Consider the following 72089-nt stretch of genomic DNA (forward strand, 5'->3'; position numbering starts at 1 on the left):
AACAAGTGCCCATCAATGACGATTTTCCATACGATCTACTTGTAGCCCAATTAGAAAACGAAAGCGAGACAATAGAATTCTCTTTAATGTACAATGACACAGATACTAATGAAGTTGTGGAATCTATTTGCATCAAGACCGTCCTTCCATGGTATGCTGACTTTGTCAACTACTTAGCCGCTAGAGTGCTTCCACCAGACTTAGCATACCAGCAAAATAAGAAATTTTTCCACGATCTTAAACACTATTATTGGGATGAATCGCTATTTTTCAAGAGAGGCGCCGATGACATTTTCCGTCGATGTGTCCCCGAATCGGAAGTATATGATATCATATCCCACTGCCACTCTGCATCCTCTAGAGGGCACGCAGGCACCTCGAAGACTTGTGCGAAGATCCTACAATCTGGCCTCTTTTGGCCTAATCAATGGAAAGATGTCCATATCGTGATTAAAAATTGCGATTGGTGCCAACGCACTGGAAATATCTCTAGGCGCGATGAGATGCCACTAAAAGGTATCTTAGAATTAGAAGTCTTTGATGTTTGGGGTATAGATTTCATGGGTCCTTTCTCATCTTCTTTTGGTAACTAATACATACTCGTTGTAGTTGATTACGTATCAAAATGGATCGAGGCAGTAGCCTCTCCCACTAACGATGCACAAGTGGTAATTAAACTTTTCAAGAATCAAATATTCTCTAGATCTGGTGTACCAAGACTCATAATTAGCAAATAAGGATCTCATTTCATTTCCAAAATCTTCGAAAGATTGTTGCTGAAATATGAAGTATGACACCGTGTAGCAACGCCATATCACCCTCAAACAAGTGGACAAGTTGAAGTTTCCAACGGAGAAATCAAACAAATTTTGGAGAGAACCATTGCAACTTCTAGGAAAGATTGGTCTGCAAAACTTCATAAAGCTATGTGGCCTTATAGGATAACTTACAAAACCCCGATAGGAACAACACCATTCAAACTAGTTTATGTTAAATCATGTCACTTGCTTGTGGAACTCGAGCATAAAGCTTATTGGGTCATTAAGACCCTTAAAATGAATGACACAGCTGCAGGCAAGAGAAGAATTTTGGATATCCATGAACTAGAAGAACTTAGATTAGATGCCTATGAGAATGCCCATATTTATAAGGAAAGAACCAAATTGTGGCATGACAAATGAATTACAAGGCGAGAATTCAATGAGGGTGACGTAGTCCTTCTCTTTAATTCTCAACTCAAGTTATTTCCAGGAAAACTTCGTTCTAGATGGTCTGGCCCTTTTGAGGTCACAAGAGTTTTCCAAAGTGGAGATGTGGAAATAAAAGGTAAAACCAATGAACCATTCGTTGTAAATGGGCAGCGAATTAAGCACTACCACAATGTAGAGAATAAGGATTTTTGCATGAGTTACAAATTAGAAGAGTTGTCTGCTCTTTCGAAAGATTAGCACCGTTCCAAATTGATGTCGAGCTCCCGACATTAAACAAAGTGCTACGTGGAAGGCGACCTATGACCTTTAATCTTTATCTTTTTTTTAGTTGTTTTCATTTTCATTTTTATTCTATGTTTGTTATTATTATTATTATTATTATTATTATTATTATTATTATTATTATTATTATTATTATTATTATTATTACTATCTATTCTAACACTTCCACGCGGTACCTCTTACTAATAGTATAACATTTGTTTACTTTGAGGCTAGCATAACTTAGGATAGTTTATTACTAACTTAGGAGTATGGAGCATGTTGACAATATGGAGGTTATATTTAGGAGCAAAAACCAAAGGCGTCGTTTTGACATGTTAGCACAGAGGGAAATGACACTTTCTATACATCCTGACGGATTGACCGTGACTATCTTAGGATTAAGAGACAGTGTTATGTATCTTCTCAACCAAGTAGATTGAGATAGTTTTGTTGTGAGGAAGAGGTATAGCCAATACTGTAGGCTCATGTAACACTCGGATTTAATTTTCATATTTATTTATTAGGTGTTTATTTTAATTAATCATTATTTGGTGTGATAATTAATTAAATATGTGTTCTGGTGATTGTTTGAATTATTTGAATATATGTGTTATTTGAATAATTGAATTTTATGAATAGAAATAGCAATTGTCTAGTAATGGGACTAATTAATTAGAATGGGTGGATAAGTGGGTTAAGCCCATTATGAGTTAAAAAGATAGTAAAGATTTTAGAGATTAGAGTTAGTTTTGTAAAATAAGAGAAGAAGAGAGAAGAGAAGAGAAGAGAAGAGAAAGAGAAGAAGAAGAAACTAGAAGAAGAATGACCTAGAGATTTCATCTATACTAAGGTAAGGGTGGGATTTTAAGTGGTTATGGGTAAACATAATATATGTAATGTATGTGGGTTAGATATCATGAAATTAGGATTTGGAGATTTTGATTTTGAGAAACCCTGACACGTGTTTATGTTTTAATCCATGAAAAATTGATGTTTATGTTATGCTATAATGTTTCTATATTGAATTCCATGAATGGGTATGTGTATAGAACATGATTTGGTGTATAATTGCATGTTTGAGTTTCACTTGAAAATGGTTGATTTGGAATTTTGGTGAAAATTAGTGGAGCTTAGAATCTTGTTTTTATGATCCTAATAGTTGCTATATGATATATATATATATATATATATATATATATATATATATATATATATATATATATATATATATATATATATATATATATATATATATATATATATATATATATATATATATATATATATATATATATATATATATATATATATATATATATATATATATATATATTATATATATATATATATATATATATATACATATATATATATATATATATAATATATATATATATATATATATATATATATATATATATATATATATATATATATATATATATATATATATAGAGAGAGAGAGAGAGAGAGAGAGAGAGAGAGAGAGAGAGAGAGAGAGAGAGAGAGAGAGAGAGAGAGAGAGAGAGAGAGAGAGAGAGAGAGAGAGAGAGAGAGAGAGAGAGAGAGAGAGAGAGAGAGAGAGAGAGAGAGAGAGAGAGAGAGAGAGAGAGAGAGAGAGGTTGTATAATTATTAATTTCATAAAAATTGATGGATTAATATGGTTTTATGATAAAAATTCATACTGGAAAGTAGCATTTTTGCAACAACAGTTTTTCGGGTTTTTGACAGCATTTTCGCAACAGCAAAATTTCTGATTTTTGACAGAATTTCGTAAAACTTGTAAATTCAATAACTTTTGAACCGTAACTCCGTTTAAGATGCGGTTTGGACCGTTACGAAGCTAAGAATATTATATATAACGTGATATTCATTTTGATAATAGTAGATTAATATTTTATCAAAAGAATCCTAATACGGATGTATGTTGTATGTGTGGTGAATGTGAATGACATGTTTTCTATTGTTTGGCATGTATTGGATGGTTTTAGATGGATTTTGTGAAGAAACATAATACTTGAAATTATGTATGTGATGATGTGAATTGGTGAATTTGATGAATAACATGAATTGTCTTGTTTGCTTTATGTTAATGTGTTGTGATGAGATGATGAATGTTATTTGATGTATTGTTTGGGATTGAGGTCATGTTAGGTGTATGTTGTGAAAATGTTTGATGTGGTATGCTTATGTATGATTAAGGGGTTGTGATCGTCTTAATTGCATGAGTCTTGTTGTTGTTGCACACTTACACTAGCATGAGTCTATGAAAGAGGCAATGTTGGGTAATCTCGCGTAGATTATTTGCTTGTCCCAAACCTAACGCCGAATGGGGTTTAAAAGCTTAAGGCTGAATCGAGCTTTAGAGGTGGTTATCTAGTCTATTTGAGAGACGCTCGGCAAGTCGGAAATGATAACGGATGGGATCCACATGCATATCGCATTGAGTCACACATTGAGTCGCACGTGTCGGTGTGAATTATTGTTTTACATCTCATATTATTATGTTTTTCTATAATGATTTGAATTCTCACCCTTCTGTTGGAATGGTGTTCTATCACGACATCGCTCAGGTATCAGAGATAGTGGTGTTTCGCACAAGGATTAGATTCGGAGGCTAGTTCTTGTTGTGTTTTGACTAGGTAGCCTATAGTGCTCTGGTCATGCAACACTTGGGTTTATGGGATTATTTGTATTTGTTTTGATGTTGAGAGATATTGTTGTGCTCTCTTTTATCTTGTTATTTGGATATGTTGGTTTTGATGTTGAGTGTCCTTAGAGTCCTAAAAGATATTTTGTGGTAGATGATTTATGGGAATCATCACTAATTACCATTTATGAAGAGAGATGTTATTCTGCTGTGTGAGTTTGCATGTTGGTTGTTTGGTTTTGATTTATAACTCGTGTTACTTGTATGTGACCATGGCATGTGTTGTTTCTGGCGGAAGTAAATGTGATGCCCTCGTGTATGCATGCTTTAATTTACTATGATTATGTAATTGTATACTGTATTTGAGTAGTAGTAGTTTGGGGGTGTTACATTAGTGGTATCATAGCATGGTCGGTCATTCATCCAGGTTATGAATTTGTTTGATTTCGTTGTATCTGATTTATATGTATGACACAATCGATACGGTTTGTTTAACAATCCTTGTTGTTGTGGTTGTTTGGTTGGTGTAGCAGGAAGATGGTTGCTGGAAGGAATGATGATGTGATTGCGGCGACATTGACCCTGTTAGTTGGTGTCATTCCGTAAATGAATGTTGGTGATCGGGAGCGTGATGCTGATGAGTTTCATGCTTTGGGGAAGTTGCAGAGGAATAATCCTCCAACTTTTAAAGGAGCTCATGAACCTGACAAAGCTCAAGAGTGGTTGAAGGCGATTGAGAAAATCTTTTGAGTTATGAACTGTTCAGATGCGCAAAAAGTGCAGTTTGGCACTGTAACACCTCAAAATTTGCCCTCATCTCTTGGGACTAGCATTAACATATTTGCATGTCATTTTAGGGCATTAGGCATTTCATATTGCATATCATGTGGTTACATTGTGCAAGCTATCTTCCCAAGTCTTAATCAGGAGGTAGGAAGTCAGAAAGTGCAAGCCTAGGGTTTATTGACTGATCATGGGCCATCTGAGGATTGGGCTGTGAGATTAGGGTTTTATGATTCTCAATGGATGTTGGTCTTCATCTTGATTGTAATGATACATCATCATCATCATGGTTGGTTATCATCAGAAGATGCAAGAGATTGAAGCTGATTCCTTGAGATTAGGGTTTTGACCACTGGTCAACCCTAATCAGTTGTATTGGGCCAATTAGGGCTGGATCAGGAGATGGGGTTTGTGAAGGAGATGAGGATAATTTTGTGATTATATTGTGATTATTGAGGCTAGGGTGTCACCCTTGAGCCATTTCAGTTGGAAATTGGGGTTTAAATTGATCTATGCATTGCCAGATTCATCTGTCAGATGAAAAGTCAACTGTGGTCAACTGTACATGATCTGATGGATTTGGAGGTGGAAATGAGTTGAAGACACTTCATTCATGTTGGAACAAGTGTTGAATGACATCTCAATGCTTAAAAATGAAGAAAATCAAGTCAGGACAAAAACTGCCAAAAATAGCAGGTGACTTGTAACTGAAGTTTCCAAAAGTGGAAAGTTTTTGACCTCAAAAACAGAAGTCCAAGGAAGCTTCAAATGAAAAATTGTTCAACATGACAGATGTAGATCTTGTTCTCACCTTTCCAAAAAGTCCAAGAACTTGAAAATCTAATGTACGGTTTGCAAAATATGGCTCAGTGAATTTCAGAAAAGATCCGTAATCAGGAGGCCATAACTACCACATACTTTGTCCAAATTGCAAGTTCTTTATATGCACAAACTCCATTTGACATGTACTTTGAGGGTGCATCATTGGATTTGTTCAAAAATGGTCAAGGCAAAAAGTCACTTTTCAACTGGACAGCTGAATTGGACCAGGGGCAAAATTGTCCAAATATCAAAATAATTGGAATTTTTGGATGGGACTTTTTCCAACACCTCAGGAATGGCATTTTAAGTGTGTTTGAATATTCATTTCATGGTTAATGCACATGGTTTGAGTTTTGGGTTGAAAAATGAAATGCTAAAAATGGATCAATTACCACACACATATGATTTTGAGAAATACTCAACCAATTGGAATGGGAATAGTTTCTACACATCACATATGGCATTTGGGGTTTGCATGAGCTGTCAAAACAGTTGGCACTAGCTGTCATTGTGTATTGACCAATTTGCCCTTGCTTACAAAAATTGCCATTTCACTAACATTCCAAATTGTTAATTAAACATGATTAGTGGTGGATTAATGCAAGGTATATAAACCAAATCATCTCCTAATCATAACAGAACCTCACATTCTCCAAAGTTGGATCTAGAAACCTCTCAAATTCTCAAGATTTCATCAAGAACACAAGCATCTTCAATCTCAAATTTCTTCATCAATCTTGGACCAATCTTCATAATTCTTGTTGCATTCGATCACAAACATCATCCTCACCATCTGTTTTTGCAAATTGGATGGAATTAGGCTTTGAATCTCGACTGTCCATAACCACCTCAACAATGGCAAATTCGAATTAGGAGCTCTAGGATCCACATCAATTGAAACTGAGCCTAGATATCATCTTCCTCATCCTTATACGACTTCTGTTTTGGACTAAAAGCACGAAGAACAACGATTTAGGCGCTGCATTTCCAGGTTTGAATGAAAATCGTTTCTCACTGTTTGCTTAATAATGATATGTGTTAGGAAGAGCATGTTATGTAGGTTGTAGTGGTGCTCGTGGTTTTGAGAATAATGGACTATGTAGGGAGAAATCTTGAACAGAAAATATGAACACAAACCCTAGATCGATCGATTTGCTTGATTTAGGAATTGTTAGGTTGATTGGAGTTCGTATTCGTGTTCTACTTGCTCGTGCGGTTCTAACGGATGTAAGCTCGTCCATTTTGGTGCTGATTTGCTCATTGCGTGTTCTTGAGTTTTGTTGAAAAATCTGGAAAAATTTTGGTTGAAGGTGATGATAGAACGCTGTTTGATCCAGAAACTTGTTTGAAAATTCAAATTGGAGGTTTCCCGCTCCCGCCAACTAATTACCATAATGCCACTGAAATTTCATTTTTTATTAATTTAAGTTAATTCATTTTAATTCTTAAAAAATTACCATGACCTTAAAAAATTCATAAAAAATAGTAGAAAAATCAGAAAATTGTGGAGACTTTTTCCTTGACTTTGTTGACTTGTGTAGGATATTTTTGACCTATTGGTCAAAGTTGTGCTTGGCAAATATTTTATTTGGCATAGGCTTTTCTAATGTATGTCACATTTTGATACATTTTGGCAATTTGATCATGAAATACTCATATCATAAAATAAATGGCTGAAAATTTTTGTGGTGGTTCTTGACTCATTGAGGATTATTTATATGTAAATTTCATGAATTTTTGATACCTGGTTAGAGAGCAGCAAATTCTGGAACTTAGGTGTGACAATTTGTGTCACACCTCTTGATGTCAACTTGTTGAATTTAATTGGATAACCTATGCATGTTAGAATTGAATGAAATTTGGCATGGTGAATTGTTGATATGTTAGGATGTTGTATGAATTTTTGTAGAATTTTTCACTGCCTTTTCTAATTGATCATGATTTTTCATTTCGGGTGATTGAAATTGCAAGCTCATGTGACACATGTTGGTAGATTGATTGGGAAATCCTCATATTGTATTGTATGGCCATGAAATTTGATATGCATGAACTAGACACATTGTGTGACCTCCCTGTTTTGGTCTCATCCATTTCTTTTTTGTTTTCAATGAGATATGAATTTTTGAATTGGATGTATGCATTGATGGTGTGAATTGAAGCATGTAATTGTGTCTGTTTTTGTTGATTTTCATTGACATGGTTCCATTTGCCCAATTGAGCTCAAATTTGACATGGTAGACCTTGATTATCCCCTGTTTAGGTGTATTTAATTTGAGAATTTTTGGATTTATTTTGATAGGGATTTGAATGCAATACTTCTGTTTGTATGCTTGGTGGTTCATTTGACCTCATATGGATTGTTTTGTGCATGAATTGAGCATGATAGATGATATAAACATGAGACCAATGATGTTTGCTCTTGTTTGATGTTAATTTGATGTTGGTTAATGAATACCTTGCTGTTTTGAGTTTTTTCTTGCTTTTGGACCCTAGGCTTGGCCTAGTGGTCTAGTTACTAATATTTGCTTGATTTTTCAGGATCAAAAGCATCATGTACATGGAGAATGATACAAGTTGATTTTAATTGATGTTGTGGATGTTTTTACACTAACATAACATTGTTTTGTAGGTGTTGGAGCTTGGGCTTAAGCCTTGAGCTTGCTTTGTGTTGTATTGTTTAAACTGTTTGATTATTTGCTGTACAATTTGTCTGTCTGATTACTGACTGAGTTTGATTGTTTCCAGGTACTTTAGTTGCTCAGTTCCTTGTGAACTATTGCTTTGCTTTGCTTAAGCAACTTGCATTTGAGGTATAACCTTCTTACTTCATGTAGTCTGGAGACCCGGCTGTTACCGGGCCGGGCAAATAAATGTCTGAAGTCCTCCTTAAGAGGCAATGCTTGTGTATGTTTAATTTTAAGCCCAAGCAGGAAAAGCCCTTCAAAGAAGGCAATTGGTGGAAGGTAGGGACAAGCAACCTGTCCCCCACTATTCAGTTGAGTCTTCTCCTTGCTCCCATTACATGGTTGTAGCATTGAGATCAAAAGCCCAAGATCTGTTGTGTCAGAGTCATCGAGTATAAAAGGGTTCCCCTATTCTGGACCCATGCTCATTTGTCAGCTCTCCCTGGTTAGGGATAAGAGCTGTGAGGTCTGATCCTCACTTCATCCTTTCATCTGCTTCACCTTAGCCTCGTAATGGCAAGGTTAAGAGCAAAACCAGCCTGTACAGACGACTCGCTTCGGCGGTCAAACCCCATTGATTGAGCCTCTTGTTTGGTTATAGTGGGTGTTTTGTGATTATTTGATTGACATGTTTGTTTGAGATGCCTGTTCTCATTTAATGTTGATATATGATGGTATGCTTGTGTGCTAGCTTCTTTCCTGGTTAGGATTAGATCGCACTGATGCAAGTAGGGTAGAAACCTAAACTTAGGGTGACTTTGCATGACAACATTAGGCTCGAGTCTCAGCTCCCTAGTGTCGTGTTTTCCCCTCTGTTTCTGGTTAGGAGAGTTTCTCCCTTTCAGGGGAACTACATCGCCCTGATCCTTGTTCCAGACAAGGTATGTAGGCAGGTGGTCGTGCGAGACCACTCCGGGCAACCTTTTTCTTTTTTGTGTGCGTTTGTTTGTTATCTGGTTGTGTTTTGGTTCGGATGCCGACGTAATTCCATTCAGTGGTTGTCGGGCTCCACGTTTGCCGTTTTGAGTGCGTTTTGGTTCGGATGCCGACGTAATTCCATCCAGTGGTTGTCGGGCTCCATGTTTGCCACCCTTGCTTGTTTGTGTTGTTTTGTGTTGTTTGGCGTGCGTAAGCCGAACTACAGTGGCTCTGATTCTTGTTCCAGACAAGATATGTAGGCATAAGGTGCGATACCTTATCGAGCTCCCTTCTCTTAACCCCACCTGCGTTCCCTGTGTGTGTGTGTGTGATGTTTAGCAACCTATTCTTTATTCTAGGACGTGGATCCCGTCGAGTACGACGGACGTGAGGGGTGCTAATACCTTCCCCTTGCGTAACCGACTCCCGAACCCATTCTCTTGGTCGCGAGACCATGTCTTTTCCAGGTTTCTCTGAGCGTTTCCTTTCCCTATCTTGGGATAAATAACGTTTAGTGGCGGCTCTGTGTTGTATTTTTATTCGAGCTTCGCCGGTTGATTTTTCGCAGGATGCGACAGCTGGCGACTCTGCTGGGGAAACGGATGTAGACCTGTGCTGGTCCATCGTCCCTAAGTGAGTCCTTCCTAGCGTTCTAGGATTAGTTTAGGTTGCTTTTGTGTTATTTATTGCATTTATTATTCTAACCATTGTATCTATTTGCATTAATGTCTGCATGCATCATACTATCATGTTGTTGCCGTCCTCTATGCAGGTGGTTCCGCTGTGTGGGGTGGGTGTTCTGAGTGGGGCTAAAACCCAGGCCCGAGTATACACCTAGGACTAGTGTGGTCTCATGTCGCCTCTTTCATGTTAAGTCAACATGTGCCTGGCGGCGTGATGTACCACAAGCCGGACGAGGCTCATTTGGTAGTGCTCATCTCTGTGGATATTCCGCTTTGTTTGAGTTACTCCATCTGAGTTGTTGACTCTGGTGACCGATCATTCCCGGATCTTTGGTTTAGACGATTTTAAGAGAGCTACAATGGCACACCCGAAAGGGCAAACCCATTGAGTATCTCTGCCCGATTGTCGAGACTATTATCCGCCTTAGGATGACCTGTTTAGAATTTACCTGTGAGGGGAGGGTGATTCTGTCAGATGCATAATCAGATGGACTCAGATGGTGACTTTTGGTTCCGTGCATCAGAGACATATTTATGAGTCGGATTTATGGTCATTTATTGCCGTGACGCCGGAGTGCTGTCCGTGATTTATCAGCGGGGATCCGTTTATTTCAGGATTCCCCGGGCCGAGTTATTTATCAGTGGGGATCCGTTTATTTCAGGATTCCCCGGGCCGATTCAGATGGTTGTGAGTGTCTGCATAGAAACTGATGATGATGATGATGTATCTGTCTTCCGTTTATTTCGGAACCCTTGAGATGGATTGGTGGTCACTTGTTCCCTCAGATGGTAATGATCAGTCCAAAGATCAGAGGTTTCAGAGCAACAGATGATCAGATGACTGGGAGGATGGCACAGTGCATTGCATACATCAGCATCATTCTCATTTTGCATTCATCTGCATCAAGCCTACGTCTAGTCATATGGGGAGTATTATTGATTGAGAATCTGGTTGAGAGACAGCATGAATTTCAGAATGCGGATGACAAAATGTTATCTGTCTCGATGAAACCAGGATCGAAGGACAGAAGCTTCCTCATATAGATAGACGTTGCATTCATGCATATTAACCTGTTTGCTGTTTTGCAGGAATCATTGCTCGTGCTCGCAGAACTGTACCTTTGCACTCGACCCGTCCTCACAGATACTTCACCCGACACAAATCCAAACTGATGGATCCGTCCAACGCTGACATCCTCGAACTGAAAGAGAAGATGGGAGAGCGGATCAATGTCATGCAAGAGTTCGCCTTGGGGCAGAAAGTAATTGCCGAAAAGGTGGGGAGGATTGAAGACTGGCTGAAGATGGGGAACATGCAAGGAAACGCTTCGTCGTCTGGACCGAAGAAGCCATTTGGTAATGACCAGCACAAGGATGAGGGTGAATCGAGTGCTGTGTATGCCCAGAGAGGACACGGTAGGGGTCGTTACTACCAGCACACCGCTGCGGTAACTATTCCTGCTGACAATCAGCCTGCACAACAGCAACAGCAGCGTCAGCCATGTCAGCGGAGGTCTCCGAGGGTAGGATATCCAGTCAGGAGGAGGATGAGTGATCGCCACTTTGACAAGCCGCCCGTGACTTACGCCTCTGTGTTTAAAAAGTTGATGGACCTTGGATTGGTACGGCTAAGGATGTTGACTCCGTTGAAACCTGATCAGAGGCCAGCCAATTTTGATGAAAATGTCAAATGTGAATTCCATTCGGGTGCTCCCGGGCACAGTGTAGAGGACTGCAAAGCTTTTAAGCACGTAGTCCAAGACCTGGTGGATTCCAAGGCTATTAACTTCGCACCATCTCCGAATGTTAATGCCAATCCCATGCCGGCACATGGTCAGGCGATGGTGAGTGCAATTGGTGAAGATTCGGATCACGCCTGTGCAATGGGTGGAGAGAACAACAGTGACTGCAAGTTCAGTGGTTGGATAAAGCCGTGCGTATCAGGGATGGGAATCCAGAACTGCAAGGCCTGAAAGGATCATCACTGTCACTCGTCCGGAAGAGTAATATTTCTTGTTTTCAGTTTTATTTGCATGAAAGCCATACGTGTTGCCCGACACGTAATGGTCCATTGTAAGGGCCACCTCATGTTCATAATTTGCATTTCTGCATCATTAATAAATGGATGTTTTTCAGTCAAAAAACGGTGTTCCCTGTCTTTCATTTATTTTTGCAGTTTAAAAACAAATAAAAATGGCAATGTTTTCATTTTTCCTTTTGTTTTGTCTCGTTCCGAATTCAAAAATAATTCTCCGGATCTCGTTGATAACAATTTGGTTACCCCTCATATGACTTCGACAATTCGATCTATCTTGCTGAAGAAGAAGACGAAGAAGATGGTGATCTGCTGGAAATTAGCCAGGTTGTTGAAACAAGAGGAGGAGGTGATTCAGTCGCCTGAGGGGCGGATTGAGATTGTTATTCCAAGCACCGCCGAGGTCAGAAGGGAAAGGAGAATTCAGGCCGTTTCAGAGGCAAGTTGAAAGCAGAATGGTAGCCCTGTTGAAAGAGCATGTGAATGTTTCAACCTGGTCATGTCAGGATATGCCAGGGTCGAACACCGATATCGTTGCTTACAAGCTACCATGGAAAGGAGACTGTCCTCTAGAGAAACGGAACGCCGGTGCTACTTATCAGAGGGCCATGGTGACTTTGTTTCATGATATGATTTGTCATGGAATCAAATGCTATGACATGATAGCAAAGTCCCAGACAAGAGAGGGGCATCTGGCTGACCGGGGCAAGTCGGTTGACTGGTTGAGACAATTCAAACTGAGGTTGAATTCGAGTAAGTGCGCTATCAGAGTGCGGGCCGGTAAATCGTTGGGGTTCATCATAAGTGGAAAAGAGGAATCGAGGTTGATCCTGCTCAAAAAAAAAAAAAAAAAAAAAAAAAAAAAAATGCCTGAACCGAGAAAAAGAAAAGAAAGGTTTGTGGTTTCCTAGATAGAATGAACTACCTGTCATGGTTCACATCTCATCTAACAGCCACGTGCGAACCTATATTCGAGATGTTGAAAAAAAAAAGGAGATCAAACGGTCAGGTGAAATAATGATTGCCAAGGGGCATTGAAGATAAAAGAAAAGTTGCAGGAACCTCTGATTCCGATGCCTCCTATGGAAAGAGACTGTTAATCTGTACTTGACAGCCTTCGAGGGGTCTACGAGGTGTATTGGGTCAGCATGACGCGTCTTGTCGAAAAGAGCATGCAATTTACCTTAGCAAAAAGTTTACCGACTGTGAAACAATACATTCACTGTTCGAGAAAACTTGATGTACTTTGGCATAGGCTGCTCGCCGACTGAGACAGTATATGCTGATTCATGCCACTTTGTGGATTTCCGAGATGGATCCGATCAAGTATGGGTTTGAGAATCCAGTATTGACCGGACGGGTTCTCAGAAAGCAATCAAGGAGTGTATTGTCTGATTACATTGCCCAGCAACCCATTGAGGATTATCAACCGAGGAGGTTTGAGTTCCCTGATGAGGACATCTCGAGGTGCTCCAATCGAAAGATTGAGAGTGACCGATCCCGGAGGAGGGGCCTGACCCCAAATCCGAACGGATTCTGATGTCTGATGGGGAGGTTAAGGAGAATAAGATTTTGTTGCCCAGATAACGTTTGAATACACCAACGACGGTGTGATTGAGTAGGAAACTGGTATCCTGGGTATTAATCTTCGGTGTGTCTACTGGGGCAACTCCTTTCTCGTTGGTATATGGGATGGAGGCGGTATTACCTGTGGAGGTTCAGATTCCCTCGTTGAGAGTCCTGATGGATGTGAAGTTGCAAGAGGCTGAATGGGTAAGGACCCGGTACGAAGAGTTGAGCCTGATAGAGGAAAAGAGGCTAGCAGCCATCTGTCATGGGCAGTTATCAGCAACGGATGAAGCGTGCTTTTGACAAGAAGGTGCGACCTCGGGTATATCACGTAGGTGATATGGTGCTGAAAAGGATCCTTCCTCCCCAAAACGATCGAAGGGGCAAATGAACACCGAATTATGAAGGTCCATTCGTGGTCAAGAAGGTTTTCTCTGGAGGAGCCTTGTTGTTAACGACCATGGATGGTGAAGATTTTCCATCCCCTGTGAATGCGGACGCAGTTAAAAAATACTTCGTATAAAAAGAGACCCGCTGGACGAAAAGAATAAAATAGTCCAGGCAAAAATGGGCGTCCCGGCGAACCAAAAACAGAAAAGGGTTCGGGCAAAAATTAGGGATAAAATGAAAAATGTACACCCGGCAAGTCGAAAACCTGAAAAGGCGACTTGGGCAAAAAAGGGTATCCCGGTGGACTGAAAACCCGAGAGGGCGGTCCGGGCAAAAGAGGGATTGAAACGAACAACTGCGTCTAGCATGATCGTTTGCGCTTTGGTTAAAGCATCATGGAGAATACCCGGTAGGGATCAATCGGAAGCGTCTTGTTCAGAAGGCAGAAAAGCACGGAGAGTCTGAGGACATATGGGGTGTAACCGAGTTGGAACTCGATGAGATCACGGGTTTCACATTGCCATTAGGATAGATTTTTCCTTTTGAGCGCAGTTACCTCTTTTCAGGAATTGCTTCCTTTTGTATTGCTCATTTGAGCCACACTTTTTCCATCAATAAAATGCATGTTCAGTCAAATAATTTTGTTTTTGTTTTTCATTGCCGCTTTGATTGCAAAAACATCCAGATTATTTTGATAAAGAATCTTGCATTTTAAGACATACAGGTTCCTTCCAATGCATGTTTATAAGATTGAAAGCTTGAAATCTTATTTGGAAGGTTGAGTGACCCAAGTGTTGGAATCTTGACACGCCTGGGGCACGGTTTTATCTGACGGTCTGTTTTGCAGGAATTGTTAGATATTTTCACTCACTTGCAGGTTGTGGTGTGGAAGCTTTGTAACAGATCCCCAGAGAGTCCGATCAGGGACGAGTGAATATGAAGGGATGATGAAGAGACGTTAAGGTGTACGACGATCCTTGATTTTAATCAAGAAGACTCTTCAAAATCGGAAGATTGGAGAGTATGTAATTCCCCGCAGAGTCCGACCAGGGACGAGTGCATGAAGGACGGTGGGAAGAGGCGACGTTGAGACGTCCGACGACCCTTGAAATTAATCAAGAAGACTCTTCAAAGTCGAAAGGTTGAAATTTCTGTATTAATCCCAGGAGTACGTCTCTCGTCGAGCGCGGAGCGACTTGGAATACAAGATGATGGAGCAGAAAAGGTCCAGACGAGTCTGGAAATTCTCAAAAATGGAAAGTTGATACGAGGCTGGAAGGTAGATACCGTGGTTCGACGAGTCGACGGGTGTTCTGTACCAACTTTTCTCATTTCCTCAGCTAGGTCCCCAAGCAGAGTCATAGGACTAGCTCCCCCAGCAGATCCAAGGTCTGTGAATTCCCCAGCCGAGTTAAGATGGTTATCCCCGGCAGGTTTACAACGATGTTTCCTCAGCAGCCAGGTCTGAAGGTTGCTATTCCCCGAGCGGAGCGGGTCTTTTTCAATGAAATATATCTCCAGCAGTTCCCCGAGTGGAGCGGGTTTTTTCAATGACATATATCTCCAACAGTGTTCATCCTACCAGTGGATTGAACAAGTTCCCGTAGCGGACGGATGTTTGCATGCCCAGCTGAGTTGATTCTACATGTGGATTGATTGGGTCCTCCCCAGCGGAGTAGTTGTCGTTCCCCTAGCAGGGTCTGGATGGTATTCCCCCAGCAGGTTGAAGATTGCTCATTTCCCCAGCGGGAGTATCTGTGAGGGTTCCCAAAGCAGAGTTGGGATCTATATCCCCAGCAAGTCAAAGACTGTGGTATTCCCACAGAGTGCAGTGAAGGATCTGTATCCCCAGCATGTCCTCGAGAGGGTGGGGTGCAAAGGAGGTATTCCCCAGCATGTCCTCGAGAGGGTTGGGTGCAAAGGATCTGTATCCCCAGCAAGGGTTGTCTATTTCCTAGCAGCAGTGCTATCCCCGGCAGGGTGGAAATCGGAGCAGTGGCGAGTTCCTCAGCAGAGAGTCTCGTTTTCCCCAGAAAATTCCCTTGAGGGGGATTTTTTTATGCATTCATCATGTAGAATAAGCATTGCATATTGCATAGAAAAATAAATAATCGCGTAGCATTTCCATAATTATGGAGCATTACGCAGAAGAAATCAAGCATGCATCATTGCAAACGTCAGCTAGTCTCAAGCCGTGGTTACTGTTTGAGAGGTATTTTGCCAGAAAATGGAAGTGTTACTCCGAGTAGTATAGCCTCATGATTGGATCACAGGTATTGTCCCAGTGGTACGACACTGGAGAAGACTCCTTCCGTCGGACGGAGATGGAAAAGGGATGTATTCAACGCAACCCAAACTGTGGTTACCGCTTGAAGATTTGGGGTTCACCAAAGGTGAAGATGTTACTCTGAGGAGATTAGCATCACAACGTCAGATCAGCAATGTTCCCCAGTAGTGCGATATTGGAGGAAAAGTTCCCGTCGGACAGAGATGGGGATACAGTCAGAAGACGTTACGCGATCAGCGCGATTCAAGCCGTGATTACCGCTTGAGGTTTGGTTTTGTCTGACAGCGAAGACGATGCTCCGAGGAGTTCAGCATTGTGAGTTTGGAACCACCGTTTCTTCCCAGACATCAGTAAGTGTTTGGTCGATCATTGTTTGATGTCTGTCCGCATCATTGTTTGATGTCTGTCCGCATCATTGTTTGATGTCTGTCCGCATCATTGTTTGATGTCTGTCCGCATCATTGTTTGATGTCTGTCTGCATCATTGTTTGATGTCTGTCCGCATCATTGTTTGATGTCTGTCCGCATCATTGTTTGATGTCTGTCCGCATCATTGTTTGATGTCTGTCCGCATCATTGTTTGATGTCTGTCCGCATCATTGATTGATGTCTGTCCGCATCATTGTTTGATGTCTGTCCGCATCATTGCTTGATGTCTGTCCGCATCATTGTTTGATGTCTGTCCGCATCATTGTTTGATGTCTGTCCGCATCATTGTTTGATGTCTGTCCGCATCATTGTTTGATGTCTGTCCGCATCATTGTTTGATGTCTGTCCGCATCATTGTTTGATGTCTGTCCGCATCATTGTTTGATGTCTGTCCGCATCATTGTTTGATGTCTGTCCGCATCATTGTTTGATGTCTGTCCGCATCATTGTTTGATGTCTGTCCGCATCATTGTTTGATGTCTGTCCGCATCATTGTTTGATGTCTGTCCGCATCATTGATTGATGTCTGTCCGCATCATTGTTTGATGTCTGTCCGCATCATTGTTTGATGTCTGTCCGCATCATTGTTTGATGTCTGTCCGCATCATTGTTTGATGTCTGTCCGCATCATTGTTTGATGTCATGTCAACATCATTGTTCGGTGCCTGTAAACATCGAGTTTCCTCCCGGTCATTGGTTAATGTCTGGTCGAGCTTTTTTTGGTGTCAGTAAACATCATCGTCCGATGTTCAGTAAACATCGCGTTTCTTCCCAGTCATCAGTCAGTGTCTGGTTGAAGGTGTACCCTCTGACGTGTTGCCCTTAGAGTGGTGATTAGTGAAGTTTCCGACTATCAGGTTGAAGCACTTATGGTATTCAGGCCAGTTTTTCGGAGTTCAGACCGAAGTGGTTTTCGGACCAGGTAGAAGAAGAGAAAATTTTCGGGGTTCAAGAAAAGCAAAAAAGAATGAGAATCCCGAGTGGATGTGGTGATCAGGCCATGGTTATCCCTGTGTTACCATTTATTTTGGTATCCAGGTCGACGATTTCAGAGTTTGTTTCTTCGCCGATGCTGACAGGCGTTGTTAATTATTATCCCATCAGAGTGCAAATTGTTCGTCTGTTCTTGGTATTCAATCACTCTTCATCCTGATCATCCGAAATCCGAGGCTATTTCGTATCGACAGGTTCACAGTGGATTGAATAGGGGCAGCTGTAACACCTCAAAATTTGCCCTCCTCTCTTGGGACTAGCATTAACATATTTGCATGTCATTTTAGGGCATTAGGCATTTCATATTGCATATCATGTGGTTACATTGTGCAAGCTATCTTCCCAAGTCTTAATCAGGAGGTAGGAAGTCAGAAAGTGCAAGCCTAGGGTTTATTGACTGATCATGGGCCATCTGAGGATTGGGCTGTGAGATTAGGGTTTTATGATTCTCAATGGATGTTGGTCTTCATCTTGATTGTAATGATACATCATCATCATCATGGTTGGTTATCATCAGAAGATGCAAGAGATTGAAGCTGATTCCTTGAGATTAGGGTTTTGACCACTGGTCAACCCTAATCAGTTGTATTGGGCCAATTAGGGCTGGATCAGGAGATGGGGTTTGTGAAGGAGATGAGGATAATTTTGTGATTATATTGTGATTATTGAGGCTAGGGTGTCACCCTTGAGCCATTTCAGTTGGAAATTGGGGTTTAAATTGATCTATGCATTGCCAGATTCATCTGTCAGATGAAAAGTCAACTGTGGTCAACTGTACATGATCTGATGGATTTGGAGGTGGAAATGAGTTGAAGACACTTCATTCATGTTGGAACAAGTGTTGAATGACATCTCAATGCTTAAAAATGAAGAAAATCAAGTCAGGACAAAAACTGCCAAAAATAGCAGGTGACTTGTAACTGAAGTTTCCAAAAGTGGAAAGTTTTTGACCTCAAAAACAGAAGTCCAAGGAAGCTTCAAATGAAAAATTGTTCAACATGACAGATGTAGATCTTGTTCTCACCTTTCCAAAAAGTCCAAGAACTTGAAAATCCAATGTACGGTTTGCAAAATATGGCTCAGTGAATTTCAGAAAAGATCCGTAATCAGGAGGCCATAACTACCACATACTTTGTCCAAATTGCAAGTTCTTTATATGCACAAACTCCATTTGACATGTACTTTGAGGGTGCATCATTGGATTTGTTCAAAAATGGTCAAGGCAAAAAGTCACTTTTCAACTGGACAGCTGAATTGGACCAGGGGCAAAATTGTCCAAATATCAAAATAATTGGAATTTTTGGATGGGACTTTTTCCAACACCTCAGGAATGGCATTTTAAGTGTGTTTGAATATTCATTTCATGGTTAATGCACATGGTTTGAGTTTTGGGTTGAAAAATGAAATGCTAAAAATGGATCAATTACCACACACATATGATTTTGAGAAATACTCAACCAATTGGAATGGGAATAGTTTCTACACATCACATATGGCATTTGGGGTTTGCATGAGCTGTCAAAACAGCTGGCACTAGCTGTCATTGTGTATTGACCAATTTGCCCTTGCTTACAAAAATTGCCATTTCACTAACATTCCAAATTGTTAATTAAACATGATTAGTGGTGGATTAATGCAAGGTATATAAACCAAATCATCTCCTAATCATAACAGAACCTCACATTCTCCAAAGTTGGATCTAGAAACCTCTCAAATTCTCAAGATTTCATCAAGAACACAAGCATCTTCAATCTCAAATTTCTTCATCAATCTTGGACCAATCTTCATAATTCTTGTTGCATTCGATCACAAACATCATCCTCACCATCTGTTTTTGCAAATTGGATGGAATTAGGCTTTGAATCTCGACTGTCCATAACCACCTCAACAATGGCAAATTCGAATTAGGAGCTCTAGGATCCACATCAATTGAAACTGAGCCTAGATATCATCTTCCTCATCCTTATACGACTTCTGTTTTGGACTAAAAGCACGAAGAACAACGATTTAGGCGCTGCATTTCCAGGTTTGAATGAAAATCGTTTCTCACTGTTTGCTTAATAATGATATGTGTTAGGAAGAGCATGTTATGTAGGTTGTAGTGGTGCTCGTGGTTTTGAGAATAATGGACTATGTAGGGAGAAATCTTGAACAGAAAATATGAACACAAACCCTAGATCGATCGATTTGCTTGATTTAGGAATTGTTAGGTTGATTGGAGTTCGTATTCATGTTCTACTTGCTCGTGCGGTTCTAACGGATGTAAGCTCGTCCATTTTGGTGCTGATTTGCTCATTGCGTGTTCTTGAGTTTTGTTGAAAAATCTGGAAAAATTTTGGTTGAAGGTGATGATAGAACGCTGTTTGATCCAGAAACTTGTTTGAAAATTCAAATTGGAGGTTTCCCGCTCCCGCCAACTAATTACCATAATGCCACTGAAATTTCATTTTTTATTAATTTAAGTTAATTCATTTTAATTCTTAAAAAATTACCATGACCTTAAAAAATTCATAAAAAATAGTAGAAAAATCAGAAAATTGTGGAGATTTTTTCCTTGACTTTGTTGACTTGTGTAGGATATTTTTGACCTATTGGTCAAAGTTGTGCTTGGCAAATATTTTATTTGGCATAGGCTTTTCTAATGTATGTCACATTTTGATACATTTTGGCAATTTGATCATGAAATACTCATATCATAAAATAAATGGCTGAAAATTTTTGTGGTGGTTCTTGACTCATTGAGGATTATTTATATGTAAATTTCATGAATTTTTGATACCTGGTTAGAGAGCAGCAAATTCTGGAACTTAGGTGTGACAATTTGTGTCACACCTCTTGATGTCAACTTGTTGAATTTAATTGGATAACCTATGCATGTTAGAATTGAATGAAATTTGGCATGGTGAATTGTTGATATGTTAGGATGTTGTATGAATTTTTGTAGAATTTTTCACTGCCTTTTCTAATTGATCATGATTTTTCATTTCGGGTGATTGAAATTGCAAGCTCATGTGACACATGTTGGTAGATTGATTGGGAAATCCTCATATTGTATTGTATGGCCATGAAATTTGATATGCATGAACTAGACACATTGTGTGACCTCCCTGTTTTGGTCTCATCCATTTCTTTTTTGTTTTCAATGAGATATGAATTTTTGAATTGGATGTATGCATTGATGGTGTGAATTGAAGCATGTAATTGTGTCTGTTTTTGTTGATTTTCATTGACATGGTTCCATTTGCCCAATTGAGCTCAAATTTGACATGGTAGACCTTGATTATCCCCTGTTTAGGTGTATTTAATTTGAGAATTTTTGGATTTATTTTGATAGGGATTTGAATGCAATACTTCTGTTTGTATGCTTGGTGGTTCATTTGACCTCATATGGATTGTTTTGTGCATGAATTGAGCATGATAGATGATATAAACATGAGACCAATGATGTTTGCTCTTGTTTGATGTTAATTTGATGTTGGTTAATGAATACCTTGCTGTTTTGAGTTTTTTCTTGCTTTTGGACCCTAGGCTTGGCCTAGTGGTCTAGTTACTAATATTTGCTTGATTTTTCAGGATCAAAAGCATCATGTACATGGAGAATGATACAAGTTGATTTTAATTGATGTTGTGGATGTTTTTACACTAACATAACATTGTTTTGTAGGTGTTGGAGCTTGGGCTTAAGCCTTGAGCTTGCTTTGTGTTGTATTGTTTAAACTGTTTGATTGTTTGCTGTACAATTTGTCTGTCTGATTACTGACTGAGTTTGATTGTTTCCAGGTACTTTAGTTGCTCAGTTCCTTGTGAACTATTGCTTTGCTTTGCTTAAGCAACTTGCATTTGAGGTATAACCTTCTTACTTCATGTAGTCTGGAGACCCGGCTGTTACCGGGCCGGGCAAATAAATGTCTGAAGTCCTCCTTAAGAGGCAATGCTTGTGTATGTTTAATTTTAAGCCCAAGCAGGAAAAGCCCTTCAAAGAAGGCAATTGGTGGAAGGTAGGGACAAGCAACCTGTCCCCCACTATTCAGTTGAGTCTTCTCCTTGCTCCCATTACATGGTTGTAGCATTGAGATCAAAAGCCCAAGATCTGTTGTGTCAGAGTCATCGAGTATAAAAGGGTTCCCCTATTCTGGACCCATGCTCATTTGTCAGCTCTCCCTGGTTAGGGATAAGAGCTGTGAGGTCTGATCCTCACTTCATCCTTTCATCTGCTTCACCTTAGCCTCGTAATGGCAAGGTTAAGAGCAAAACCAGCCTGTACAGACGACTCGCTTCGGCGGTCAAACCCCATTGATTGAGCCTCTTGTTTGGTTATAGTGGGTGTTTTGTGATTATTTGATTGACATGTTTGTTTGAGATGCCTGTTCTCATTTAATGTTGATATATGATGGTATGCTTGTGTTCTAGCTTCTTTCCTGGTTAGGATTAGATCGCACTGATGCAAGTAGGGTAGAAACCTGAACTTAGGGTGACTTTGCATGACAACATTAGGCTCGAGTCTCAGCTCCCTAGTGTCGTGTTTTCCCCTCTGTTTCTGGTTAGGAGAGTTTCTCCCTTTCAGGGGAACTACATCGCCCTGATCCTTGTTCCAGACAAGGTATGTAGGCAGGTGGTCGTGCGAGACCACTCCGGGCAACCTTTTTCTTTTTTGTGTGCGTTTGTTTGTTATCTGGTTGTGTTTTGGTTCGGATGCCGACGTAATTCCATTCAGTGGTTGTCGGGCTCCACGTTTGCCGTTTTGAGTGCGTTTTGGTTCGGATGCCGACGTAATTCCATCCAGTGGTTGTCGGGCTCCATGTTTGCCACCCTTGCTTGTTTGTGTTGTTTTGTGTTGTTTGGCGTGCGTAAGCCGAACTACAGTGGCTCTGATTCTTGTTCCAGACAAGATATGTAGGCATAAGGTGCGATACCTTATCGAGCTCCCTTCTCTTAACCCCACCTGCGTTCCCTGTGTGTGTGTGTGATGTTTAGCAACCTATTCTTTATTCTAGGACGTGGATCCCGTCGAGTACGACGGACGTGAGGGGTGCTAATACCTTCCCCTTGCGTAACCGACTCCCGAACCCATTCTCTTGGTCGCGAGACCATGTCTTTTCCAGGTTTCTCTGAGCGTTTCCTTTCCCTATCTTGGGATAAATAACGTTTAGTGGCGGCTCTGTGTTGTATTTTTATTCGAGCTTCGCCGGTTGATTTTTCGCAGGATGCGACAGGCACTCATATGCTTAAAAAAGAAGCTGAGGATTGGTGGCACAACACTGTTCAGAGATTTGATGAGGATAGCCATGAGAGTGCTGCTCATTACAAGTCATTGCATGATAAGAAAGGAAAAGGGAAATTCCGAGGGAAGCCGTCTGATGGTAAGAAGAAAGCTGGTGATGGCAAGAAGCCGGGTGGGGGAGGATCTCACACTCCTGTCAAGTGCTTCAGATGTGGTGTTGAGGGACATCGTGCTCCCGAGTGTCCTAAGGGCGATGTGACTTGTTTCAAGTGTGGCAAGAAAGGTCACAAATCTTTTGATTGCAGAGTTGGTTCTGTAGCACCTCAAATTTGCACCCTACCTTTTGTACATACATTCTCATATTAGGTCATAGCATAACATGGTCCACTGCATAACATTGCATTGTCCTTTGCCCAAGTGCAAGATCATCAGACAGAATTAGGTCAAACTGGTCAGGAGATCAGTCAGTCAAGCAAGCCAGTGCAATTTTCATTGAGCCAAGGCCCTAGGGTTGGTCCAACATGTTCACATGACCTAGGGGTCTTTTTGAAGTGATTTGGTCAAGGTTTGATTGCTCAGAAGTCATCAGTCAGTGTGCAGTCCACCAGAAACCCTAGAAAGTCAACCGTTGGTCAACTGTGCATTTAATCAAGGATTTGATGGTGGGAATTGGTTTGAGAGGCCTCATTCATGTCCATATAAGCCTCATATAACATGTCAAGCATCATCATTGAAGAATTTGAAGTCAAACAAGAAATTTCCAAAAATAGAAAGTTGACCTGTAATTGGAATTTGCCAAAAATGGAATGTCTTGCTCCTCAAAATTACATCATGATACAAGCTTCAAATGATTTTTTGCCCAACATGAAAGTTGAAGATCTTGTTCTACCATTTCCAAAAAGTCTAAGAACACTCAATTCCCATATATGGTTGGCAAGTTATGATCAAATCATTCTCACAAATTTTGGAACTTCAAAGTGGCATATCTTCCAAACCATTTGGCCAAATTGGATGGGGTTTTTTGCTACAAGTCACATTTGATGCCCTCTTTCCAAATATGTCATCACAATTTACCAAAAACTCACCAATCAAAATGGCACTTTTTGAAGTGACTTGAATTAATTCAAGTGTGAAAAGTTGACTTTCAAAATTAAGCCTTTGCCATGATTTTTATCACTTGGAATGGTTCAGAAATGATATTTAGAGTTTGTTCAAGGCCCAATTCGTGCACATTCATACACCCCATGCAATTTGGCTTGGTCTTAGCAAATTTGTCCAAAACACTTCAATTATGCAAATTCCAATTAACACTTCAATTAATCTTGCTTACAAACACTAAACAGCACATATATACATCATTCTCACTCTGAAAAGCCCTAGCCACTCTCACTCAAACAGAAGAAAAATCTCATATTCTCTCAAACCCTCATTTTGCATTTTGGAACTCTTCTTGAAAAATCTCAAAGAGCTCGAGCTAGACTTGTTTGTTTCATCACACACAAACCATTTGGAGCCATTTGCTAGCTTCGAATCTCAACTGTAAAGCCATCTTCCACTACTGTTTTGAAGAAGCTCTCCCATGGCAGAATTTGTTTGAAGCTAGAAGCAAGGCATATGAGCACTCCATACTTGACCATTCATCATTTGGGAGCTGGAAGAACGACTGTTTTGAGCTTACACGACCAAACAACACCTGAATCGACACTGCACTTCAAATTTGGTAAGGTTTCGAATTTCATTATTCTTAAAATCAAGATATGCTTTGTATAGAGCTTGCTTTGCTGGTTACAATGAAACTTAAATCACTAAAAATGGTTGAGTAATTAGGAAGATATGCTGAAATGAAACTTGGTGTTCTAAGATGTTTTTGTTTGATTCATGATGTTTAGCTTGATTCAATGAAAATGGATGTTAGATTATGAATGTATGTTGCTTGCTGAGTCTATTGGTATGCTTATTGTTCATTTCTGGGCAAAAATTTGTTTCACGATTTTTTGGTGAAGATGATGATGTCCTGTAGCTTCACAAACCCTAAAAAATGCCCAGAATTCTTGTCCTGTTCGCGTTTGGCTCTTGCATTGCATGCTTCTCACTGTTCCATTGCCCATGACAAATCATTGAGTGCCACGTCTCTTTCCCATGCGCTGCGTTTCATTAACAATTCCCAGTAATTGCAAAAATGCCACTGCCGTGCCACATTATCCATTAATTCATTTATTTTCTCAATAATTATCTCATTTGTTACACAATCTTACAAAATTCATAGGTCAATCATTTGTGATCCAAAATTCATGGGGTTTTTTGTGAAATGTTCATCTCAATCTCTAGTTTTTAATCATATTTTTTCCAGATTTTTTGGATGAGTGAATTTTTATTTGTGCTAGGGTTTTATTCATGTGTCCATTTTTTGTACACTTTGCCAAATCAATTGTGAAATGATGATGCTTTATCCAATCGCTTTGAAATTTTTGGTGCTTAAACTAGACACATTCATGGTGATTTTGGTGTAAAGTTTGTGAATTTATCATTGCTGGTTTGTAAGTTATGATTTTTTGAATTAGAGTGTGACAATTTGTGTCACACCATTGATGTCCAACTTCATGATTTTAATTACCATGACTAATGAACTCAATTTGGTCTGATTTTTTGCATGAGCATAGTTATGGATGTCTAGTCTACATGTGAATTTTCTTGGAATTATTGATGGCATTTCCTAATTGTTTAGGATTTTCTCCCCTGTTTGGTCATATGTTGACCTTTTGTGACACATGTTCTCATATTGTTTGTGAAATTCTCATACTTAATTGGATGGACTTGAAATTTTACATGTGATTAGTAGACATCTTAAGGTTTATCATGGTTTTTATCCAATTCATTTCTCATATGTTTTCACTGATTTATGATTTATTGAAGTTGGTGCATGTTTGGTTGACTTCTTTGAGCATGCTTGAACTTGCCTTGCCTTTCTGATTTTCATTGACCAACTTCCCTTGATCCAAATGAGCTGAAATTTGATATGCTTATCATGTTATGGATTATGTTTGATCATGAATTATTTGATAATTTATTGAAATGTTTATGATTGATTTTGAGTTAAGTCTTGCTGTTGACTTCTATGAGCTTCCATATGCCATGCTTTGACCTAATTTGATCATGAAATGATAATGGTGAATGATATGAACATGAAACCACTTGGGTTTGCTTCTTGATTGCTTGAACTTGATTTTGATTGAATGTCACTTGCTGTTTTGACTTTCTTATCTCTTTTTGACCCTAGGCTTGTCCTAGTGGTCATGTTGCTCATGTTTGAGTTCATTTTTTCAGGTTAAGCAACAAATGCCCCAAAGAAACTTATACAAGTTGATTGAGTTTATTTGATTATCATGAACTAACTTCTTTGTTTTGTAGGTTGCTTGGCTCACAAGCCTTGAGTCTTGTGCTTTGCACATTTATCTGTTTGTGTTTGACTGTTAATCCTATTCTCATTTTGCTTTAACTTTGAATTGAGTACTGATTCTGTTTGACTGTTTCAGGTACCTTTAGTTGCTTAGTTCTTTAAGAACTTTGCTTTGCTTTGCTTGATAAGCAATTTGCATTGAGGTATAACTTCCTTACTTCATGTAGTCTGGAAGACCTGGCCTGTTACTTGGCCAGGCAACTGTCTGAAGTCCTCCTTAAGAGGCAATGTTTGTGACTGTTTACATTTGTCCTTGTATAGAGTCAAAGACCTCCTAAGTGAAGAGGCAATTGGCAGAACCCAAGGGATATGCAATCTATCCCCTGCTATTCTGTGTGTCATCTGCTTTGCTCACACCACTGTGTTGATGCATTGCAAATACAAACCCAAGATCTTGTACAATTGTACAGTTGAGTCAGTTTCAAATGTGTAGAAGGGTTCCCACTTTCTGAACCCACACATTCTTGTCTTAAGCTCTCCCAGGCCAGGGATAAGAGCTGTGAAGTCTCATCTTCACTCACCTTTCATCAGCTTCACCTTAGCCCCTCAATGGCAAGGTTAAGAGCTAACACTACCCAGTTCCAGTGGTTTGTTTGTTGAGGTTGATATGACCCCTCAACTAAAACCTAACCTTGTTTGAGCCCATTGCTTGCATATAGTGTGTGCTACTTGTGCTTGTGTGTTTGTTTGACTTGCTTCCTGTGCAAGTTAGGTTTAGTTTAGCTTGCTTCCTGTGCAAGTTAAGTTAGGTGTGGCTTGCTTCCTGTGCAAGTCATGTTTAGGATAGGCTTGCTTCCTGTGCAAGTTAGCTAGAAACCTTAACTTAGGGATGATTTTGCATGATAACATCTAGGCTCGAGTCGTAGTCTCCCTAGTTGTGTCTCCCTCTGTTATCTGGTTAGGCTAGTCCTGTGTCCCTCCGTAGGGGAACTACGTCGCCCTGATCCTCATACCAGATGAGGTACGTAGGCAGGAGATGAGCTGATCTCTTCGGGCGCCCTTTTGTTTTGTTTGTGTGAGTTGTTTCTCCTTTTCTGGTTGGAGTTCGACGTAAGTCCACCGATTGGCGGTTGGTTTCCTGTGTGTGTTTTTTGGTTCGGATGCTGATGTAAGTCCAGTGATTGGCATTCAGGCTCCACGTTTGCTTTTGCCAGTGTTTGTTTGTGTGCGTGTTAGCCGAGCTACGAATGCTCTGATTCTCCTTCGTCCAAGGAGATATGTATGCATAGGATGCGATATCCTAGCGAGCATGTGTCGTTTCCCCAGTCCGAACTACTTCGACTCTGATGTCTATGCCTGATAGACTAAGTAGGCCCAGGATGCGATATCCTGCCGAGTCAGTCTTGTCTGTTTTCTTGTGTCTCTTTCAGCCAGTGTGTGTGTGTGTGTGAGCAGTGTTTTAGCAACCATTTTCCTTCCTATTGTGCGTGGATCCCGTCGAGTACGACGGATGCGTAGGGGTGCTAATACCTTCCCTTCGCATAACCGACTCCCGATCCCATTCTCTTTGGTCGCGAGACCATGTTCTTTCCAGGTTTACTCTGAGCGTTTCCTTTCCCTCTTTTGGGATAAATAACGCACGGTGGCGGCTCTGTTGTTCTTGTTTTCCCGCCGGTTTTTCGCGTAATGCGACAGCTGGCGACTTTACTGGGGATTAGAGAAGTTGACCTCTTGCTGGTCCATCTTCCCTGAGCGAGTCTCTCCTAGCGCTCTCTAGGTTAGGGCTTTGGTTGCTTTGTGCTGTTATTTATTGCATTCATTTGTATATATTTGCATTTACTGTTTGCATTTATTGTTTGCATTAATGTTTACATTCATTCATATTCATCTGCTGGTTGTGCTGTGTTTCTCTGTTTGGGGTGGGAGTTACTCGAGGTAAAAGGCCCAATACCCAGGCTATGAGTGAAATCTAGGAAAACTAGGAATAGAGTGATTCATGGGAAGCAGGTGGTGTACGCCACTTAGCGGAACATTGATATCACGAGCAGTTCAGACCCTGGTGGGATATTATCGGTGCATACATCGGGTGTGCACAGGATGATATTCTACGAAAGGTTATTTATGCTGCGTTTCTCTCGACCTTACCCTGGCCTAGACGACACCCGTGAGTGGGGAAGGATTGATCATTTTAACAGGTACAGTTGGTGACTCCCGGTACTGATGGTGACTGTGAATTATGGACATTTGTTTCTGGGACGCCAGAGTTCTGTCCGTGGTTTATCAGCGGGTTCCGTTTATTTCGGATCCCCGGGTTGAATTTGAGAGTACTTGTTCAGAGGATCTGACTGTCATACATTCAGCGGATATTCCTGTGATGATAGTGATGTAATCTCCAGTTCCGTTTATTTCGGAACTCCCCAAGTCGGATTTATGGTGACTCAGTTGACTGTGACTGGTTCAGAGATTGGGTCTTCAGATGACTTGGTGGCACAGTAACCTGTATTCATGCATTTGCATCATATCATTTTGCATTCATCTGCATTCAACTCATGTCTGTCCATACTCAGGGTCCATTATTTTTTAATTGAGACTCAGGTTGAGAGACATCCAAATGTCAGAATGTTGTTGATAAAATTTTATTTGTCTCGATGAAACCGGAATCAAAGGACAGAATTTTCCTAGTATGGATAGACATTGCATGCGTGAGTCATACTAACATTTTTGCTATTTTGTAGGTGTCAGTGACTAATTGGTGCGCATAGCTCTTCCGTTCAAGTAGCTCAGACTAATGGATCCTCCCAACGCCGATATCTTCGAGTTGAAAGAGATGATAGGGGAGTTGTTCAAAGCCGTGCAGGGGCTCGCCTTGGGGCAGAAGGCGATTGCTGAGAGGTTGGAAAGGATTGAGAGCTGGATGATCAAGGAGAAAGTTCAGGGAAAGGCTCCATCATCCGATGTAACAAATCCCTCTGGCTCGGTAGCAAAGAAACGCTCTGACAGTGGTCCGCTCAAAAAGGAGGTTGAGTCAAGTGGTGTGCCAGCAAAGAAAGAACGCAGTAAGGATCGTTATCATCCTTATGCTGTTGCTGTAACCACTCTTGTCGGTAACTCACCTGTACCCCCGCAACAACCAACACCTCAACAGAAGGCACCGAGATCTAAGAGCCAGGTGAAGAAGAAGAAGGAGGATCGTCAGTTTGAGGAACCACCTGTGACTTATACCCTTTTGTTCAGGAGATTGAGAGATTTGGGTTTAGTCCGACCAAGGATTTTGATTCCCATAGCACAACAGAAGAGGCCTGCACACTATGATGAGAATGCCAGGTGTGAGTTCCATTCTGAGGCACCCGGGCACAGTGTTGAGGGTTGTAGGGCTTTCAAGCATGTTGTCCAGGACATGGTGGACTCCAAGATCATCAGCTTGGCACAAATCATGGAGGGGGATGTCAACCCGGTACCCAGGAAGGGTCCTGTAAAGATGAAGATGGTGAAAAAGGTCAAGAAAGGAATGAAGATGACTGAGGAAAATCAGTTAAAGGTTCCCGTGTCTGTGGTCCCAGAACCTCTAGTGCAGGATGGAGTTTCCCCTGTTATTGATAATTGTTGTGCGGCCGTTGCCACGGAGGGGTGTGCATTGATAGGAGACACGACCCAGAAGATGAAAGAAGTAGAAATGGACATTGGAAAACTTGAAATACCCAGTCAAGCAATCGAAACCGTCCAGGTGGAGAGCGCTCTTGTTGTCAAGAAAGAGAAGAAGCTGTCCATTTCTTCTTATAAACAAGCTCTAGAGGTGGTGAAAAACAAAGAGGCCCGAGGTTGGGGTAGAATCATTGACATAGTGGTAAAGGCAGACATGTTTGGGATTGGTTATCCAGATCAAGAGTCGTCTAGACCAAACAGAGGACGTCGTCCACCGCACATCTTTGTCAGTGCAGGAATGCTGGATTCTGATCATGCCTGTTCAGTGAGTGAAGAGATCGACTGCGACCGCGAGCTCGAGCTATGGATAAAGTCGTGCGTACCAGGCAATTGGAAGGCCTCCAAGAGCATCACTGTCACTCATCCGGAAGTGTAGTATTTCTGTGCTTTAATTTTGTTTGCATGAAAGCCATACGTTTTGCCCGAAACGTAATGGTCCATTGTAAGGGCCATCTCATGTGTTTCATTATGCAACCTTTTGCATCAGTAATAAATGGATGTTTTTGTAATTAACAACGGTGTTCCCTGTTTTTCACTTTTTTGTAGTTTTGAAAAATAAAAAAAATGGCAATGTTTTTCGTTCTATTTCCTTTTGAATTTGTCTCGGTCCAACCTCAAAAGTGATTACCCTCCTGATCTCATCGATAACAATTTGGTTACACCTTTGTATGACTTCGACAATTCGTTTTATCATGCCGAAGAAGAAGGCGAAGAAGATTGTGATCTGTTGGAATTAGCCGGGTCGTTGAAACCAGAGGAGAAAGTGATTCAACCGCATGAGGAGTGCTCAGAATTGTTGCTCCAAACGCCGCCGAGGTCAGAAAGCGAATATTGAGGCCGCTTCAGAGGCAAGCCAAAAACAGGATGGTATATATGCGCCTGGTTGTATCTAGATACACCAAGGTAGGATAACAATGTTGTGGGGGCACGAGTTACCATGTAGAGAAGACTGTCCTCCAGGGAAGCAGAAACCGGTGCTGAAAGATGAGAATGTGTGTGGATTGTCGAGACGTGAGCAGAGCTAATCGGAAAGATGAATTCCCGGTACGTCACAACGAGGTATTGGTTGATTATAATGCTCAGTTTATCTTCATGGATGGCTTTTTGGCCGAGACCAGATTGAATTGTTGCCAGATGATATGAAATAAACCATGTCCATCACACAATGGGCACCTTCTGGTTATAAGGTGATGTCGTTTAGTATCGAGAAGGCCGGTGCCAAGTATCAGAAGTCTAGGGTGACTTTGTTTCATGATATGATTCATCGTGAAAGCAAATGCCATGTTGATGACATGATGGCAAAGTCCCCAGCAGAAGAGGGGCATCCGGTGGATCAAGTTGTTTGACAGGTAGAGATAACTCATACTGTTGAGTTCGAATTAGCGCACTTATGGAATGCGGTCCAGCAGGCTACCGAGGCATGTTGCGAATGAAAGAGGAATCGAGGTCGATCCTGCAAAAAAAAAAAAAAAAAAAAAAAAAAAAAAAAAAAAGAGGAAAAGAAATGCCTGAACCGAAAAAAGAAGAAAAAATCAAATGGTCAGGCGGGATGATGATTGCCAAGGGGCATTTAAAAAAAAAAAAAAAAAAAAAAAAAAAAAAAAAAGGAGGATAAATTGTAGGAACTTCTGATTCCGTTGTTTCCCAGGGGGATGATTGTTAATCTGGTACTTGACAGCCCTCAAAGGGTCTATAAGGTGCGTATTGGGTCAGCATGGCTCGTCTGGTCGAAAAGAGTATGCAATTTACCTAAGCAAAAAGTTTATCGACTGTGAAACAATACACTCACTGTTCGAAAAAACTTGATGTACTTTGGCATAGGCTGCTCGCCGACTGGGACAGTGTATGCTGATTCATACCACTTTGTGGATGTCCAAAATGAATCTGATCAGGTATGTGTCTGAGATGCTAGTAGCAACCCATGGAAGGTTATCGATCAAGGAAGTTGGAGATCCCTGATGAGGACATCTCGAGGCACTCAAATCGAAAGGTTGGGGGTGACCGATCCCGGAGGAGGGGCCTGACCCTGAATCCGAACGGGTTCTGATGTCTGATGGGGAGAGTTTAAAGTGAATGAGCTAGTGCTTCCCCGGTAACATTTGAACGCACCAACGATGGTGGCTAAGTACGAAGTTAGTATCCTGAGTGTCGTACTTCGGTACGTGCATCTACTGGGGCAACGCCTTTCTCATTCGGTATGGGATGGAAGTGATATTGCTTGCTGGAGGCTAGATCTCATTGTGGAGAGTCCGGATGGATGAGAAGTTAGCAAAGGGCGAGTGGAGAAGGACCCGGTATGACTCGTTGAACTCAATTAAGAAAAAGGACTGGTAGTTACTTGTCATGGGGCAGTTGTACCCAGTAAATGAAGCGTGTTGTTGACCGAGAAAGGTGACCTCGTGGGTAGCCTGGAAGAGATGTGGTGTTGAAAAGGATCCTTCCTCCTCAAGACGATCGTGGGGCAAACGGATACATAGTTATGAATGTTCATTCGTGGTCAAAAAGGTCTCCTCTGACAGAGCCTTGTTGCTGACGACCACGGATGATGAGGATTTTCCATCCCCTGTGAATGCGGACGCAGTTAGAAGATACTTCGTGAAAAAAAAAGAGAGAGACCCGCTGGACAAAAAGAATAAAAGAGTCCAGGCAAAAAAGGGCATCCCGGCGAACCAAAAAAAAAAGGAGAAAAGGTTCGGGCAAAAGTTAGGGATAATGAAAAAACTGTACACCCGGCAAGTCGAAAACCCCACAAGGGCGACTTGAGCAAAAAAGGGTATCCCGGTGGACTGAAATCTGAAAGGGCGGTCCAGGCAAAAGAGGGAATGAAACGAACAATTGCGTCTAGCATGATCGTTTGGGCTTTGAATGACTTGGGTAATCTTCGACAGAGACCTATTAGAAGCGTTTTGTTCAGAAGGCCGAAGGTGCGGAAAGTCTTGAGGACATATGAGGTGTAACCGAGTTGGAACCCGATGAGATCACGGTTTCACATTGCCATTAGGATAGATTTTCTCCTTTTGTGCGCAATCACCTCTTTCCAGGGATTGCTTCCTATGTGTTGCTCGGTTTTGAGCTATCTTTTTCAGTCAATAAAATGCGTGTTCAGTCAGATAATTTTGTTTTTGTCTTCATTACCGTTTTGATTGCAAAAACATCCGTTTGTGTTGATAAGAATAGTTGCATTTTGAAACATAGAGGTCCCTTCCGATGCATGCTTATAAGATTGAAATCTGGAAATCTTATTCGGAAGTTTGAGTGACCAAGATGTTGAAGTGTTGGCACGCCTGGGGCACGCTTTTATCTAACAATCTCTTGTGCAGGTGCTGTTAGATATCTTCGTTCGCTGACAGGTGGTGATATGAAGCCTTTTGAGAAAAAAGAGAAATCCCCACAGACTCCAATCAGGGGCAAGGGATAGAAGAACGTAAGAGACGGCGAAAGAAGGATGACGATCCTGGAAGGAGTTAATCAAGAAGACTCTTCAAAGTCTAAGGACTGGAAAGTTTGTATGAATCCCAGGAATTTGATCTTCGTGGGATGGATCAGAAAAGTCCAGATGAGCCTGGGAGTTCTCGAAAGTGGAAAGTCGACACTGTGGGTGGATGTTGAATACCAGTGTTCGACGAGTCGACCGGCAGCCCGTGTCCGATAGTCCGTATTTTCCCAATGGGTTTGAGAGTGTCATCTCCCTAGCAGATTCGAGATCGGTGCCTCCTCGGCAAGCCTGAAGGTTACCATAGTTGTAACTGTTTTCCAAGTCTGAAGCTATCTTCCCAGCAGAGGTTGTGTTGATTTTTTTTTTCTCCAGCAAGGTTTGTCTTTCCCCAGCAGGGTGGAAATTGACGTGGTAATGAGATCCTCAGCACAGTTTCTGGAGTTTCCCGGTGTTGTCTCTGGAAGAGACGTGTGTATACATTCATCATGTAGATAAACATAGCATATTGCATCATTAGTGCATAGCATTTCCATGATCATGGGGCATTGTGTAAAACAAGAAAAAAAACTCATGCATCAACATTGCAAACATATCCATTAGCCCTAGGCCGTGGTGACCAGCCGAGATTGGGTTGTTGGAAAGAGTTTAGCATCGCGCCATTGGATCGGCTTCAGAATTGGGTTCATCAGCATGGTTGAGAGGTTGGTGCTTTCCCAACAAGTGACTCCTTAGTTGAGTGGGTATCCCCAGCAGTATTACTCCCCGAAGTTGGAAGCATCTTGCAAGCTTGGGTCCATTCCCTTAGCATAAGTGGGTGTGTCTGATCTCTCCATGTAGAGTCTACCCCTTAAGCAGAAAGTGTCTACCATTTCCTTCTGCGCTCCCCACTGAGTTATATCCTCGTGGATGACGGTTGTTTCCGTTCCCTCCCTAACGGGATGGGTTTTCCCTATTGAGTTCTGTCCTCATTAGGATGAGTCCTGTTTTAGTCTGCCTTTTTGGATCGATCCTAAATTGGCTTCCTGTTGGCTGTCTCCCGTGCTTCCCTGGGGCATAAATGAATAGTCGCTCACTAACCGGCACTCATTCATCTCATCCTCAGCGGAATTTGTGGCTTCTACCTACAAACCGGTAGTTGTAAGTCCTATCTTTGTGGTTTTCTACCTACTAACTGGTAGTTGTAAAATCCCACTTTCATCCCCTATCAGAGTTAACCCTTTGTGCTCATCCTGGTCGATGACTGGTTACCTTTCTGTGGTTTTTTGCCTACAAACCGGTAGATGTAATCCCCTCTTTGCAGTTATCAGTATCCGGCTTGCGGTATTGATACTCTTTTCCCCTTTGGATACTTGCCTTGATCAAGCAGTATTGTCCCCATTGGGTCTTCCCCTGCCTTTGGGTATTTGCTCCGAGTAAGCAACTTTATCCTCTTTTGATTGGTCATCTTTTTCATACCTAGCCTGGTACCCGGATGCCTTTGTTTTCGGTCGTTTATTCATTTAACAACCTGCAACCCGGTTATGGATAATCTTCCGTGCGAGTGTATTATCTACGTTTTGACGGCTATAGATAATATGTCTCATGCACTCTTTGGTCAATCTTTCGATTGTTATCCCCAACATAGGTCTTTGGCATGCGTGCCGGACCACTTATCACTGTTTTGTTATCTTCGCCGATGCTGATAGGCATGAAGAATTTTCCGGTGTTCAGACCGAAGTGGCGTTCAGGCCAATTTCCGATTTTCAGATCGAAGAAGTTTCCGACGATCAGGTCGATGTACTTATGGCACTCAGGCCAATTTTCCGGTGTTCAGACCGAAGTGGCGTTCAGGCCAATTTCCGATTTTCAGATCGAAGAAGTTTCCGACGATCAGGTCGATGTACTTATGGCACTCAGGCCAATTTTCCGGTATTCAGGCCGAAGAAGTTTCCGACGTTCAGGTCGATGTACTTATGTCATCCAGGCCAATTTCCCGGTATTCAGGCCGAAGAAGTTTCCGACGTTCAGGTCGATGTACTTATGGCATCCAGGCCAATTTCCCGGTATTCAGACCGAAGGAGTTTCCGACGATCAGGTCGATGTACTTATGGCGTTCAGGCCAATTTTCCGATATTCAGACCGAAGAAGTTTCCGACGATCAGGTCGATGTACTTATGGAACTCAGGCCAATTTTCCGGTGTTCAGACCGAAGTGGCGTTCAGGCCAATTTCCGATTTTCAGATCGAAGAAGTTTCCGACGATCAGGTCGATGTACTTATGGCGTTCAGGCCAATTTTCCGGTTTTCAGACCGAAGAAGTTTCCGACGATCAGGTCGATGTACTTATGGCACTCAGGCCAATTTTCCGGTGTTCAGACGGAAGTGGCGTTCAGGCCAATTTCCGATTTTCAGATCGAAGAAGTTTCCGACGATCAGGTCGATGTACTTATGGCATTCAGGCCAATTTTCCGGTGTTCAGACCGAGGCGGTATTCAGACCGAAGTGGCGTTCAGGCCAATTTACGATTTTCAGACCGACATCAACATTCTCATGTTCCGGTGTTCAGTATTCAGACTGACGGGCGGCGCTCAGGCCGTTGGTTCTTGGTGTCACCAGTTACCCATATGTTTCTATTTCGGTGATCAGGCCGACTTTCTCCGTTTCAGATGGATCATTGTTTCAAGACTGTTTCTTTGCCGATCCTGACAGGTGTTGTTAATTATTTTCCCAGCAGAGTGCAAATTTCTACGGTTCTTGGTATTCAATCCCTGTTTACCCTGAAAGTCTGACAGCCGTTGCTCTCATCCATTCGGGTTCCCAGCTGATTGAATAGGGGCAGCTGTAGCACCTCAAATTTGCACCCTACTGTCGCATCACGCGAAAAACCGGCGGGAAAAGAAAGAAACAACAGAGCCGCCACCGTGCGTTATTTATCCCAAAAGAGGGAAAGGAAACGCTCAGAGTAAACCTAGGAAAGAACATGGTCTCGCGACCAAAGAGAATGGGTTCGGGAGTCGGTTATGCGAAGGGAAGGTATTAGCACCCCTACGCATCCGTAGTACTCTACGGGATCCACGCACAAAAGGAAGGAATAATGGTTGCTAAACACTGCTCAAACTCACACACACTGGCTGAAAAGAGACAAAAGAAACTGACTGAAACTGACTCGGCAGGATGTCGCATCCTGGGCCTACTTAGTCTATCAGGCATAGACATCAGAGTCCAAGTAGTTCGGACTGGGGAAACGACACATGCTCGCTAGGATATCGCATCCTATGCATACGTATCTTCTCGGACGAGAGAAGAATCAGAGCATTCGTAGCTCGGCTGACACGCACACAAACAAACACAGGCAAAGGCAAACATGGAGCCCGAATGCCAATCACTGGACTTACATCAGCATCCGAACCGAAACGCACACAAGAAGGCAAACGTGGAGCCTGAATGCCAATCACTGGGCTTACATCAGCATCCGAACCAAAACACACGCAAGGGTGGTTAAGACACAAAGGGTTGAAAAAGAAAAAGGGCGCCCGGAGAGATCAGCTCAATCTCCTGCCTACATACTTCATCTGGTATGAAGATCAGGGCGATGTAGTTCCCCTACGCAGGGATAAAGGACTTAGCCTAACCAGATAACAGAGGGAGACACAACTCTAGGGAGACTACGACTCGAGCCTAGATGTTGTCATGCAAAATCGTCCCTAAGTTAAGGTTTCTAGCTAAATGGCACAAGGGCCAACCTATCCTAGACACGGCTTGCACAGGAAGCAAGGGTCTCGATTGCAACTAGGGCAAGAGAAAGGGGAGGTCTCGATCGCAACGAGGGCGAGAGAAGAGGATTAGTGTTAGTTGTTAGTCAAACTCGATAAGACATCGCATCTCGTGCCTACGTATCTCATCTGAACATGAGAATCAGAGTTGCCGTAGTTCGGCTACGGAGGGAAAAAGGACTCGATTGCAACTAGGGCAAGAGAAAGGGAAAGTCTCGATCGCAACGAGGGCGAGAGAAAGGAAAAGTCTCGATCGCAACGAGGGCGAGAGAAAGGAAAAGTCTCGATCGCAACGAGGGCGAGAGAAAGGAAAAGGCTCGATCGCAACGAGGGCGAGAGAAAGGAAAAGGCTCGATCGCAACGAGGGCGAGAGAAAGGAAAAGGCTCGATCGCAACGAGGGCGAGAGAGAGGAAAAGGCTCGATCGCAACGAGGGCGAGAGAGAGGAAAAGGCTCGATCACAACGAGGGCGAGAGAAAGGATCGCAACGAGGGCGAAAGCAAACAAGGATTACTCTAAACTAAACCTATCTTGCACAGGAAGCAAGTCAAACAAACATACAAGCACAGATAGCACACACTATACACGAGCAAGTGGCTCAAACAAGGGTTAGGTTTTAGTCGAGGGGTCATATCAACCTCAACAAACAAACCTCTGGAATGGGGTGAGTGTTGCTCTTAACCTTGCCATTGAGAGGCTAAGGTGAAGCAGATGAGAAGGAGATGAGGGGTGTGCCTCATTGCTTCTATCCCTAATCAGGGAGAGCATTATCAGAAAGTGTGGGAGCTCAGAAAGATGGAGCTCTTTCCACATTATTAGACTCGATTGATCTTGGGTTTTTATCTCAATGCTACAACCATGTAATGGGAGCAAGGAGAAGACTCACTGAATAGTAGGGGATAGGTTGCTTATCCCTTTGATCTACCAATTGCCTTACTTGAAGGACTTTTCCTGCTTGGGACAATTTTAAACACACACAAGCATGGCCTCTTAAGGAGGACTTCAGACAGTTTGCCCGGCCAAATAACAAGCCGGGTCTCCAGACTACATGAAGAAGAAGTAATTATACCTCAAAAGCAAATTGCTAAATAGCAAAGCAAGCAAATAAAGCAACTAAAGAGTACCTGAAAAAATCAAACTTATCAGTAAACAGTTCAACAATTTAAATCAGAAAGAAAGGGATCAAACAGTTAGATCAATAAACAGAAGTGCAAAAGCACAAGACCCAACTATATGAATCATACCACCTACAAAACAAAGGTTAGCACATGATATATAATCAAACTCAACCAAATTTGTATGGTTTCTTTGAAGCATTGATGCTTAACCTGAAACAATGAACTCAACATAAGTCTAAAAGACCACTAGGACAAGCCTAGGGTCAAAAATAAATGATAAAAGTCAAAACAGCAAATGAAAGTCAACCAAAGTCAAGTTCAAACATTTGAGAAGCAAGCACAAATGGTTACAAACTCATATCATGCATCATTGTCATTTTATAGACCAAAGAAGTCAAAACATGGCAAGAGGGAGCACACAAAAGGTCAACAGCAAGACCAAGCTCAAAAGCAAACATAATCAATTCCAAAAATTATGAAATAATTCATACTCAATCACAATCCATAACATAGCATGCATGTGAAATTTCAGCTCAATTGGATCATGGGAAGATAGTCAATAAAAATCAGGAAGTCAACACAAATTCAAAGGTGCACAAAGAAGTCAACAAAACATGTGTCAATTTCAAAAAATCATAACTAAAAGAAAACAGATGAGAAATGGATGGGATAAACACCAATGCAAAGCTCAAGATGTCTAGTATGCACATGTAAAATTTCAAGATCATCCAATAAAGTATGAGAATTTCACAAAGGATATGGCAAGGTATGTCACATAAAGTCAACAATTGACTAGGCAGGGAAGAAAAATCTCAAACAAATGGAAAATAGTTCAAATAAATCCAAGAAAATTCACACATGAACTAGACATATGAGAGAACATCCATGCAAAATTTTGGGTCATTTGGAGGTCATGAAGCATGTAAACAATATTCATGAAAATGCACATCATTGGTGTGACACAAGTTGTCACACCCTACTTCAAAAATTCATATCTAGCAAACCACAAATGATAAATGCACAAATTCTACATCAAAACAAAGATGAATGAGTCTAGTTTCACCACAAAAAATTTCAGGGGCATTGGATACATCATCATCATTTCACAAAAGGAATGGCAAAAGGTGCAAAATAAACATACATGTTAAGGAACCTTATACCATTTAAAATCCAGCCAACCAAAAAATAATTAAAAATCATGATTAAATAATAGACATCTTCATGGACATGATGCAAAAATTGGCATGATTTTTGGAGTTAAATTGAGTGAGAAATGAATTTTGGGAGTGGAGTGAACAAAATGGGATAACATGAACAAAGAACATGGATGAATGGTCAAACATGGTTGACCGCGTGGCATTGTTGTAAATATGCATTTCATTAATCAAAACGCAGAGTTTAATGGCCAGGCAACGGAATGTTCTCATTGGTTGATGGCCAATGGAACAGTAACAAGCAGAAAAATCAAACCAAACAGCCAATCGAATTTCATGTTTCTGGGCAAGCTCTAAAGTTCACGCAACCTAGGGTTTTAGCAGCAACAACATTCATCTTCATGCTCATCAACACCAAAACGAAATTCAATAGCATGGCAAACAGCATGGCAGTGATACAACAATGTTCATGCAACATCAAAACAGCCATAAACCAAACATAAACAATACAATTTCTCAATGAATCTGGGTTCTATCTTAGGGTTTAAGCTACAAGGCATTCATCATCAACAGCAATCGAGCACAAAAAATTCACCCAGAAACAGAAATCGAGTACACCAATCTCATCAGCAGACCAAACATAAGCATAATCCAACATCCATTATCATTAAAGCGAACTAAGTAAGGAGCAACAAACAAAAAACAAACATGAACATCAACTTTCAGATCGACATATCTTCACCAATATCTAACCATTTTCAAAAACTTATAGCTCAAAACAATCAGCAAAGAAGGACCTACATGATATATGGCATGATTTGGAAAAGCAAAGAAGTCGAAAAACTCACTTGATCTGAAGAACAGTCGTGTGTGATTGTTGTTTGGTTCCAAATAGCAAAAACAGTCGTGGCTTCAGGCTTCAAATGACCAATGATGGAAGGATTTAAGCTCAAACTTGCTCGATTCCATTTTAAACCCAAACTGCCATGGAAGGATGGTCGAAGAAACAGAACACTAAATGAACTTCCAGCTGGTGTTTTACACTTGGAAGCAGCTCACCATGATGATGGATGATGAAGCAATGCAAGCTAGCTCGTGGTTTTTAGAGTTTGTGAGCAGAAATTGCAAAATGGCCAAAATGCAAATTGAGAGAATGAGATGTGTTCTGTGGTCTGCAGCTGCCTCTAGGGTTTGTAAATGCAGAAAATGAACTATTTATCTTCTGTTTAGCATTGCTTAATGAAGTCCTAAGTTGGATTAGCTCAAATGAAGTTAAATGCATAAATTGCTAATTTGGAAAATTGCACATGGAGGGGTATGATCCTGGCCGAGTTGGGCCTCAAAACATGTTGCAAATGACCATTAAAACAAGTTCCAAAAAGCCAAATATGCTGAAATGATTTAATTCCAAAAGTCAAACTTTGGTCAAACTTGGATTTTAAATGAAACAAGTCAAAAAATGCCATTTTGATTGGCAGGGCTTTGGTGAATGATGAATGAATTTTTGGAAAAAGGGGATTAAATGGAGTTTGTAGGAAAAAACCCCACCAAATTTGGCCAAAGGAATCATGAGATATGGCCATTTGAAGTTCAAAAATTTGTGAAAATGAAATGATCATATCTTGCAAACCATTCATGGGATTTGGGTGTTCTTGGACTTTTTGAAAATGGGAGAACAAGATCTTCAACTTTCATGTTGGGCAAAAATTCATTTGAAGCTTGTATCATGATGCAAGTTGAGGATCAAGAAGTTTCCATTTTTGGCAGTTGAAATTACAGGTCCAGTTTCTATTTTTGGAAATTTTCTAATTGGCTTCAAATTCTTCAATGATATTGATTGCCATGATATATGAGGCCTATTGGGACATGAATAAGCTCTCTCAAACCAAATCCATCCATCAAAACCAATAAAACCAACCACAGTTGACCAACTTTGACTTTCTAGGGTTTCTGACTGTCTGTGCATGAACTGATGGCTTCTGAACATCCAACCTTTGACTTAAACACTTCAAATGGACCTCCAAGTCATGTGAACTTGTTGGACAAACCCTAGGGCCTTTGCTCCTTGAGAAACAACCTTGCTTGCTTGGTTGACTGATCTCCTGATCAGTTTGACCTAATTCTTGACTTGCTTGCTCTTGAGGCAACTGGGAGACAATGCAATGCTATGCAATGGATCATGATATGCTATGACCTAATATGAGATGGTATGTACAATGATAGGTGCAAATTTGAGGTGCTACACCTACCTTTTTTACATACATTCTCATATTAGGTCATAGCATAACATGGTCCACTGCATAACATTGCATTGTCCTTTGCCCAAGTGCAAGATCATCAGACAGAATTAGGTCAAACTGGTCAGGAGATCAGTCAGTCAAGCAAGCCAGTGCAATTTTCATTGAGCCAAGGCCCTAGGGTTGGTCCAACATGTTCACATGACCTAGGGGTCTTTTTGAAGTGATTTGGTCAAGTTTTGATTGCTCAGAAGTCATCAGTCAGTGTGCAGTCCACCAGAAACCCTAGAAAGTCAATCGTTGGTCAACTGTGCATTTAATCAAGGATTTGATGGTGGGAATTGGTTTGAGAGGCCTCATTCATGTCCATATAAGCCTCATATAACATGTCAAGCATCATCATTGAAGAATTTGAAGTCAAACAAGAAATTTCCAAAAATAGAAAGTTGACCTGTAATTGGAATTTGCCAAAAATGGAAAGTCTTGCTCCTCAAAATTACATCATGATACAAGCTTCAAATGATTTTTTTCCCAACATGAAAGTTGAAGATCTTGTTCTCCCATTTCCAAAAAGTCCAAGAACACTCAATTCCCATGTATGGTTGGCAAGTTATGATCAAATCATTCTCACAAATTTTGGAACTTCAAAGTGGCATATCTTCCAAACCATTTGGCCAAATTGGATGGGGTTTTTTGCTACAAGTCACATTTGATGCCCTCTTTCCAAATATGTCATCACAATTTACCAAAAACTCACCAATCAAAATGGCACTTTTTGAAGTGACTTGAATTAATTCAAGTGAGGTGAAAAGTTGACTTTCAAAATTAAGCCTTTGCCATGATTTTTATCACTTGGAATGGTTCAGAAATGATATTTAGAGTTTTTTCAAGGCCCAATTCGTGCACATTCATACACCCCATGCAATTTGGCTTGGTCTTAGCAAATTTGTCCAAAACACTTCAATTATGCAAATTCCAATTAACACTTCAATTAATCTTGCTTACAAACACTAAACAGCACATATATACATCATTCTCACTCTGAAAAGCCCTAGCCACTCTCACTTAAACAGAAGAAAAATCTCATATTCTCTCAAACCCTCATTTTGCATTTTGGAACTCTTCTTGAAAAATCTCAAAGAGCTCGAGCTAGACTTGTTTGTTTCATCACACACAAACCATTTGGAGCCATTTGCTAGCTTCGAATCTCAACTGTAAAGCCATCTTCCACTACTGTTTTGAAGAAGCTCTCCCATGGCAGAATTTGTTTGAAGTTAGAAGCAAGGCATATGAGCACTCCATACTTGACCATTCATCATTTGGGAGCTGGAAGAACGACTGTTTTGAGCTTACACGACCAAACAACACCTGAATCGACACTGCACTTCAAATTTGGTAAGGTTTCGAATTTCATTATTCTTAAAATGAAGATATTCTTTGTATAGAGCTTGCTTTGCTGGTTACAATGAAACTTAAATCACTAAAAATGGTTGAGTAATTAGGAAGATATGCTGAAATGAAACTTGGTGTTCTAAGATATTTTTGTTTCATTCATGATGTTTAGCTTGATTCAATGAAAATGGATGTTAGATTATGAAGTTATGTTGCTTGCTGAGTCTATTGGTATGCTTATTGTTCATTTCTGGGCAAAAATTTGTTTCACGATTTTTTGGTGAAGATGATGATGTCCTGTAGCTTCACAAACCCTAAAAAATGCCCAGAATTCTTGTCCTGTTCGCGTTTGGCTCTTGCATTGCATGCTTCTCACTGTTCCATTGCCCATGACAAATCATTGAGTGCCACGTCTCTTTCCCATGTGCTGCGTTTCATTAACAATTCCCAGTAATTGCAAAAATGCCACTGCCGTGCCACATTATCCATTAATTCATTTATTTTCTCAATAATTATCTCATTTGTTACACAATCTTACAAAATTCATAAGTCAATCATTTGTGATCCAAAATTCATGGGGTTTTTTGTGAAATGTTCATCTCAATCTCTAGTTTTTTATCATATTTTTTCCAGATTTTTTGGATGTGTGAATATTTATTTGTTCTAGGGTTTTGTTCATGTGTCCATTTTTTGTACACTTTGCCAAATCAATTGTGAAATGATGATGCTTTATCCAATGGCTTTGAAATTTTTGGTGCTTAAACTAGACACATTCATGGTGATTTTGGTATAAAGTTTGTGAATTTATCATTGCTGGTTTGTGAGTTATGATTTTTTGAATTAGGGTGTGACAATTTGTGTCACACCATTGATGTCCAACTTCATGATTTTAATTACCATGCCTAATGAACTCAATTTGGTCTGATTTTTTGCATGAGCATAGTTATGGATGTCTAGTCTACATGTGAATTTTCTTCGAATTATTGATGGGATGTCCTAATTGTTTAGGATTTTCTCCCCTGTTTGGTCATATGTTGACTTTTTGTGACACATGTTCTCATATTGTTTGTGAAATTCTCATACTTAATTGGATGGACTTGAAATTTTACATGTGATTAGTAGACATCTTAAGGTTTATCATGTTTTTGATCCAATTCATTTCTCATATGTTTTCACTGATTTATGATTTATTGAAGTTGGTGCATGTTTGGTTGACTTCTTTGAGCATGCTTGAACTTGCCTTGCCTTTCTGATTTTCATTGACCAACTTCCCTTGATCCAAATGAGCTGAAATTTGATATGCTTATCATGTTATGGATTATGTTTGATCATGAATTATTTGATAATTTATTGAAATGTTTATGATTGATTTTGAGTTATGTCTTGCTGTTGACTTCTATGAGCTTCCATATGCCATGCTTTGACCTAATTTGATCATGAAATGATAATGGTGAATGATATGAACATGAAACCACTTGGGTTTGCTTCTTGATTGCTTGAACTTGATTTTGATTGAATGTCACTTGCTGTTTTGACTTTCTTATCTCTTTTTGACCCTAGGCTTGTCCTAGTGGTCATGTTGCTCATGTTTGAGTTCATTTTTTCAGGTTAAGCAACAAATGCCCCAAAGAAACTTATACAAGTTGATTGAGTTTATTTGATTATCATGAACTAACTTCTTTGTTTTGTAGGTTGCTTGGCTCACAAGCCTTGAGTCTTGTGCTTTGCACATTTATCTGTTTGTGTTTGACTGTTAATCCTATTCTCATTTTGCTTTAACTTTGAATTGAGTACTGATTCTGTTTGACTGTTTCAGGTACCTTTAGTTGCTTAGTTCTTTAAGAACTTTGCTTTGCTTTGCTTGATAAGCAATTTGCATTGAGGTATAACTTCCTTACTTCATGTAGTCTGGAAGACCTGGCCTGTTACTTGGCCAGGCAACTGTCTGAAGTCCTCCTTAAGAGGCAATGTTTGTGACTGTTTACATTTGTCCTTGTATAGAGTCAAAGACCTCCTAAGTGAAGAGGCAATTGGCAGAACCCAAGGGATATGCAATCTATCCCCTGCTATTCTGTGTGTCATCTGCTTTGCTCACACCACTGTGTTGATGCATTGCAAATACAAACCCAAGATCTTGTACAATTGTACAGTTGAGTCAGTTTCAAATGTGTAGAAGGGTTCCCACTTTCTGAACCCACACATTCTTGTCTTAAGCTCTCCCAGGCCAGGGATAAGAGCTGTGAAGTCTCATCTTCACTCACCTTTCATCAGCTTCACCTTAGCCCCTCAATGGCAAGGTTAAGAGCTAACACTACCCAGTTCCAGTGGTTTGTTTGTTGAGGTTGATATGACCCCTCAACTAAAACCTAACCTTGTTTGAGCCCATTGCTTGCATATAGTGTGTGCTACTTGTGCTTGTGTGTTTGTTTGACTTGCTTCCTGTGCAAGTTAGGTTTAGTTTAGCTTGCTTCCTGTGCAAGTTAAGTTAGGTGTGGCTTGCTTCCTGTGCAAGTCATGTTTAGGATAGGCTTGCTTCCTGTGCAAGTTAGCTAGAAACCTTAACTTAGGGATGATTTTGCATGATAACATCTAGGCTCGAGTCGTAGTCTCCCTAGTTGTGTCTCCCTCTGTTATCTGGTTAGGCTAGTCCTGTGTCCCTCCGTAGGGGAACTACGTCGCCCTGATCCTCATACCAGATGAGGTACGTAGGCAGGAGATGAGCTGATCTCTTCGGGCGCCCTTTTGTTTTGTTTGTGTGAGTTGTTTCTCCTTTTCTGGTTGGAGTTCGACGTAAGTCCACCGATTGGCGGTTGGTTTCCTGTGCGTTTTTTTGGTTCGGATGCTGATGTAAGTCCAGTGATTGGCATTCAGGCTCCACGTTTGCTTTTGCCAGTGTTTGTTTGTGTGCGTGTTAGCCGAGCTACGAATGCTCTGATTCTCCTTCGTCCAAGGAGATATGTATGCATAGGATGCGATATCCTAGCGAGCATGTGTCGTTTCCCCAGTCCGAACTACTTCGACTCTGATGTCTATGCCTGATAGACTAAGTAGGCCCAGGATGCGATATCCTGCCGAGTCAGTCTTGTCTGTTTTCTTGTGTCTCTTTCAGCCAGTGTGTGTGTGTGTGTGAGCAGTGTTTTAGCAACCATTTTCCTTCCTATTGTGCGTGGATCCCGTCGAGTACGACGGATGCGTAGGGGTGCTAATACCTTCCCTTCGCATAACCGACTCCCGATCCCATTCTCTTTGGTCGCGAGACCATGTTCTTTCCAGGTTTACTCTGAGCGTTTCCTTTCCCTCTTTTGGGATAAATAACGCACGGTGGCGGCTCTGTTGTTCTTGTTTTCCCGCCGGTTTTTCGCGTAATGCGACAGGTTCGAACGTGACTTGCTACAACTGTGGTGAGCAAGGGCACATTAGTACCAAGTGCAACAAGCCGAAGAAGGAGCAAGCCAAAGCGAAAGTGTTTGCATTGTCCGGTGCTGGTACTTCTGCTAAGGAGAGATTGATTCAAGGTACGTGCTTTATTAATAATATGCCTTTGATTTCTATTATTGATACCGGTGCGACACATTCTTTTATTTCTTTGGATTGTGCTAAGAGATTGAATCTTGAATTATCTGTTATGCGTGGAAGCATGGTTATTGATACTTCGACTATGGGTTCAGTGACTACTTCATCTGTTTGTTTGAAATGTTTGTTGAATATTTGTGATAATGATTTTGAAATTGATTTGGTGTGTCTTCCATTGAGTCAACTTGATGTTATTTTGGGAATGGACTGGTTGAGGGCCAACCATGTCTATATCAATTGTTTTGCAAAAGCTGTTCTTTTCTTGAGCCAGAGGAGGAAGATGATTTATTCTTGTCTACTCAGCAAGTGAATGAATCTGTGCGAGATGGTGTTGAAGTGTTTATGTTGGTGGCAAGTTTGAAGCTTAGTGAAAATGGAACAATGGGTGAATTTCCAGTTGTTCGTGATTTTCCTGAAGTGTTTCCTGATGAGGTTAGCGATTTGCCGCTTGAACATGAAGTTAAGTTCACAATTGATTTGATTCCTGGTACTAGTCTGGTATCGATGGCTCCGTATCGGATGTCACCATCTGAGTTGAAAGAGTTGAAGAGTCAACTAGAGGATTTGCTTGATAATAGGTTTATTTGTCCAAGTGTGTCACCGTGGGGTGCACCTGTCTTGTTAGTTAAGAAGAAAGAAGGTACTAAAAGGTTGTGTGTGGATTACAAACAACTGAATAAGGTTACTATAAAAAATAAGTATCTGCTTCTGAGGATTGATGATTTGATGGATCAGTTGGTTGGTGCTTGTGTGTTTAGCAAGATTGATTTGAGGTCTGGGTATCATCAGATCTGTATGAAAGCTGAAGATATTCAGAAGACTGCTTTTAGAACAAGGTATGGACACTATGAGTATTCGGTGATGCCTTTCGGTGTGATGAATGCACCTGGTGTATTTATGGAGTACATGAATCAGATTTTTCATAAATATCTTGATAAGTTTGTTGTTGTGTTTATCGATGATATTTTGATCTATTCGAAGAGTGAAGAGGATCATGCTGAGCATTTGAGGATTGTTTTACTATATTGAAAGAGAAGCAGTTGTTTGCTAAACTCTCGAAGTGCGAGTTTTGGTTGAAGTAAGTGAGTTTCCTTGGCAACATGATCTCCAATGGTGGAATTTCGGTTGATCCTTCTAAGATTGAGGCTATATCTAAATAGGAAGCATCGAAATCTGGGTATGAGATTTGTAGTTTTCTTGGTTTGGCAAGTTATTATCGAAAGTTTATTGAAGGCTTTTCTAAGTTATCTTTGCTGTTAACGCAATTGACTAGGAAAGGTCAAGCTTTCATTTGGACTGCACAGTGTGAAGCTAGTTTTCAAGAGCTGAAGAGGAGATTGACTACTGCTCCTGGTTTGATTTTACTGAATCCATCATAACCATTTATTGTGTATTGTGATGCTTCTTTGATGGGTTTAGGAGGTGGGTTAATGCAGAATCAACAAGTTGTAGCTTATGCTTCAAGGCAACTCAAAGTGCATGAGAGGAATTATCCGACTCATGATTTGGAATTAGCTGGTATTGTGTTTGTTTTGAAGATTTGGAGACATTATTTGTTTGGGTCGAGATTCAATGTGTTTAGTGATCACAATAGTTTGAAATATTTGTTTGATCAGAAAGAGTTGAATATGAGGCAAAGGAGATGGTTGGAATTCTTGAAGTATTATGATTTTGGTTTGAATTACCATCCTGGCAAAGCAAATGTTGTAGTCGACGCTTTGAGTAGGAAATCTTTGTGTATGTCGATGTTGATGGTGCGAGAATTGGATTTGCTTGAACAATTTCGAGATATGAGTTTGGTTTGTGAAGAGACTTATTTTGGAGTGAAGCTTGGCATGTTGAAGCTTACTAGTGGAATTTTGGATGAGATTCGAGAAGGTCAGAAATCTGATTTGGTTTTGGTAGATCGATTAACGTTGATCAATCAAGGTAAAGGTGGTGATTTTCGGATTGATGAGAATGGTATCATGAGGTGTCATGATAGAGTTTATGTTCCCGACGTTTCGGATTTGAGAAAGAGGATTCTTGATGAAGGACATCGTAGTGGTTTGAGTATTCATCCTAGTGCTACTAAGATATATCAAGATTTGAGGAAATTGTTTTGGTGGCTTGGTATGAAGAAAGAGATTGCGGAATTTGTGTATTCGTGTTTGATTTGTCAAAATTCGAAGATTGAGCATCAGAAGTCGTCTGGTTTGTTACAAACATTATCTATTCCTGAATGGAAATGGGATAGTATTTCAATGGATTTTGTTTCTAGTTTACCTAGGACTCCGAGTAATTGTGAAGCTATTTGGGTTATTATGGACAGGTTGACGAAATCTTCTCACTTTACTCCGATTAGAATGGATTATCCGATGGAGAGGCTTGCAAAGCTGTATATTGAGAAAATTGATAGTTTGCATGGTATTCCGTCTAGAATTGTGTTAGATAGGGATGTGAGGTTTACTTCGAGATTTTGGGAAGGTTTGCAACGTACTTTGGGTACAAAGTTGTGTTTGAGTTCTGCTTATTATCCGCAGATAGATGGTCAGACTGAGAGGATGATTCAGTCGCTTGAGGATCTTTTGAGAGCTTGTGTTTTGGAACAGGGGGGTGCTTGGGATAATTATTTGCCTTTGATTGAGTTTACCTACAATAATAGTTTTCATTCGAGTATTGGTATGGCTCCGTTTGAAGCTTTGTATGGTAGAGGGTGTATGACGCCTTTGTGTTGGTACGAATCTGGAGAGAGTGTTGTGGTTGGACATGAGATAGTTCAACAGACTACTGATAAGATTAAAATGATCAGAGAGAAGATGAAGGTTTCTCAGAGTCGTCAGAAGAGTTACCATGACAAGAGAAAGAAAGTGCTTGAGTTTGAGGTAGATGATCATGTGTTTTTAAGAGTTACTCCGGTAACGGGTGTTGGTAGAGCATTGAACTCGCGTAAGTTGACGCCGCATTTTATTGGTCCGTGTCAGATTTCTGAGAAAGTAGGTGATGTGGCTTATCGGATTACGTTGCCGCCGTCACTTGCTAATATCCATGATGTGTTTCACGTGTCTTAATTGAGGAGATACATTAAAGATCCTTCGTATGTTGTCCAATTAGATGATGTTGAGGTTAGAGATAATTTGACCGTGGAGACATTACCTATACAGATATAAGATAGAGAGGTGAAACAACTCCGTGGTAAAGAGATCGCTTTGGTGAAAGTCGTTAGGGGAGGACCAACTAGTGGAAATGTGACATGGGAGCTTGAGAGTCAGATGAGGGATTCATATCCCGAGTTGTTTGCTTGAGGTAATTTTCGAGTGCAAAAATAATTCAAGTGGGGGAGAGTTCTAACACCCCGATTTAATTTTCGTATTTATTTATTAGGTGTTTGTTTTAATTAATCATTATTTGGTGTGATAATTAATATAATATGTGTTATGGTGATTATTTGAATTATTTTAATATATGTGTTATTTGAATAATTGAATTTTATGAGTAGAAATAGCAATTGTCTAGTAATGGGCCTAATTAATTAGAATGGATGGATAAGTGGGTTAAGCCCATTATTAGTTAAAAAGATAGTAAGGGTTTTAGAGATTAGAGTTAGTTTTGTAAAACAAGAGAAGAAGAGAGAATAGAATAGAAGAGAAGAGAAAGAGGAGAAGAGGAAACTAGAAGAAGAAGGACCTAGAGATTTCATCTATACTAAGGTCAGGGTGGGATTTAAAGTGGTTATGGGTAAACATAACGTATGTAATGTATGTGGGTTAGACATCATGAACTTAGGATTTGGGGATTTTGATTTTGAGAAACCCTAACATGTGTTTATGTTTTAATCCATGAACTTGATGTTTATGTTATGCTATGATGTTTCTATATTGAATTCCATGAATGGGTATGTGTATAGAACATGATTTGGTGTATAATTGCATGTTTGAGTTTCACTTGAAAATGGTTGATTTGGGATTTTGGTGAAAATTAGTGGAACTTAGAATCTTGTTTCTATGATCCTAATAATTGCTATATGATATATATATATATATATATATATATATATATATATATATATAATATATATATATATATATATATATATATATATATATATATATATATATATATATATATATATATATATATATATATATATATATATATATATATATATATATATATATATATATATATATATATATATATATATATATATATATATATATATATATATATATATATATATATATATATATATATATATATAGATATAGATTGTATAACTATTTATTTCATGAAAAATGGTGGATTAATGTGGTTTTATGATGAAAATTCATGCTGGACAGTAGCATTTTCGCAACAACATATTTTTTGGTTTTTTACAGCATTTTCGCAACAGCAAAATTTCTGGTTTTTGACAACATTTTGAAAAACTTGTAAATTCAATAAATTTTGAACCGTAACTCTGCTTGAGGTGCCGTATGGACCGTTAAGAAGCTAAGAATATTATCTATAACGTGATATTCATTTTGATAAAAGTAGATTAATATTTTATCAAAAGAATCCTAATATGGATGTATGTTGTATGTGTGGTGAATGTGAATGACATGTTTTCTATTGTTTGGCATGTATTGGATGGTTTTAGATGGATTTTGTGAAGAATATATACTTGAAATTATGTATGTGATGATGTGAATTGGTGAATTTGATGAATAACATGAATTGGCTTGTTTGGTTTATGTTAATGTGTTGTGATGAGATGATGAATGTTATTTGATGTATTGTTTGGGATTGAAGTCATGTGAGGTGTATGTTGTGAAAATGTTGGATGTGGTATGCTTATGTATGATTAAGGGGTTGTGATCATCTTAATTGCATGAGTCTTGTTATTGTTACACACTTACACTAGCATGAGTCTATGAAAGAGGCAATGTTGGGTAATCTCGCGTAGATTATTTGCTTGTCCCAAGCCTAACGCCGAATGGGGTTCGAGAGCTTAAGGCTGAATCGAGCTTTAGAGGTGGTTATCTAGTCTATTTGAGAGAAGAGATTAACTACCATGTGCCATGGTCAGTTATATCAGCAAAGGATGAAGAAAGCCTTTGATAAGAAGGTCAAGCCTCGTGTGTTCCGAGAAGGTGACCTCGTGCTCAAGAAAGTCTTGTCTTTCGCGCCTGATTCCAGGGTCAAGTGGACTCCAAACTATGAAGGTCCATATGTTGTTAAGAGAGCCTTTTCAGGCGGTGCTTTGTTGCTTACAACTATGAATGGGGTGGATTTCACTCGTCCTGTGTATTCAGATGCAGTCAAGAAATACTTCGCCTAAAAATAAAAATAGAATAGCTCGCTAAGTTGAAAACCCGAAAGGGAGACTTAGGCAAAAATGAGCGTCTCGGTGGATTGAAAACCCAAAATGGCGGTCCAGGCAAAAGTTAGAGACATAAAAGAATGAATATATATATATATATATATATATATATATATATATATATATATATATATATATATATATATATATATATATATATATATCCCGCTAGATTGAGTACCTCACCCTAGGGCAATCTAGGCAATAATTAGGGATTTGGCAAGTATCTGCATCCTGACAAGATTTTGATCTACAGTTTGTCATGTGTCAGAGATTCTATTTCAGTCATCATCAACTGAAGCTTCAAATACAGTGGATTCAGAGTTGGTGGAGAAACGGTCATTATGTTCAATGTATCCCTTTTTCCAATATATATCACCAATTTCAAATTTGTAAAGATCCACGGAGTCTCGCCGTTTGCAGACTACCATTCTATTAAATAAATTTGAGCCTTTATCCAATTCTTTGCACTCTTATTTGTTTCTGTTTAACAAATGTTTGCATATTTTAATTGATAAATATCATTGTTTTAAACAAATAAAGTTTTATAAACTGTTTTTAAGCAAAATGAACATTCACAATGACTGAAAGGATAGTCGAAATGTCTGCAGTGCTCTCCCAAGGATAGTACGATTTCTAAAGGGTAAGACATTTGTTCATATGCTGGCATGTTTATGTCCTCTTCATCAGTTTTCAGGTTGTCTCCTCAGCAGGAAGTGGTTTAGAGCAGTTGGTGGAAGATATGTTTCTTTTCTATCCCCTAGCATGTTTCCTTTGAGGGTTGCCTACAGTTTATCCCCTGCAGGGTTGCCTGGCCCGAGTATGATAAGTTGTATCCCCTCTGTGGCTGAAGATTTCTTCTAAGTGTTGAGAGCTGCTGAGAAAGATGTGTTGCTTCCTTCCCCAGTGGAGCAATTTGTTTTGTCTCCTCTAAGCAGAGATGGTCTCTCCAACAGTTAGAAGGGAATATTTTGACTGATGAGTATATGTCCGGCATTGAGCCCCACGTATTTGTATATCTTTCCTTGATAAGTTCCCTAGTAAAGTTTTTTCTACGATAGATCTTATCGATCTTCAGCCACTCGTCCCCGAGAATGGACGAGAAGTCCCTGGCAGTTGACAGTTATAACTTTGCATATCCCCAGTGGTGATCAATGTCTTCCCATATTAAATGCATCCTCACCAGAGCTGATTTCTCCATTAGGCTTTGCCTTTCTTGCTGAGATATTGTTTCGGGTGTCCGTTCTTGATTCTCGGACTTGTTTGTGTTAGATATGTCTATCTGTCAGCATTAATAATATACAAATCATGCGTATACATGCATAATCATAGCATTCAGATATTCATGATTGCATTCTTTGCCATATATCTTTGCTTGCTATTTCCTGCTATTGGTGAAATATTCTTCCCTAAGTAGATGTTTGTGTATGATCTCTCCATATAGAGTCAGCCCCATAGGCAGAAAGTGTCTATATTTCCTTCTTTATTCCCCACTGAGTTATGTCCTCGTGGATGAGTTTTGTTTCAGTTTCCGCCTCAATTATGTATCGGGATGGAAGTATTCCCCTGAGTTATACCCTCATTGGGTTGAGTTTTGTTTAATTGTGTCTTTCTAGTTTGTTCCTAGATTGACTTCTTTCTTGTTATCTCTTGCAGTTCCCTGTGGTTCAGTTGTTCAATTGCTCAGTAACCAGTAACTGTTCATCCTTTTCCCCCAGCGGACTTTTTGGCCTTCTACCTAGTAACCGGTAGTTGTAAGTCCTATTTCTGTGGTCTTCTACCCAGTGACCGGTAGATGTAATCCCCTATTTGTTGGTCATCTTTACCCAGTAACCAATATTGATATTCCTTCGTTTTGAGTATACCACCCAGTAGTCGGTGATATATCTCTTGGATAATTGCTTTTATCAAGAAATTCATCCTCGTTGAGTCATCTTTCATTTACCCTTGTTTGGTAATGATTGTTTCTCCTTCTGATTGGTCATCATTTTATACCTAGTAACCGGTATCCTGATGTCCTTTTGTTTCGGTCGATTTATCCTTTATTAACCCAGTAACCGGTTGTGGATAATCTTACATGCGAGTATGTTGTCTATGTTATGACGGTAATAGATAATATATCTCATGCGCTCTTCAGTCGAAGTCTTTTTCTTCCCCAGTTGAGTAAGATTCGTATCCCCTTGTGGGATCGAATGTCCATCCTCTAAGTCGAGTTTGCTTTTTCAGCCTTCCTTTCAGATGATGAGTGTCTTGGATATGTTCCCAATTCACGCTTGGTTGGTCACCTATTATATGCCCAGTAACCGGTATCCCTTGTGTTCCTTCCTTCTGCTCCCTATTATGACTTTTTGTCCCCTGTGGAGTTAGATTTTCCTGAGTTGAGATGTGCCTTTTGGGTCCTCCTCAGATATTTTGGATGATTGATATCTCTCACCCTTATACTGGTCTTAGATATTCTTTCTCCCTGAGCATGTTGCTCTCTCACCCAGTAACCGGTGTTTTGATGACATGTCTCTCTTTGAGTTTATTACCCAGTAACCGGTAATATCTCGTTGTTTCTTCCTCAGCTGAGTCCTTTATGGACATCCCCGTCTGAGTCCGGATTTTTATCCGAAGTATCCCTTGTGGATAGTTTTGCTGTATTGACATATCCTCCAATACATGCATCTTTGTGTCAGCTCGAGTCCTTCCATCCATTTACTTTCGTAGAATCCCTTCGTGTCTCCCCGCAAGTTTTCAAGTTGTGACCTGCTCACGCATTTTCTTTTTTCCCCAAAGTCTCTATCTCCCTAGTGAGTATGTTACTCCTATGGGTTTTTTCAGTTTCTCCTGATTTCTTTTCCTTCGTGGTAATTATTCACCATGAAGATTTTATTTTGCATGCATACATTTGCATCATGTTTTATCTGGATTTATTTGAATATTTGTTTTTCCCTCCATTTTCTTTTTTATGTTCAATTATTTTGTTTGTTTTAGAAAAATCATAAAAAATAGAAAAATAGTCCAATTTAATCCCAATTTTTTTTCATAGTTTTGTTTTGATCTCTACTATTTTTTTATTTTAGTTTCATGAATTGTTGATGTTTGGTTTTTGATGTGTGAACTTTTTAATCCATGTGGTGCTAAATTGATATATTGCCTTCAATGCTTTGTGAAATCCTCATCTTTGATCCATTTGATCCAATTTTTTGTGTGCATGATATTCATACATGATGTGAATTTTTTATCACTGGTTTGGAATTTTTCTCACACGCTATCATCATTTTTGACACATAAAGAAAAGTGTGACAATTTGTGTCACATTTTTGACATTGAATTGTTGCATTTTTTTTCATATATCATTTGAACCTTTTAGGATTTGATATTTTGCATATTGATTGTTCATGACATGAGGAACTTGTACAAAAAATCTCAAAGTCATTGCATGCATTTCTGATTTGATGTGAATTTTCTAAGTTGCAAGTTCATTATTGTGCACATTTTTTGTCCTTGCATGACATAGATCATTTGAGATACTTGCTTATTGATTTGATGCTGGTCCTTTTGAGGACATTTTGTGACATGTTTGAATGTGCATTGTGTAGAAGATTGGGTTCTGTTTTGATCATTTGACTTAGTTTTGAATCTAGTCTTTGCACTAGTGTTTTGTACATAAACTAACCTTGTTTTGTGTTTCAGGTTTGGACATTTAGCATTGATGGTTGATTTGTTCTCACTTTGTGAGATGCAAATGATTTGAGTTCTAACTTGTGTTTGTTTTGTAGGATTTTAAGTGATGTGCTTGAGCTCATGAGTTCATTCGAATGCTTGGGCATTGTTCATTGGATTGTGTAATTGTTGGAAGGATTCACTGTTTGTCTGTTGGTTTTATAACTAAAATATTAACTGTTTAGTCTTTGTACAGGTACCTTAGTGGCTTGCTTGCTTTTGCTTTTGCTTGAGCTTTGGATTTTGGTTGATACACCATTGAGGTAGTTAGCTTCTCACTTCATGTAGTTTGAAGTCCTGTCACCTTTTTGGCAGGCATTTTGCTGGCAAGTCCTCCTTCAGAGGCTCTGTTTGTGTTTGTTTACAATTGTGCCAAAGACCTCCAAGATGAGGCATGTGATACTTGATAAGACCTCCAAGAGTTGAGGCAATTGACGAATAAAAGGGATTAGTAGCCAATCCCCCGTTATTCAGTGTGTCGTTCTTTATGCTCGCACTACGTGTTGATGCTTCTGAACATGTACCCAAGATCTTTGTCTAGTGTCTGTCAAGTGGAATAGGATCCCACTTTCTGGATCCCCACGTTTTCTTTGTCATGAGCTCACCCTGGCCAGGGTTAAGAGCATGAGGTATCATCCTCATTACCTGTTTGATCAGCTTCACCCTAACTCTCAATGTTAGTGGTTAAGAGCTACAAATTACCCTTGTACAGTTTGGCTTGTTTGTCGAGGTTGACATGACCCCTCTTGACTAAAGCCCACCCATTGTTTGAGCCTTTTGTATGTATATAGTGTGTGAAGTTTGTTTGCTTGTGAACTTTTGATGTGTATGCTCTTGAACTAGGAGTTTCCATTTGAGCTTAATTTGAAGATCATTATCATGTTCATCTAAGTGGAAGTTACAAGATACATTGAGGATCTCTTATGAGACTTGTGTGATTGCTTATGCTTTGTACTTGCTTATTCCAAGGGATGGGAACCACTTGGATCATCTATATGATCTCAAGAGAGGAACTCCTAGTGTGGTTTCATTTCTTAACCATCACCTTTTTACTTTCCTTAGGACTTAGCTCTTCTCTTCACCCTAACCCAAGCCAAAATCTTTTTGTGCAAACATTTGACTATTGTTTTCAACATTAGAAACCTAAGCCTTATGCTTTTGATTTTCAAACTTTCTTTTCATAACACTCATTTTGAATTGAATCTTTAAGTCAACTTTGACCATTTTTGTATATACTTCTAATTGGTAAATATAACCCATTCAAATGTTCCTTTTATGGTTTCAATGATCACTTCTTAATCAAATTTTCCATACCCTTTAGCTATTAGGTTTGAGTTATCCTTGTGGTAGATGTAATACTCACCTATATCCTTAGTGATGGACAATGAGTCTTCCATGCTTATTATAGGGTTAACCCCTCACTAGCATGTTGAAGCTATCCTCACATGGTGGATTTGTGGTTTTAGGTTGAGTTTTCTCCCTTTGATAACAAAAGACCTTAAGGCTTTTGGACCAATCAATTCACCAATTTGTTTTGAGATTTTTACCCCGAACTACGAGGTTTTGATCCTAATCTTTTTATAAGAGGGTACGTAGGCAATGGGTTTATCCATCCAAACACAAAATGTAAAAAACTTGTATATTCTTTTCTCATCTCTTCAATCATGTTTGCACAAATAAAATTTTCACAAAACAATAACCTTTGTAACAAGTGTGAAAAGGGCTCCCTAGGAGTACCTAGGATGTCTTGGGTGCCTAACACCTTCCCATTGCATAACCAACCCCCTTACCCAGATCTCTGTTTCTTTTACTAAGTTTTGTCTGTAAAACTTTTAGGTTTTTGTTCGCTTTCTAACCATTCCTTTGGATAAATAGAAGTGTGGTGGCGACTCGACTTTGTATGATTTACCTTGGATTTAGTCAATATCTCCAATGGTAACGAATACCCCAATACAGAAAAGTGGCGATTCTACTGGGGATTTATCCCTAGTGGGTTTTGCCAACTTTTCATGCTTGTTGTATTATATTATTTTGTGACATATTTTTGTGCAATTTGGGATTACTGTATTGTTTGTAATGATTGAATTGCTTGATATATCAATTGCTTGTATGCTTGGTGATCTTTGTGAGATGAGTTCTATACCCGAACTCGAGTGCACTTAGGATAGGAGAATGGTGTAGTCTTGCCGACTTGTGTGGAGTTATTCCTTAGCAAGTTGACTTGCAAGTCCATTCACTTGGTGGAGGTCATGTTGGGATCAATAATGTCACACAAGTAAGTTGTGGTTAGACATTACTCTTTCCAATATAGACCTTAGAAGCCAAGGACCTTAGTTTACCAAACCCATCTTGGCCTATTATTAGGATGTAGTGCAGAAGTCGTTCAAATGTAAGATTTGATACGATTGTTACGCGATACTACACTCATAAGAGTCTCTCTCGAGAATATTTTTGGAATACGAGTAGTCGTTTCTCCGATAATATCCGAAAGATGGGATGATGACTATGGGAACCTCTTGTAGAACATGTTTGGCAGGTTTAAACCCTAGTACATTCCCTTTGGGTGGTTCTTAACCGAGACTCCATGCTCGTGACTTACAACAAACCCTTGATTCATGGTTGATCCGTTCATGTATCCTTAATATCAATGGAACTTGGGTGTTGTTAAGGTGTAAACCATAATCCACCAAAATGGATGATTGATATTAAGGATGATATGATCCATCCCATGACCTTTATTTGGTGTGCTTTGCTTGATCCTTGAGTGTGATTGTTGCATTCATGCATTCATGTATCCATTTGCATCCATATCATCAAATGATAAGAAAATTTTCAAGGAACTTAAGGGGTTTATTTGCAAAATTTTCAGACATGGAAAGACAAAGAATTATTTTATGAGATATTTCCATATGCGATAAAATATTTAATATTTCCAAAATTTGCAAATAAAACCCTAGATTTCTTTTGAAATAAAAACAAATCATATGCACAAGCATTGCATGCATCATATGCATAAGCAGGTTTTGTTCCCGGCTTCTGGTCCTGTGGTCTAACTCTGTGCTCTTCATTTATTTTGAAGACAAACTGACTCACCGGTACTACACTAGAGCCAACTCTTCCAGATTGATGGATCATCTAGAGCAAGAGAACCATGAACTCAAAGAAGAAGTCGCCAGACTGAGTGCTTTGATGGAATCATTCTTGGCTGCCCAGAGCCAGTCATCTCCAACACCTTCAACTCCTCCCCAGAGGACAGCCATCTCTGAGATTGTTTCCTCAATTGTGCCTGCAGCCAGTGCATATTTTGCTCCAACAGCCATGCCAACCGGATTCCCCTGGGGGATGCCTCCTAATTTTATGCCTGAGGGCCCTGCTCCAACTTTTGCTTCTATGTCGGCATCTAGCCCGGTCCTTGTCGTTCCTCCTCCTGTCGTGCATACCATGCCTAGGGTAGACGACACCATCTATCATTCTGAGTCGTCTGAGGGCCCAGATGTCCATGAGAAGATGGATGCTATGAACGACCAATTTCTTGAGCTTCGCAAGGAATTGAAGACTCTTAGAGGAAAGGATCTCTTTGGCAAGTCTGCTGCCGAATTATGCTTGGTTCCCAAAGTGAAAGTTCCAGTGAAATTCAAGGTCCCTGACTTTGAAAAATACAAAGGGAATACTTGTCCTCTCAGCCACCTGGTCATGTATGCCAGGAAGATGTCAACTCAGACTGATAATGACCAATTGCTCATCCACTACTTTCAGGACAGTCTGTCCGGTGCAGCGCTGCGTTGGTATATGGGACTGGACAGTGCGAACATCCGATCCTTCAACGACCTTGGCGAGGTCTTCTTCAAGCAGTACAAGTATAATATGGATATGGCTCCCGATAGGGATCAGCTAAGGGCCATGTCCCAGAAGGACAAAGAAACGTTCAAAGAGTATGCCCAGAGGTGGCGAGAGTTGGCAGCACAGATCGTGCCTCCGCTGGAAGAGAAGGAAATGACCAAGATTTTTCTGAAGACCTTGAGTTCATTCTATTATGAGCGGATGATTGCTAGCGCTCCTTCGGACTTCACCGAGATGGTGAACATGGGGATGCGTCTAGAAGAAGGGGTTAGAGAAGGACGACTAACCAAAGATGAAGGCTCTTCTGCTAAACGTTATGGGGCGTTTGCAAAGAAGAAAGATGGAGAGGCACATGCTGTGACCTCCCATGTGAAATCTAGAAGACCCTCTGTGAGGAGGAAGACTGTGCGTCCCGCCAGTAACCAGCACCAGGTGGTTCATATAGCACCTGTCTTCAGAGACAATCAAAAGTATCAGCAGCATAGCAATAATCAACAACCACCTCAATAGTATCAACAACAACAGCACCGTCCGCAACAGCAGGCCTACCAACCTCGCAACAGTAATCAAACCAGCACGAGTTATGAGAGGAAAAAGGTCACTTTTGATCTGATTCCGATGACATATGCATAACTATATCCCTCTTTGATAGAGAGGAAGTTGATTACTTCGAGAGACCCACCAGCTATACCTCCTAACCCTCAATGGTGGTATAAGCCTGAATTGCATTGTGTATACCACTCTGGTGCTCCCGGCCATGACGTGGAGAATTGTTATCCTTTGAAGACTAAGGTTCAAGACCTTGTGAGGTGTGGCATCCTGTGTTTTGAGGATGTAGGTCCTAATGTGAAGAAGAACCCATTGCCCGAGCATGGGAAATTTGTTAACATGGTCCAGGGCTGCCCTGGCAAGTACAAGGTCAAATATGTCAGTCATATTCGACAATCGTAGGTCGAGTTGCACCGTTTGCTGTGTGAGTACAGTCACTATGAGCACGACCATGATAGATGCTGAATTTGCCCTGTTAATCGATTGGGTTGTCGCCAGGTGCGCAAAGATCTTCAGGAAATGCTAGACGAAGGAGTTATTGAGATCCTTCAGAATAGGAATGTTGACGAAGATGAGCCAGAGGTCAACTTAATTTCCCGAGTGTTTCGGATACCCGACCTGTTATTATCAAGTATGATGGTAGCAAGCAGAAGGTTTCTCCTACCCTAATCATTAAGCCTGTCGGTCCAGTACCATGTTCTTCTGAAAAAGAAATTCCCTTCCGTTATAACGCTGTTGCTGTAGAAGATGGGAAAGAGATGCCTTTGCCATCCTCCTCTGTTGTGAATATTGCTGACGTAAGTGGTTTGACCCGTAGCGGTCGCGTGTTTTCAGCACCACCGAAGCCCCAGGCTAAGGCTGATTTTGTTGAACGCCCGATTGGGAATGCTGTGAGCACCCCCAATCTGGCACCTGTTGTTAAGCCCTCCTTTGTACTGAAAGCTCCTACTTCTGTTGGCCCTAGCGGCAATGTGAAAGAAGACTGTGATGAGATATTGAAGCTCATCAAGAAGAGTGAGTACAATGTTGTAGACCAGCTTCTACAAACGCCATCCAAGATATTCGTGTTATCATTACTTCTGAATTCAGAACCGCATAGAGAGGCTCTGCAGAAAGTTTTGGATGTGGCATATGTAGATCATGATGTCACAATAGAACAGTTCCATAGCATTGTTGTAAACATAACTGCTTGTAACAATTTGAGTTTCTGTGACTCTGATCTCCCTGAGGAGGGAAGAGACCACAACTTGGCTTTACACATCTCCATGAATTGTAAAGACGACGCCATGTCCAATGTGCTGGTGGACACTGGGTCATCCCTGAATGTATTGCCAAAATCCACTCTTTCCAGACTGTCATATCAAGGGCCTCCAATGAGGCAGTGTGGGGTAGTTGTGAAAGCTTTCAATGGATCACGTAAGACTGTGATTGGGGAAGTTGATCTCCCTATCAAGATTGGACCAAGTGATTTCCAAATTACCTTCCAGGTTATGGACATTCACCCATCGTATAGCTGTCTCCTAGGCAGACCATGGATTCACGAGGTTGGCGTCGTGACATCCACCCTACACCAGAAGCTGAAATTTGTGAAAAATAAGAAACTGGTAGTGGTAGGGGGAGAAAAGGCTCTCCTGGTTAGCCACTTGTCTTCCTTCTCATACATAGATGTTGAGGATGAAGTTGGAACTCCTTTCCAAGCTTTATCTTTAGCTGAGCCTGTTGAGAAGAGAACTCTTTCATTTACTTCCTATAGAGATGCGAAGTTGGCCATTGAGTGTGGTGCAATTGCTGGTCTAAGAAAAATGATTGAGCTGGAAGACAATAAATCTCGGGCTGGCATTGGCTTTTCTTCTGGGGTATTCAATGAGAAAGGACTATTCAAGAATGGTGGTTTTATCCATATTGGTCAGGATGAAGAAGCTGCTGCTGTCTTGGAAGAGGATGCAGAGGATTCTGACAATTTCATCATCCCTGGAGGGATATGCAACAATTGGGTCGCTGTGGATATTCCTACAGTTGTTCACAAGTCAACGTAATGATCACTTTGTTTAAAAACCCTTCTCCCATGCCAAAAGGAGAAGTGATGACATTGTTGGCAACATAAATACAATGATATTTTCATTCAATAAATTCATGTTAAATGTTTGTTTTTCCAATTATTTTCCCTTTTTGCTTTTTGCATGAAAATTGGTGATCACATAAAACCCTAAAAAAGGAATAAAATCAATCTTTTCATCTGCATAATGATTTGCCTTGTTTGATTTCTAAAAGCTTTTCATATCCAAAATCATTATGTGGGTTGATTTCTAAACCCATTGAACATAATGATCCAACGCCTTCTCCCAATTTTGAGTTCCCTGTATTTGAGGCAGAGGAAGATGATGTTGAAGAGGTTCCTGATGAGATTACCCGTCTACTTGAGCATGAAGATAAGATCATTCAGCCGCATCTTGAGAATCTGGAAACAGTCAACTTGGGGTCTGAGGGTTGTGTGCGAGAAGTGAAGATTGGGGCACTCCTGGAAGAATCTATTAAGAAGGGGTTGATTCAATTGCTACGAGAATATGTCGATATCTTTGCTTGGTCGTATGAAGACATGTCGGGTCTAGATACAGATATTGTGCAACATTTCCTACCCTTGAAGCCTGAGTACGTGCCTGTGAAGCAGAAGCTCAGAAGAACTCATCCCGATATGGCAGTGAAGATCAAAGAGGAAGTTCAGAAGCAAATTGATGCGGGGTTTCTGGTGACTTTTACATATCCTCAATGGGTGGCCAATATTGTGCCCGTGCCTAAGAAAGACAGAAAAGTACGAATGTGTGTGGATTATAGAGATTTGAATAAAGCTAGTCCGAAAGATGATTTCCCTCTACCACGCGTTGATATGTTGGTAGACAATACAGCTAAATTCAATGTCTTCTCGTTTATGGACGGATTTTCCGGATATAATCAGATTAAGATGGCACCCGGGGATATGGAGAAGACAACATTCATCACACCTTGGGGAACATTTTGTTATCGAGTGATGCCCTTCGGTTTGAAGAACGCCAGAGCCACGTATCAACGAGCTATGACCACCTTGTTTCATGATATGATGCACAAGGAGATTGAGGTCTATGTTGACGATATGATTGCTAAGTCAAGAACAGAAATTGAACATGTAGAGCACTTGGTGAAGCTTTTTCAGCGTTTGAGGAAGTACAAGCTTCGTCTGAATCCCAACAAGTGTACATTTGGAGTCCGTTCTGGCAAGTTATTGGGCTTTATTATCAGCGAAAGAGGTATTGAGGTTGATCCTGCAAAGGTCAAAGCAATACAAGAGATGCCTGCGCCCAAAACTGAGAAGCAAGTCTGAGGTTTTCTTGGCCGCTTGAATTATATTTCCAGATTCATATCCCACATGACTGCCACACGTGCGCCGATATTCAAGCTCCTCCGGAAAGATCAGTTTCATGATTGGACCGAGGATTGCCAGAGAGCTTTCGATAGTATCGAAGAATATCTGTCTGAACCTCCAATCCTGTCTTCACCTGTAGAAGGAAGACCTTTGATCATGTATGTGACAGTTCTTGAAGACTCGATGGGTTGTATCCTTGGTCAACAAGACGAATCAGGGAAGAAAGAATATGTTATATACTACCTGAGTAAGAAGTTCACTGATTGTGAGTCTCGATACTCAATGCTTGAGAAGACATGATGTGCTTTGGCTTAGGCCGCTAAGCGTTTACGCCAGTATATGTTAAATCATACAACTTGGTTGATATCCAAAATGGATCCAATCAAGTATATATTTGAGAAGCCTGCTTTAACCGGGAGGATTGCCCATTGGAAGATGTTGTTATCTGAGTATGATATTGAGTATCGAACTCAGAAGGCTATTAAAGGTAGTATCTTGGCTGACCACTTGGCACATCAGCCTATCGAGGATCATCAGTCAGTTCAGTATGACTTCCCAGATGAGGAGATTTTGTATTTGAAGATGAAAGATTGTGATGAGCCTACACTCGATGAAGGGCCAGAGCCTGGTTCCAGATGGAGTATGGTATTTGATGGCGCTGTAAATCAGTACGGAAATGGTATTGGGGCAGTAATTATCACTCCTCAAGGCACACACATTCCCTTTACAGCAAGGCTAACTTTCAAATGCACGAATAATGTGGATGAGTATGAAGCCTGCATTATGGGATTGGAAGAATGCATTGATCTAAGGATCAAACATCTTGATGTTTATGGTGATTCGGCCCTCGTTGTCAATCAGATCAAGGGTGAATGGGAAACGAATCAGCCTGGTCTTATTCCGTATAGAGATTATGCGAGGAGGATTTCAACGTTCTTTACTGAGGTTGACTTCCACCATATTCCTCGAGATGATAATCGGATGGCAGACGCTCTTGCTACGCTTTCTTCGATGATTGTGGTTAAATATTGGAATGAAGTTCCCAATATCACTGTGATGCGCTTGGATAGACCAGCTCATGTATTTGCAGTTGAAAAAGTGAAAGATGATAAGCCATGGTATTATGACATCAAATGTTTCCTTCAGAACCAGGTTTATCCGCCTGGGGCATCTGTGAAAGATAGGAAGACTTTGAGAAGATTGTCAGGCAGTTTTTACCTCAATGGCGAAGTGCTTTATAAGAGAAATTTTGACATGGTTCTGCTCAGATGCGTGGATAGACACGAAGCAGACCTATTGATGACTGAGGTCCATGAAGGTTCATTTGGTACTCATTCCAATGGACATGTCATGGCTAGAAAGATGTTGAGAGCAGGATACTATTGGCTGACAATGGAGTCTGACTGCTGCAAATTTGTGAAGAAATGCCATAAGTGTCAGATTTATGCGGATAAGATTCATATTCCCCCGACACTTCTGAATGTAATTTCATCACCATGGCCTTTCTCTATGTGGGGAATTGACATGATTGGCATGATAGAGCCGAAAGCGTCAAATGGACACAGGTTTATTCTCGTAGCTATTGATTACTTCACTAAGTGGGTTGAAGCGGCATCATATGCAAATGTGACCAGGCAGATAGTTGTGAAGTTTATCAAGAATCAAATCATATGCCGTTATGGGGTGCCAGATAAGACCATTACTGATAATGGATCTAACTTGAATAACAAGATGATGAAAGAGTTGTGTAGTGAATTCAAGATCGCGCACCATAATTCTTCTCCTTACAGACCCAAGTTGAATGGGGCTGTTGAAGCTGCTAATAAGAATATCAAGAAGATTATCCAGAAGATGGTTGTCACGTACAAAGATTGGCATGAGATGTTGTCATTTGCTTTGCATGGATATCGTACATATGTCTGCACTTCAACAGGGGCAACCCCTTTCTCTCTTGTTTATGGCATGGAGGTCGTACTCCCAGTAGAGGTGGAGATCCCATCAATGAGAGTCTTGATGGAGGCCAAGTTGACTGATGCTGAATGGATTCAGAGTCGTTATGACCAGCTGAATTTGATAGAAGAAAAGAGATTGACTGCCATGTGTCATCGTCAGTTGTATCAGCAGAGAATGAAGAAAGCTTTTGATAAGAAGGTCAAGCCTCGTGTGTTCCGAGAAGGTGACCTTGTGCTCAAAAAAATTTGTCTTTCGCGCCCGATTCCAGGGGCAAGTGGACTCCAAACTATGAAGGTCCATATGTTGTTAAGAGAGCCTTTTCAGGCGGTGCTTTGATACTTACAACTATGGATGGGGAGGATTTCACTCGTCCTGTGAATTCAGATGCAGTCAAGAAATACTTCGCCTAAAAATAAAAACAGAATAGCTCGCTAAGTTGAAAACCCGAAAGGGCGGCTTAGGCAAAAATGAGCGTCTCGGTGGATTGAAAACCCGAAAGGGCGATCCAGGCAAAAGTTAGAGACATAAAAAATGAATATATGCATCCCGCTAGACTGAGTACCTCATCCTGGGGCAATCTAGGCAAAAATTAGGGATTTGACAAGTAACTGCATCCTGACAAGACTGTGTTCTACAACTGTCATCCATCAGATATTCTTGTTCATTCGTCGTCAACCAAAGCTTCGAATACATCGAATTCGGAATTGGTGGAGAAATGGTCATTATGTTCAATGTAGCCTTTTCCAATATATATCACCAATTTCAAATTTGTAAAGACCTATGGAGTCTTGCCATTTGCAGGCTACCATTCCATCAAATGAATTTGAGCCTTTATCCAATTATTTGCACTCTTATTTGTTTCTATTCAACAAATGTTTTGCATGTTTTAATTGAGAAAATATCATTGTTTTAAATAAACAAATTTTTCATAAATTGTTTTTAAACAAAGTGAACATTCACAATGATGAAAGGATACTTAGGAGATTCTCAGTGCTCTCCCAAGGGTGGTATGATTTCCAACAAGGTAAGACATTTGTTCATGTTCCTTGCATGACTGTATCCTCTTCCTCCGGAGCCTTTTGTGGTTTTTCTCCCGAGCAGAGTGTTTGGTAAGGTTATTCACCTCCTCTCTCTTCAGCAGAGCAGTGGTCTTCCCTCCTCAGCAGATATGTCCTCTTTGGAAGGTTCGGTATTTGGTGGTTGATCCCCGGAATTCCTTCATTTCCTTAGATAGATCCCCAGTAGAGTTGTTGGTGTGATGGATTTTATCTGTGATGATGTTATCCCCTGCAGAGATATTGCTGTTTCCTGGCATCTCTGATCCCTAGTAGAGTTGTTGGTGTGGTGGATTTTATCTATGATGATGTTCACCACTCTCCCCTTCAGCGGAAGAGCGATCTTTTCTCCTCAGCAGGTATGATTTCCTTGGTGAGTTTGGTACTTGGTGTTAGATCACCAGATTCCCCTTATATCCCTCAGATGGATTCCCCAGTAGAGTTGCTTGTGTGGCAGATTATATCTGTGCACTGAACTCCTTTTCCCAGCTGAGACTGATGATTCATCCCTGCAGAGATATTGTTGTCTCTGATCCCCGGCAAATTGGATATTCTCCGGTGATCCTGGCTCCTTCTCTTGAGATGTAGTACCGGGTGGTTGATTCTTGGACCTGTTTGTGTTAGATATGTCTGTTTGTCAGCATTCATCAAACATAAATCACACATATACATACATAATCATAACATTCAGATATTCATATTGCATTCTTTTCCATATATCGTTGTTTGTTGTCTCCTACTATTTGGTGATATATATTTCCCCAAGCAGATGTGTGTGTCTGATCTCTCAATATAGAGTCAGCCCCATAAGCAGAAAGTGTTTATCTTTCCTGCCATTTCCCCACTGAGTTATATCCTCGTGGACGACGGTTGTTTCCGCTTCCTCCCAACACATATATTGGGATGGGTTCCCCTATTGAGTTATATCCTCATTAGGATGAGTCTTGATTCAGTTTGCCTTTTTGGTTTGATCCTAAATTGGCCTCTGGTGACTGTCTCTGGTGTTTCCCTGTGGTAAATGAATAATTGCTCAGTAATCAATAATTATTCACCTTATCCTCAGCGGAGTTTGTGGCTTTCTACCCTTATACCGGTAGTTATAAGTCCTATTTCTTTGGCTTTCTACCCTTATACCGGTAGTTATAAGTCCTACTTCTTTGGCTTTCTACCATTATACCGATAGTTATAAGTCCTATTTCTGTGGTTTTCTACCCTTATACCGGTAGTTGTAAACCCTATTTTCCTCCCCTTCGCAGAGTTAACCATTGTTGTTCATCCTAGTTGATGACGGTTACTCTTCCGTGGTTTTCTACCCAGTATCCGGTAGATGTAATCCCCTCCTTGATGGTTATCTTCATCCAGTATTCGATGTTGATGTTCCCTCTTTTCCCCGGCGAGTCATCTTTCGTCTACCCTGTTGTTGTTGGTAACGATTGTTTCTCTCCTGATTGGTCATCATTATATACCTAGTTTTGGTATCCCGATGCCTTTCTCTTTCGGTTGATTTATCCTTTATTAACCCAGTAACCGGTTGTGGATAATCTTCCATGCGAGTATGTTATCTACATTCTGACGGTAATAGATAGTATATCTCATGCACTCTTCGGTCGAAGCCTTTGTTCTTCCCCAGTTGAGTAAGATTCATTCCCTCTTTGTAGAGTCAACCATTGTTGTTCATCCTAGTTGATGACGGTTACTCTTCCGTGGTTTTCTACCCAGTATCCGGTAGATGTAATCCCCTCTTTGACGGTTGTCATTATCCAATATTCGGTATAGATATTCCCTCCTTCTTTCGGATAATTGCTCTGATTAAGCAATTTTATCCCCAGCGGGTCCTCTTTCATTTACCGTTTTTCGGTGATGTTTGTTGCTCCCCTTGATCGGTCATCATTATATACCTGTTTTGGTATCCCGATGCCTTTCTCTTTCGGTCGATTTATCCTTTATTAACCCAGTAACCGGTTGTGGATAATCTTCCATGCGAGTATATTATCTACGTTTCGACGGTAATAGATAATATATCTCATGCACTCTTTGGTCGAACTCTTTTGTTCTTCCCCAGTCGAGTAAGATTCGTATCCCTTTGCGGAATCGAATGTCCATTCCATAATTGAGTTTGCGTTCTGGCCTCTTTTTGGATGATGAGTGTTTTGGGAATATTCCCTGATTAACGCTTTGGTTGGTCACCTATTATATGCCCAGTAACCGGTATCCCTGGTGTTCCTTCCTTCTGCTCCCTATTATGACTTTGGTCCCCTGTGGAGTCAGATTTTCCTAAGTTGAGATATACCTTTTAGGTCCTCCTCAGATGATTTGGTTGATTGATATCTCTCACCCTTATACCGGTCTTAGATATTCATTCTTCCCAAGCTTGTTGTTCTCTCACTCTTATACCGGTGATCAGATCACATGTCTCATTGAGCTTGTTACCCAGTAACCGGTAACACCTCATCCCGCTGCTTCCCCAGGAGGGTCTTTTTTAGACATCCCCAGCGAAGTCCCTTAGTGGATTGTTTTTGTCCGGATTTTTTATCCGAAGTATCCATTGTGGATAGTTTTGTTGTGTTTGCATATTCCCCAATACATGTATTTTCCCCGGCAGGGATATTTTGTTCAAATCTTTCCCCAGCCTGAGTCCGGATTTTTTTTATCCGAAGTATCCATTGCGGATAGCTTTGCTGTGTTGGCATATTCCCCAATATATGCATCTTTGAGTCAGCTCGGAGTCTTTCCAATGGATTTATTCCCTTTGGAAATTCTTTTCCCCAGCTTTGAGTCGTGACCTGCTCGCGCAATTTATCTCCTTTTTTATCCCTATGAGAGTCCCCGGTAGAGTCTTTGTTCCCTAGTAAGTGTATTACTCCTATGGATTGTCAATTTCTCCCGATGTCTTTCCTTCTTTGTGGACGCATATCCCCACAGAGTTTGTTTGTTTTGCATACATACATCTGCATTATGAGGTCTCTTAGGGACCAAAATTTGTCTCTTTGTTATTATTTAAGCCCATTCTACCTCGTCGAGACGAAGATTTTAACCTTCACTTCTCCGGCTAGAATGACCTTAAATAGGGGCATCTGTAAGACCCCAATTTTGTCCCTAAGATCCCTCATGGCATCATAACATTGCATTGCATAGCCTCAAGGATCTTTGAGCATCTTGGATCCCTTTCCCTTTGGGTAGGGATCTCCTGTGAGTGGTTTGAGATCACCAAGCATGCTTGAATTGTATATCATTGTTTTTCTTGTTTTATTCACTAACCAAACGCACAAAAATATGTCACTAACATCTTTTGTTGTAGCTTAAGCAATCACCAGGTCAAGAGCTTCAAGAAGATCCTTTGTGCAAGAGATGAGGTATTTTTCTGGGATGAGGACCACATGATTATTGTAAGGATCTTACATGAGCTAGGGCTTCATTTTGAAGCATTTTCCCCAAGTGGTAAAGGCTCAAGCTAATCAAGACATTTCAAGATCATCTAAGGACCAAGTAGTCAACTGTGCAGTCAACTGAGGGCTATGAGGTGGGGAAATGAGTTGAGACACCTCAATCATGTTCAAATGAGGTCTATTCTTCATTATAAACTTCCATCTTGAAGATTCAAAGGTCATGGCAAAAATTACTAAAAATGGAAAATGACTTGTAATTCAAAGTTTCCAAATTTGGCAAGTTTTTGGTCCACATTCAACTTGACTTTTCAATATCAAAGATGTTTCAAATGGATTTTTGGTGAACATGAAAGTTGTAGATCTTTGTCTCCCCTTTCCAAAAAGTCCTAATTCATGTCCATATAATGATTGGTTGAAGAGTTATGGTCATTTGATCACAAGGTGTGCATGGAAATTCAAAATGACCTAACTTTTGATACAATGCTCCAATTTGGTTCATTCTTTTTGCAAAATGCTCCTTATGTGCAAGGCATCTCAAATTGACCTCATTTTGCTCAATTGTGCAAAGGAATCATGACCATGGATTCATTATTTCACACATGTGCATTTGAGAAAAATATTCACCATTCATTCTTGGCTTAAGTTGCAAGCAAATTGATCTTCAAAGCATGACCATTGGATAATTTTGATTGAATTCCAAGCCTTGCATGGGATTGTACACGTGGAGTATGGCTACATGAGCTTCATTTGCATTTTTGCAATTTGTTTCATATCTCATTAATCATGATTAGCCAATGGAAAGTGTGATTAGCAATGTCATTAGCATGAGATATAAAAGCTCAAACCCTAATCATAACTGCAAAACAAAAGCATTTCAGATCCAAATTCAAAAACTCCCTCCAATTTCTCTCTCTTCGAATTTTCAATTTCTTCACACAAACACCAAAAATTCTTGCATATTCTTGATCATCATGATTCATTGAGCAAGAATCAACCACTGTTTTGAGCAATTCAGCTAGGTTTCGAGCAGTTCATGTGTAATCTCATGTTGATGGAATTTGAAAATTGAAGAAAATTTAAGTGGTTTCAACTGATTCTCTTTGCACAAAGCTTCAAGGCAAGGTCAAAGGAGTAGATCTAGAGCATTAGAGCTTGAGAGATCGTGAATTCAAGAAGCTCCAATTTCAGGTGAGTTGAAATTCATCCTCTCCTTTTGCTGTTTTATGTTCATAGATGTGAAGGTCATGTTGCATAGGTTATGTAGATATGTTTAGAATTGATTTTGGTTGAGTATTGAGGGAGTTAGGTTAACTGTAAGTTTAGATCTGAATAATGTTTTCGTTCGATCTGCAAAACCTGTTGAGAATTAGGATGATTTGATTGCATATTTGGAATCTCCATGGAAAACTGGTTTGAATGATGTATGCATCTTGAATTTCTGGAAAAAAAAAATTGTTGGAGTCGCCGGAGTGTCGTTGGAGAAGACGACCGGAGACTGTAGCTCCGGCGTCTGCGTGCTAGGGTTTTGTGCTGATGTGTGTTCCATGTGGTTGCTTGCGTGTGCGTTTGATTGGTTGTAATCGCTTTGACCTTGCCACGAGTGAGCGATGACTGATGATTGAGCATGCCAACACATTAATGAAATGATGCGTTTCATTCTTTTAAACGTGAACCAATGATTGCCATGCGCGCCACATCTGATGGCTCATGTTTTATCTGGATTTATTTGAATATTTGTTTTTCCCTCCATTTTCTTTTTTATGTTCAATTATTTTGTTTGTTTTAGAAAAATCATAAAAAATAGAAAAATAGTCCAATTTAATCCCAATTTTTTTTCATAGTTTTGTTCTGATCTCTACTAAGTTTTGATGTTAATTTCATGAATTGTTGATGTCTGGTTTTTGATGTGTGAATTTTTGAATCCATGTGGTGCTAAATTGATATATTTCCTTCAATGCTTTGTGAAATCCTCATCTTTGATCCATTTGATCCAATTTTTTTTGTGCATGATATACATACATGATGTGAATTTTTGATCACTGGTTTGGAATTTTTCTCACATGCTATCATCAGTTTTGACACATAAAGAAAAGTGTGTCAATTTGTGTCACATTTTTGACATTGAATTGTTGCATTTTTTTTCATATATCATTTGAACCTT

The sequence above is a fragment of the Lathyrus oleraceus genome, chromosome 4 (genome assembly GCF_024323335.1).
Source record: "Lathyrus oleraceus cultivar Zhongwan6 chromosome 4, CAAS_Psat_ZW6_1.0, whole genome shotgun sequence".
NCBI lineage: Eukaryota > Viridiplantae > Streptophyta > Magnoliopsida > Fabales > Fabaceae > Lathyrus > Lathyrus oleraceus.